The sequence below is a fragment of the Neoarius graeffei genome, chromosome 5 (genome assembly GCF_027579695.1).
Source record: "Neoarius graeffei isolate fNeoGra1 chromosome 5, fNeoGra1.pri, whole genome shotgun sequence".
In the NCBI taxonomy this organism is placed as follows: Eukaryota; Metazoa; Chordata; class Actinopteri; order Siluriformes; family Ariidae; genus Neoarius; species Neoarius graeffei.
In genome coordinates, this window is record NC_083573.1 from 14,442,847 (window position 1) to 14,505,078 (window position 62,232).

Genomic DNA, 62,232 nt, shown 5'->3' on the forward strand with positions numbered 1-62,232 from the left:
ATATTAATTAAGATTCCTATGACAAAAACATCTCCCTGCTTGTGTGTTATATTGGATGAGTACATGTTATCCATAGCCACTTATCTTGTACAGGGTCGCAGGCAAGCTGGAGCCTATCCCAGCTGATTATGGGTGAGAGACGGGGTACACCCTGGACAAGTTGCCAAATCATCGCAGGGCTAACACACAGAGACAAACAACCATTCACACTCACATTCACACCTACGATCAATTTAGAGCCACCAATTAGCCTAACCTGCATGTCTTTGGACTGTGGGGGAAACCGGCGCACCCGGAGGAAACCCACGCAGACACAAGGAGAACATGCAAACTCCACACAGAAAGGCCCTCGTCAGCCACTGGGCTCAAACCCAGAACCTTCTTGCTGTGAGGCGACAGTGCTAACCACTACACCATTGTGCTGCCCTGCAACATAATATACCATACAGCTTAAATTAACTCTGGAATTTTGACAAATACAGATGTGTGAGGATGGCACGGTGGTGTACTGGTTAGCACTGTCACTTCACAGAAAGAAGATTCTGGGTTTGAGCCCAGTGGCCGACGGGGACCTTTCTGCGTGGAGTTTGCATGTTCTCCCTGTGTCTGCGTGGTTTCTTCCGGGTGCTCCGGTTTCCCCTACAGTCCAAAGATATGCAGGTTAGGTTAATTGTTGGCTCTAAATTGACCGTAAGTGTGAACGTGAGTGTGAATTCTGTCAGCTCTGTGATGATCTGATGACTTGTCCAGGGTGTACCCCTCCTCTTGCATCTAGTCAGCTGGGATAGGCTCTAGCTTGCCCGTGACCCTGCACAGGATAAACGGTTATGGACAATGGATGGATGGATGGAAGGAACTGTCTTCATACGAGGTTTCCTTGCTGCCACCTCTCCTGGCAGGGATTTCCTCCAACACCACATTCAAGGCATCTGGCTTAAAATGCTCCCTCTGCTCACGCTTCTCTCCATGGAGCACAGCGCCTTGTGACTCAGAAGTTTAAGATCTCCCACACACACATCGATTGTTCCACGACACCTCAGAGGAGCTCAACAGCAGAACCAGCGTCCTGGAACCACCCCCTCTGACTCTCAGGCCTACTCATCACTCAGCTCTGTCCTCCCTCTCTTCTGCCATCCTGGTTGTGCCTTTGCTCATTCCTCTTCAGCTTGTAACAAATGCCAACCTCCAGCCGCTGCCAGCCAGGAGTAAAACTCATTTTTCTGGAAATAAAAAAGTATATAAATATATCATATAGAAGTACTGTCTGGGTTTGTTAAGGTTAAGGTTTTGTCAGAGGTTTACTCCAATCACTATCACCTGTAAAACTGGTCATACTGATTTGCCTCACTAAGTTTGTTAGACAGATAATAAGCTTATCATATTACAGAGAAACCTCAAAGCCAAAACTTCCAGTGCTGACAATGGAGACTCCTTCAGGCATGGCAACAGGAAAATTTTATTTCAGCTGAAACTCCGAACGGGGGGCTCAGGGGGGCGGAGCCCCCCTGAAGCTTTAGCCTTTTTAGCCTCTTCTACCTATTTTCTAGCCATTTTACATGTATATTGTGTGAAAAATACATTATAAAAATAAGTAAGTATCTAAAGTTTAATAGAAAAAAGACAACTTACTCTGACTGAAATATCTTACAGTGAATCACCAAGTTCATTAACACTTCAAATCTATTATAAATCTGAAGCTAAATTCAAAGTAAAAAGGGCCTAGAAATTAAACAAAGTTAAATTGACTGCCTTTCAGTACACATGGGGATAGTATCATCAATTTTTAAAATTTTTTTATTTATTTATTTTATATTTAAAATTTTGTTATAAAATTAAAAATAAATGCAAGGCCAATAAATAGCAATGCATATAGTTTATTGTCAATCTAAGTTAAATTCAATGCATTATTGACAAAAATTATATTTTAAAAATATTTTAAAATTATGTACCTCTGAATGGGCTTGTCTGTCTGCCAAAGGTGTGATAGGCTGCGACTGTATCCTCGATCCGTCTGACTGTGTCGAACTGACAGCTGGTCCAGCCAGAGTTCCCCAATGTGTTGCATCGCTAGTGACAGCAGACGACGATTTTGCAAACGCCGATCCCAAAGAATAATTACTTCGACGAAGTGCAATAACATCCGAGTGTTTCTTGACCTTAGAAGCATGGTCAATTAATGCCACACAGCCACGGGATCCGTAGTTGATCACATCGTTACAATAAATGCAAAATGCTTTGCCAGGCAAATCGCACTTCTTGATAAACTGTTCAAGCGTCTCGCTGATCTCCTCGATCTTTTTTCCAAGTTTCACTTTCGTAGTAACTGTCCGCTGTAGCCAATCCCAACGAAATTTGTTCTTGACATTTTTGTCAATTTCAGCCACCGATGCTTCTTGATCTCATGATAAAAACTTCATATTTCCATGGAAAACAATGATCTCAAAACCTCGTGCAAGACATTTAGCTAAAGGCAAAATGGCGGCCAGTGAAATGAAACATGCTTTCGCATTGGTTGAATCCTTCACTTCGCAACCAATCACAGACTCATTTGCTTATTTTCATTGTTACACTCGATATAGAAGCTTCCGTTGTTCGCGAGACATGTGGTTTTGATACAATTTGACACTAATCTCGGTAGCGGCAATAAACGTTAGGTACCTAACCCCCCCTAAAACTTTTCTCTACGGATTTAGACATTCCACAAAAATGATAAAATTGAAATTCAAAACGGCGGATTTCCGCCGTTCGGCCGAAAAATTGCCATCCCTGCTCCTTATGAAGTTCTGAAAAACATCTCCTAACAGAAACCATCACCATGCCAATTTTTTTTTCTTTTTTTTGTGGAGCAAGTCACAAGGGACGATGCTAATATAAAAATGATAATGTGGACATTAGAGCAAGCACATCAAAACATCCAAAATCTGAAGGCCATCCTATAACTCTGTCAGTATGGCAGAGCATAACTTCTGAAGTGATGTGTCAACTGATCTGGCCTGAGTTTCTCAAAAGCATTGCAGCACAAACACCATTGTTAAATGGTAGAGAGAGCAGCACAATGAACACTCTCTCTCCTGGTTGAGCTGCCCTTAGCGTTAAGAGCCTTTTGGGAAACCCATCCCTGATTTGTACTTTGTTTTTTCGGCCTAGCCAAAAAAATTTGCCATTTGGATTTAAATAAGCAAATACTTCAGGGCTTTTGGTTGGATAACTACTGCAGTGATTGATATGTTGCAGCTGTCAACAATTCTTTTAACCCTCACTGATGCAGTGAGTAGCTTCTTCTTTCTTCAGCAAACATGCCAGAAGACGTATCCCGTGTTCATGGGAAAAAAATGTTATTGTGTTTCAGAAGGTCAAATTCTTGGCCTGCATCCAGCAAAGAAAACAACTAAGGAGGTTGCTGAAATGACTGGAATTGGGTTAAGAACTGACTGATGCATTATTAAACCTGGAAGGATCATGGTGAACCATCAACTTCATAGAAGAAATGTGGTCGGAAAAAAATCCTGACTGACCATGATCAGAGATCACTTAAATGCTTGGTGACAGTAGAACTCATGGCTATGCTTAATTGTGAAATTAAGAGCCTTTCCACGCTCACAGTATGATGAGAACTCACAGGATTGGGACTAAACAGCTGTGTGTCCATAAGAAAACCATTTGTTAGTGAGACTAATCAGGAGAAAAGGCTTTAGTTTGCTTGGGAGCATAAAGATTGGACTCTGGAACAATGGAAAAAGGTCATGTGGTTTGACAAGTCCAGATTGATCCTATTCCTGAGTGATGGGTGTGTCAGAGTAAGAAGGGAAGCTCATGAAGCGATGCACCCATCATGCATAGTGTCCACTGTACAAGCCTCTGGAGGCAGTGTTATGATCTGGGGTTGCTTCAGTTGGTCAAGTCAAGGCTCAGCAACATTATGGGGCAATAAAATCAAGTCAGCTGATGACCTGAATGTACTGAATGACCAGGTTATCAGATCAATGGATTTTTTTCTTCCCTGATGGCACAGGTATAAAATTAGGGCTGAGATTGTGAAAGACTGGTTCAGGAAGCATGAGGAATCATCTTCACACATGAATTGGCCACCACAGAGTCCCGACCTTAACCACATTGAGAATCTTTGGGATGTGCTGGAGAAGACACACTGGTTCAATTCTCCCATCCTCAACACGAGATAAGTTTATCAAAATAATGCCATGGTGAATGTATGCCGTAATCAAAGCTAAAGGCGGCCCAATCAAATATTACAGTCCGCAACTTTTCTTTTTTGGCAGGGCAGTGTATAAATTCATCATGACATTTAAAATACATAAAATGCTTTCTCTGATATGAGCAAAACTTTTTTGCTAACAGAATTGTAATCACCGAAGTATACTTGTCAATACTAGAGTAACTTATTTTTTAAAGGTCATCAGGGTGACTAGCTGTAGCACTGCTGAAATTTGATATTTACTTGAATGCTGGACAAAAAATGCACTCACTACCCATTATAATAGGAATGCCTATAGACTTGCTCGTTATTGCTGATATCGTCATATGGCTGAAGCACAAGGTATAAATAAAAGTATACAGACACAGGTCAAGACCAAGGAGCTGGTCATTGACTTTGGGAGGTCCAGACCAAGGTCACGACCAGTTCTGATCGACGGAGTCGAGGTGGAGGCTGTGGATTCCTACAAGTACCTCAGGCTGTGGCTGGACTTGCAACACCAACCACTTGTACAGGAAGGGACAGAGCAGGCTGTACTTCCTGAGGAAGCTGCGGTCCTTTAACATCTGCAGGAAACTCCTGTGGATGTTCTATCAGTCTGTGATCACCAGTGTCCTGTTTTACACCGTGGTGTGCTGGGGGGGGCAGCACATCCATGAAGGACACATCCAGGCTGGACAAACTGATCAGGCGGGCCGGCTCTGTGGTCGGCATGAAGCTGGACTCTCTGGTGACGGTGGCAGAGAAGAGGACTATGGACAAACTACTGAACATCATGGACGATGCCAGTCATTCTCTGCACACCGTCATCAGCAACCAGAGGAGCCTGTTCAGTGACAGAATGCTCCTTCCCAAGTGCAGGACGAACAGACTCAAAAACTCCTTTGTCCCTCACGCCATCAGACTGTACAACTCCTCTCTGGGGGGGAGGAGGGGTAACAGGAGTACAGAGGACGGGAAGGAGCAGTAGCCTAGCCTAACAATAAGCAATACTGGACAATGTGCAATATAATGTGCAATACCTCTTCTGTTGGACTTTTTTCCCTTCCTCTTCCCCATATCTTATTCTTTTTTATATTTGTATATGTAAATACCTAATTTAATTTAATTTATCTCTAAGTTTTTCTCTATTTCTATTCTCTTTTTATCCTGTAATGATGATGCTGCTGGAATTTTAATTTCCCTGAGGGAACCCGCCCAAAGGGATCAATAAAGTTCTAATCTAATCTAATCTAATCTAATCTAATCTAATCTAATCTAATCTAATCTAATCTAATCTAATCTAATCTAATCTAAGAGCTTCAGTTACTGTTCACGTCAAACATCAGAATGGGAAAAATGTATTCTGATCTCAGTCATATTGAACACACCAGTGCTAGCCAGATTGGTTTGAGCATTCAGGAAGGTTATAGCAATGCAAATAATCACTCTTTACAACCGTGGTGAAGGGAAAAGCATCTCAAAAAGCATACCATTCTGAACCTTGGGATGGTGGATGGGCAAAAACAGGAGAAGACCATGTCAAGCAGTGTTGTAGTCGAGTCACTAAACCTCGAGTCTGAGTCTCGCATCCCCAGTGTTCAAGTCTGAGTCAAGTACAAGTCATTAAAAAAAAATCGAGTCGAGTCCAAGAACAAGACTCCAACTGCACCATTTGACAGTGGCTGTTTCAGCACCATTACCATTCATTTGTTCCTGAACATGACGTATATGAACAGGTGAATGTGCACTCTCTTTGTCAGGGAGTGTGAAGTATTCTGTCAGAGATGGTTGGGAGACGGATGTAAGCTCAGAAGGTGCAAGTGAAGACAGGTAAACAATACAGAACAGCAGGCAAAATCGTAAAACAGTGAAACAGGCAATACGTCGAGCGAGGCACAAACAGGCTATCGTAGACTCGGCAGAATCAAAGACGAGAAACAGGAAATCAGGAAACCAAACAAGGAAATAAGGGTCGGTAATGTATCAGCAACGCAACACAATACTTCGCAAAGAAAGTGTGTTTTCACAGTTTTTATATCAGCACGCTGATTGCGCTTTAATCCTGTGCAGCTGCGAGTTGTTTACGGCACGCGTGAGAGAGAGTCCGCTTGGCGCACACGCTGTCCGGAGCGCGCCCGAGAGTCTATCTGATGCACGCGCCAAGACACGCAGGTGTGACACACTTGCACGAAATTAGTATAAAAATTAAGTAGCTATAAATATCTTATGCCAAATTATTATGGCATGTTACAAAAAAAATCAAGAAAAAATCTGAGTCCTCATCTCCAATTTACGAGTCCGAATGCAGTTAATGCATGAGTCTGAGTCCAATTCTGAGTCATCAGTGCTCAAGTCCAAGTCAAGTCACAAGTCCTTAAAATTAGGGCACGAGTCGGACTCGAGTCCGAGTCCTGGACTCGTGTACTACAACCCCGATTCCAAAAAAGTTGGGACAAAGTACAAATTGTAAATAAAAACGGAATGCAATGATGTGGAAGTTTCAAAATTCCATATTTTATTCAGAATAGAACATAGATGACATATCAAATGTTTAAACTGAGAAAATGTATCATTTAAAGAGAAAAATTAGGTGATTTTAAATTTCATGACAACAACACATCTCAAAAAAGTTGGGACAAGGCCATGTTTACCACTGTGAGACATCCCCTTTTCTCTTTACAACAGTCTGTAAATGTCTGGGGACTGAGGAGACAAGTTGCTCAAGTTTAGGGATAGGAATGTTAACCCATTCTTGTCTAATGTAGGATTCTAGTTGTTCAACTGTCTTAGGTCTTTTTTGTCGTATCTTCCGTTTTATGATGCGCCAAATGTTTTCTATGGGTGAAAGATCTGGACTGCAGGCTGGCCAGTTCAGTACCCGGACCCTTCTTCTACACAGCCATGATGCTGTAATTGATGCAGTATGTGGTTTGGCATTGTCATGTTGGAAAATGCAAAGTCTTCCCTGAAAGAGACGTCGTCTGGATGGGAGCATATGTTGCTCTAGACCCTGGATATACCTTTCAGCATTGATGGTGTCTTTCCAGATGTGTAAGCTGCCCATGCTACATGCACTAATGCAACCCCATACCATCAGAGATGCAGGCTTCTGAACTGAGCACTGATAACAGCTTGGGTCGTCCTTCTCCTCTTTAGTCCGAATGACACGGCTGATTTCCATAAAGAACTTCAAATTTTGATTCGTCTGACCACAGAACAGTTTTCCACTTTGCCACAGTCCATTTTAAATGAGCCTTGGCCCAGAGAAGACGTCTGCGCTTCTGGATCACGTTTAGATACGGCTTCTCCTTTGAACTATAGAGTTTTAGCTGGCAACGGCGGATGGCACGGTGAATTGTGTTCACAGATAATGTTTTCTGGAAATATTCCTGAGCTCATTTTGTGATTTCCAATACAGAAGCATGCCTGTATGTGATGCAGTGCCGTCTAAGAGCCCAAAGATCACGGGCACCCAGTATGGTTTTCCGGCCTTGACCCTTACGCACAGAGATTCTTCCAGATTCTCTGAATCTTTTGATGATATTATGCACTGTAGATGATGATAAGTTCAAACTCTTTGCAATTTTACACTGTCGAACTCCTTTCTGATATTGCTCCACTATTTGTTGGCGCAGAATTAGGGGGATTGGTGATCCTCTTCCCATCTTTACTTCTGAGAGCTGCTGCCACTCCAAGATGCTCTTTTTATACCCAGTCATGTTAATGACCTATTGCCAATTGACCTAATGAGTTGCAGTTTGGTCCTCCAGCTGTTCCTTTTTTGTACCTTTAACTTTTCCAGCCTCTTATTGCCCCGTCCCAACTTTTTTGAGATGTGTTGCTGTCATGAAATTTCAAATGAGCCAATATTTGGCACGAAATTTCAAAATGTCTCACTTTCGACATTTGATATGTTGTCTATGTTCTATTGTGAACACAATATCAGTTTTTGAGATTTGTAAATTATTGCATTCCGTTTTTATTTACAATTTGTACTTTGTCCCAACTTTTTTGGAATCGGGGTTGTACAAGCCTGGTGTCAAGATCCACTGCTGTCTGCCAACAAGAAAAATCTGAGGCTACAACAGGCACAAGGTCACTGAAAATGGACCTTGCGGACTTTTTTTTTCTACATTGCTTTCCGCATTGTGCTGCTGCCACATGATTTGCAGATTGGACAATTGCATGAATGAGCAGGTGTACAGATGTTCCTAATAAAGTAGTTGGTAAGTGTAGTTTGTTTCTGCGTTCTGAATAAGTGTATAGTATATACAGTGGTAGTAGTAGTAGTTGTGATTTTGGACACGGCCACGACTTTGGACAACACCTCACTACCATTCCATTTAGAACCGAACACAAGAGCAAGGTAGGATATAGAGGATGTAAATGAAAAATGAACTCGATAACATTTTCCCAGTTGTGCTCGGTGGCTCATGTCTCTATAATGGAGAGTCTTTGTTAAAAAGAAAGGAGAAAAAAAAAGCAGTTGCTTCGGCATTATTAACGACAGTCTCCGGTCAGCCATGCAGTGATAAAATCGAACATAAAATGATGCTGAGAGTAGTAATCAAATTAGTAGTTATGATAGCATGGACATTAATGAAGTGTTGCGCCTCACTACAGTTAACATCGTATAGGAGGTAATATAAGAATTGAAGTTGTCAAAGATGGATGGATGCCATATAGACATTGCAGACGAGGCAGAAGAGCTGTAGAATACTAAGTAGGATTCATTCACCATTCATGCAGTACACTCGGGTAATGGAATTTTATATCATTTTTAATGCGATTTTTTTTTAAAAGTTAAACCTGGCATGAGACCCTTTTTGCTAGTACAGCTCACCTGTCAAGATGTTTTTCCGAGTACAGCCTTTTTTCCAGCTGAAACTTCAACCCAAATCATTTTTTTTACTCGCACACCCTGTTTGAAGAGCTTTTTTGACAACCACAGCCTGCCTTAGGATATTTCCAGCCTCAAGATCTTTTTTTTATTGTTGTTATGTTTTGGTTTATAACATCAAACTCCATAAGTGTGCTCTGACCAAGATCAGAGCACAAGATGTAATTTGATTGAAAGCCCAAAATGTGCCCTGCATTGACAAAGACTGTAATTTGGCAGCCTTACACTAATCATTTGCTAAACGCATACACATAGAGCTTATATCTTTGGTGATTTTAAATCTTTAGAGGTCTCAGGAGGGTACAATATGCCAGATAATGTTGTACTCCTAATGGGGTACAATATGTTTTTATAGGTATGGTGATTCTTCACGATGATGGGAAACCTGCTCTGTCTGAAATTATTATTTTATTACTTTACAAGGTTCTCCTGGGACTTGGTGAAAAGTCATTATGTTCTTATTAATAGACAAGACTAAGGACGGTATAGCAATGTCACCTCACACCAAGAAGGTTCTGGGTTTGAGCCTGGTGGCCGACTGGGGCCTTTCTGGGTGGAGTTTGCATGTTCTCCCTGTGCCTGTGCGTGTTTCCTCTCACAGTGTGATAGATTGGCGGCTTGCCCAGGGTGTTCCCTGCCTCTAGCCTGAAGTCAACTGGGATTGGCTCCAGCTTCCCCTGTGATCCTGACAGATCAGCGGTAAAGATAATGGATGGACTTAAAACTAGAGCTGCAGCAGTGCCTAGGTGAGTTCTAGAGGATGAAACAATGTCTAGGAAATATAGGAATTATGCATGTCAAGGAATTTCTGTTAATCATAAACAGACCTTAACATTACTATACAGTGGACCTCATTTATCAGGCTGGGTATATAAATGAAAGAATTTACTCATAAATCATTTTAGAAGAGTGTTTGCGCAACAAAATATGGTTTGCATGAAAATCCTGTTCATTCAGAAAAACATTCTTATCCAACAAGATCAGCTGTGAGCTACTGCTCACTTACGGTATGTATACCCCCGCTCTCGCTTATCAGAATGCAAGCAATCGAAGGAATAGGACACTTATTATGAATGCTGACTTCAACAAATAGTTACCCCTGAAACAAGTAAGTAAAGAGCAGTGTTCTCCCCAGACATTTCAATTAGCATCCTGGTAAACTATCATTTTGAAATAGCATTTTGCTTCTTGAAATAGCGTCAAAATCCACCCTATATGCTTCATAAATGCATTCAGTCAGTAAACAGGAAGTCGATGTGCAACAAACCTGAAAACTGTATACAGGGTATAGAACCCCAAACTGAAGCTCAATACCAAATATCAAGTAGTTGTGATTTGTAGTTGCTGAGAAAAGTGTTACGAAAATGTTGTAAATCCATGCTATATGTTTCATCTGTGATTCAGTCGGTAAACAGGAAGTCGATGTGCGGCAGACCTGAAAACGGTAAACATGGTATAGAACCCCAGGCTGAAGTTTGGTACCAAATATTAAGCAGTTGTGATTTGTAGTTGCTGAGAAAAGTGTGACGAAAATTTTGTAAATACACACTATATGTTTCATAAATATATTCAGTTGGTAAACAGGAAGTTGAGGTGTGACAGACCCGAAAATGGTGCACACGGTATAGAATCCTAAGCTGAAGCTCTGTACTAAATATTAAACAGTTGTGATTTGTAGTTGCTGAGAAAAATGTTACGAAAATTCTGTAAATCCACGCTATATGTTTCATAAATGCATTGTCAGTAAACAGGAAGTTGATGTGTGACGGACCTGTAAACGGTATACACAGTATAGAACCCCAAGCTGAAGTTTGGTACCAAGTGGTTATTCAGGGCTGCCAACTTTTCAAAATTCCTTGGAGTGAGATTTTTTTTGGGGGGGTCGACGGCAAAATTTTTCCGCACACCACGCAGTAAGTGGGAATTTTGTATTCAGCTTGATATTCACTTATCCCCCTGCATTCTGGTGTTTTGTTTGTGGGTCATCCAGCTGGAGATGGACAATGAAGGGGGGGGGGTTGAGATTTTGGATTTAGTAGATGTTCCTGCATTCTGGTGGATTTTTGGAGTGGCCTGCTGTGCCATACCTACATTCTTACACACCCTGACTTGCCAGGCCTTCAGCTTGTGGCCAACAAAAGCCCCCACACTAGAAAACTACAGATGACTGCCAGTGTTCCTGTAGCCCTATAGACCTGTGTTTCAGATTTAAAGGCAAGTTCATGTTTGAAAATATTTCATCAGCTAAGCCTAAACACCTTCTGAATTGAAACTAAATGTTAAGTTTTTAATAACTGTTGCAAAAATAAGATTGTCCCTCACTGACTATTCATTATGCATTTAAGGGCTTTCCCCACCACTGAGTTCAGCAGAAGATTGGCATGGGGAAAAATATCAACAGCAAAAGAACAAATAAAATGCTTAAACAGTAAGCAAAATGTGCATGTGCTACAAGAAACATTAAAATGATTAAGTTTGAACAGTATTGAAACACAAAAAGCTGAACCTTGGCCATAGGTGGTGTAGGTGGAATTGGGATTAATTAAATTATAAATTATGTAATAATTGATAATTGAATTAATCAATTTATAATTAAAGATCAGTCTCATAAAATCTTAAATTATTGATCTTAATATTCACCGTGAATGGTTACATTCAAGATTAATGGTAGCTCTGCATTAATGGGAAACCCAGTTGTATACAAAAGCTAAATTTGAAGGAAAAAGGAGTTCTAAATAGTTGACCTTGTGAATAAACAACAGGAACAAGTAAAATGTAATTCAATTTGATTAGCTTTTATTTGTCTACTACTCACTAATAAGAATCTCACAAAATACATTCAATGTCGGGCAAAGGTAATAACAAGGCACAACAATGGAACAATTACACCTGGGCCATAGGTTTGGGGCAGGAGAGAGGGGGAGAGAGAGAGAAAGAGAGAGATAGGAAAAGAGAATCCCTTGTGTGTGCGTGTGTGACTAGGGAAAGCCGATGCGTGTGTGTAGGTGTGTGTGTGTGTATCTGTGGGCAGATGCTAACGACTAGCCACTCTAGCAATGCTTAAGCAAAATGGCGGTCAATGCCTAGATGTCGTAAACTAGGTGACGTATCACAGGTAGCTCAATGAGGGAGGTACCAAAATGGCGTCGGGGAATATGGCGCCTGCAGGCCTAGTCGAGAACACAAGCCTACCAGCTAGCGTATCACCCTGAGGTAGCTAGCAATGAGTTGCTAATGAGAATCTGGCCACGTTACAGCTGGATCCAAACACTGTGATTAACAACAATTTCCAACAGACTATCTAGACAAAGAACTCAACGCGAGGGAGAGAGAGAGAGAGAGAGAGAGGGAAGAGTAATAGGTGTTGGATGGAGAGGACTAGGCCTTGTAGCGGTCCAGCCTCGGGGCTTAAAATAACAAACTTGTCGCTGCGCTGCTTATCAGATAGGGAAGCTAGCAATGGAGTTAAGGAAAGACATAAACATGCAAGATACCCTGTTTAACAAGTTCAAAGAAAAACAGAACCAAAACAAACAATAAAAGACACCTTCCGTGTCTGAGCGGGTATGCTAAACAGCTCAAAGCTTAAACATGACCCTAACAACCATCTGAATAAGCTACAAATTACTAAAATTTGCCCAAGTGCCTACTCAATGCAATGGAAGTTCGTTCTCCGATGTCCGCGCTGAGGGTCGTGGTCCGAGGAGAGGAGGTTAGCGGCGAGTTGCCTCCAACCGCGGCTAAACGAAGCAGGGAGATGGAGGCCTAGCTGGTCCACGGTGCTTCGGGAGAAACCTCCGGTGATGCGTCGATGAGAAAAAGGCTGAGAGGAGCGAAGCTGTCCGCAAATGCCTCTTAGTGTGGAAAACTACTTAACTGTAGTTAAACTTTGCAAAGGTTTAGAATCAAAACCACTATATCACTGAAACCTAGCGGGTTGTTCAAAAGTTCGGCCGAAACTAATTTGAACAGGCTGTTCTCAGACAATAGCGGTTAGTCTCAACACTGTAGCGAGCGTGCCTACAGTCCGTCCGACCACTCCAGTAGTCAGAACATGAGAGAGTGAATCGAGGCGCTCTCGATACAGTTAAAGCAGTTCCACTTTACGTCACATCCGGGTGGAGCGCGCAAGGAATTGTGGGATCGTTATGGGGCGCTGGCAAGTTACTAACAGTGGGAATGTGCACACAAAGTTGGGCTTAAAAATTTTGGTCATACTTAAATAAGCGGGCGGCACGGTGGTGTAGTGGTTAGCGCTGTCGCCTCACAGCAAGAAGGTCCGGGTTCGGGCCCCGTGGCCGGCGAGGGCCTTTCTGTGCAGAGTTTGCATGTTCTCCCCGTGTCCATGTGGGTTTCCTCCGGGTGCTCCGGTTTCCCCCACAGTCCAAAGACATGCAGGTTAGGTTAACTGGTGACTCTAAATTGACCGTAGGTGTGAATGTGAGTGTGAATGGTTGTCTGTGTCTAAGTGTCAGCCCTGTGATGACCTGGCGACTTGTCCAGGGTGTACCCCGCCTTTCGCCCGTAGTCAGCTGGGATAGGCTCCAGCTTGCCTGCGACCCTGTAGAACAGGATAAAGCGGCTAGAGATAATGAGATGAGACTTAAATAAGCTATATTAATATATTTCTTATTAATTTATTTCTTATCTATGTTTCTTATTAATAATAGAGCATTCGTCAGGGCCTGTTATCTGACAAATATTCTCTACCTGTCTTGCCCTCTTTGAAACCCTGTCTCCTCAGTATATTGTTCTCTGTCTTTTTTTTTAATTATTCACAAGTTCAAGTTCTTTGATATTGCAGGTGACCATGCTTTATTTACTTTAACTGAGCAATTACATACATCATAAATAATTAAAAATAAATACCCTGTAAATAAACAATAGGTATGGTGGCTAATGACTCTTCTTGCATTTGTAATATTATCTCTTACTTGCTTTATTTTACAACATTTCCAGTATGGCTTCAAATAAAGTCATAAAGTATGATAACATACAGTAAACAAACTAAAAATGCGCTTAATAAATGTGTGCTAAGGAGGTGCTCTCCCGTGCTGCTTGTTGGGGAAGATAGAGGCTGTGGCACGGCAGTTGGCCTATAATGATTTAGCATGCCTAGTACACAGCTCTCGATATGGCATTAAATATTCTCACAACACTTATAGGCTAAAACAATTCAGAAACTTTATACAAGTTCATAATTACGCCAGTAACACCACACATTGGTGTGCATATGTACAAACCTGTCTGAGACACCCGTCTTCAACTCGGATACCTTCTTCTCCCTCCTCTTCCTCTAAATTGATGGTAGGCAATTATCCAACTTCCGGCGAGTGCAGCATCATTAGATGCGCCGCCTACCATAGGGGAGTGTGTACAGAAGGGAACACCTCTCTGCCTGTTTAGCTGTGCGTAAGGCGTAATTGATCGATCGCAAGTGGTTGGCGCAACACAATGGGTAGCCTAGATCAGATAGATAAACTAGATTTTTTTTCTAGCGTGAGAAATCGGAGGTATGGCATGTGAGGACAGTCAAATGCATGTGTCTCATGCTCATTGCATGTGAGTTGGCAGCCCAGGGTTATGATTTGTGGTTGCTAAGCTTTTTTTGATTGAAAAAGGGTGTTTTGGATGGACGGAGATATGGACGGACAGAGGTAAAAAACCAATATCTCTCCCCCCTCCTTCGGAGTGGGGGTATAACAAGAATTTCTGAGTTTGGGAAAATGAATATGCAAGGAAACTCAGTAATGATTGATCAGCTTAAAATCATGGACACACTGTAATTTTATGATTTATGGCGGTGTTATTTAATTACACACAAAAATTTAATGAAAGTTCGCAGAAAAATGTTTCATATTAATGGCATTTATTAAAGAAACATAAAATGTGGAAAATATGGTGTTCAGCAGGCCATATTTGCCTTTTTCCTGAACACGTATGCCTTCCTGCTTTTTGCAATATGGCATCGGAGAGACGCACTGATTGTGTGAAAGGCCGGAAAGACTTGTGGTCGACAATCGCTGGGACACTGATGATAATTAAACATAGCAGTTTCCATGTGTGAGGTGTATATGATCATGTGAGTACAGTGTAGATCACGGGCAATTGCTCTAAGACAACGAGGGAGGCTCAGCCTCCTCTAAAAATGACGAACATCATGTAGGATGAATTGCGCTAGGCTTATGTTATAGCCGACCTTATAACATTGCTATTTCAGATCCAGAATCATAGAAATATATGTGCTCAACCCAACTACAGTGCGAAATCATTCCGTTATAACTTTCCCCAGTTCGCCTAATGTGTGCGTGAGTTTTTCCCCCTTGTGACAGCGCGATGCAGCCCAGCCTCGGTGGACTGGGAGCTATGTGCTTGTCAATCTCAAAATGCAAGACAATTATTGGACAAATACTGCAAAAGTGCCCGCCCACGGAGTCTCACGGACTCCCAGCCTCAGTGGACTTCAATGGCATTTGGGAGCTATGCGCTTTTCAATCTCAAAATGCAAGACGGTTATTGGACAAATACTGTGAAAACGCCCGCCCACGGACTCCGAGCCTCACATGGGAGGGACATGGCAGTTTCTGCGAGGAGACTGGTGATTGGTGAAAGCAGCCGGATATTTTCTTTGATTGACAGCTCGTTTCAAATATAGACAGGCAGCGGTACAGTGTTACCAGATTGGGCGGTTTCCCGCCCAATTGGGCGGTTTTAAGTGCATTTTGGCGGGTTTTGAACATATTTTGGGCTGGATAACGTCAGCAGTATCTGGCAACATCAGTTCAGTCCCATGCGGATTCGCAAGTGCTGTGGTGTATTGTAAGAGATCAGCTTACATTTCGATTTCATTCATTACATACGGTTTCTACCAGCTTTTTTAGTTTGTATATATTTTCATTGTAAATAAAGTGTAAATATAGCGTTGTCAAGTTTGCTATCTTAGTTCCAGAAATGTTGTTTATTTGAGTGACTGAACTTGAACTTGAGGGGGCTAGTCAGCTAGCAAGAAAGCTGTGCACGGATGCCAAGCATTGCTGATTTAATTTTGGCGAAGCCATTTGCCAGTCTTCCCTTCAAGTAAAAAATTAAAATTAAAGAGCAGGGTAGACCAATGCCTCAAATTGACTTGGTGAAAAAGGTCGGGAATAATACTCGTTCCTTTCAGCTCTCCTGGTACGAGAAAGTGAATTGGCTAACAGCAAGTGACCCACATCAACAACAGTAAATAGGCTACTTTAGTAATATGTCATGGATGGACCAAAAATATAGAATCTATTTAAAATGTTTATGCTGAGTATATTATATTGGAATATATATTTCTCTGGATATGAATTAAACACAGCTACAATTTGGAAAACATTTTTAAACAAAAACACAGCCGAGGTCAATTTTTAAACAACATGCCACAATTTTAAAATATAAAATGTTAAAATATCCCCCCCCCCCCAACACCATCATCATGTATATTGGACAGTAGGCTAATGGGCCAAAAGAACCTGTTATTTCATAGTTTGTGACCCTGCCAACAATCAGCCAGATCAGAGGCAAGAGTATGGGCAAAATTGATGTTTTTTCTTTTAAAATCTGGAAATATCGTAACCGACCAGCCTCCCGTTTGAAAGACTACCAGCCGCCACTGGTGTAGATACATTTTCACTCCATTTACATGTCCAGCCATTTTCTTTTCACCTCAATTTGCACCCAAGTCACTTTTTCTATAATTTCAGCTACTTTTATGCTGATACATCATAGATTTTTATTGGTCTAGACATGAGTCAATGTAACTTCCACTTCTGCCTTTTCTTTCGCTGTTTTGTCTGCATTTCTTACTTTCAGCAAGGTTTTTTTTTTAACCACACAGGAACCCATATTACCAAAATAAGCCATTACAAAAACACTGGCCACATTATAAGGAACACCCATCCATACACCTCAAAGTGTGTCTTTGACTGTGGCATGGGTTTGAGCCAGATGGGCTGGTTTGAGTATTTCAGAAACTGCTGATCTCCTGGGGTTTTCACACACAACAATCTCTACACAGAATGTTGCGACAAACAAAAAACATTGACTGAATGACAGTTCTGTGGGTGGAAACAAACGCCTTGTTGATAAGAGTGGTCTGAGGAAAATGGCCAGATTGATTTGAGCTTTTTTGCCAGGAGGGATATAGTAACTCAGAGCAACTCTTTACAACCGTACTGAGCAGAAAAGCATCTCCGCATGCAACAGCAGAAGACCACATTGGGTTCCACTCCTGCAGCCAAGAACAGGAATCTTAGAATCAAGGGTGAGTGAGTGTACACAGCTTTACTAAAAACTGACAAATGAGGGCCATTGTTCATAGCCTGCAATGATATTTTAGCAGTCTTTGTCCAAATTAAATCAGTGAAAATTGACAAGGGGGCGGCGTGGTGGTGTAGTGGTTAGCACTGTCGCCTCACAGCAAGAAGGTTCTGGGTTTGAGCCCAGGGGCCTTTCTGTGTGGAGTTTGCATGTTCTCCACATGTCTGCGTGGGTTTCCTCCGGGTGCTCCGGTTTCCCCCACAGTCCAAAGACATGCAGGTTAGGCTAACTGGTGGATCTAAATTGACTGTCAGTGTGAATGTGAGTGGTTGTTTGTCTCTACACTACCGTTCAAAAGTTTGGGGTCACTTTGAAATTTCCTTATTTTTGAAAGAAAAGCACTGTTCTTTTCAATGAAGATCACGGTAAACTAATCAGAAATACACTATACATTGCTAATGTGGTAAATGACTATTCTCGCTGCAAATGTCTGGTTTTTGGTGCAATATCTACATAGGTGTATAGAGGCCCATTTCCAGCAACCATCACTCCAGTGTTCTAATAGTACAATGTGTTTGCTCATTGCCTCAGAAGGCTAATGGATGATTAGAAAACCCTTGTACAATCATGTTAGCACAGCTGAAAACAGTTTAGCTCTTTAGAGAAGCTATAAAACTGACCTTCCTTTGAGCAGATTGAGTTTCTGGAGCATCACATTTGTGGGGTCGATTAAATGCTCAAAATGGCCATAAAACTGTCTTGACTATATTTTCTATTCATTTTACAACTTATGGTGGCAAATAAAAAGTGTGACTTTTCATGGAAAACACAAAATTGTCTGAGTGACCCCAAACTTTTGAACGGTAGTGTATGTGTCAGCCCTGCGATGATCTGGCGACTTGTCCAGGGTGTACCCGCCTCTCGCCCAGTCAGTTGGGATAGGCTCCAGCTTGCCTGCAACCCTGCACAGGATAAGCGGTTCCGGATAATGGATGGATGGAAAATTGACAAGTTTGATATGCATTTTAAAAGATGTTTAATGTAATTAACTTGCAAAAGTACAAAGGAATGATCAAACATAGTGCAAAAGATTTAAAGTGCTACCATATTTTTATATCGTCTTACAGTTTCATATAGTAAAAGTACTCAAGTCGAAAAACAAGAATAAACACTTCACCTAAAATTTCTGTATTATATTGTTTACACCACAGAATGATTTTCTAATAAAAAGATGCTGACAGTGAAAGAGAATTGTTTACAACCCAAGGCTAGAAGAATGACTAGCAGGAAAGTGTTCGCACACGGTTATGTCTCAAAAAGTTCAGAGATTTAAAGCTCACACCAGTATACTCAGTTTCTGTCTTTGACAACAAGCATGAATCTCAATTTTGGTGGGTTGTGAAATCGATACAGAGAAAACTGCACACCTTTTGTTGAAGAGTACTACTCCCAGACCTGCTGAATTGGAACCATTGCCATGAAACAATAATGTCTCGCTATCTTTTCCTACTGTCTTCAATTCAATTCACGGTCTGTGTTTCGCTAGCAAACCATTTCTTATCCAATCCGTCAGGTTCTTTCTCTCCTAAACCTCAAACCTCTCTGTCCTCATCCACCTCTCTCCCCTCTCCATCTCACGCATTACACCAGCGGTTGTTTGTCTCCGGCAGTGGAAGCCAGAGACTCCACGCTGTTCTTGTAGATAGGCTTCTTCTGGGAGTGGTCATCACTGGAAAAGAGAAAAGGTAAGAATAAGGAATAGAGACGGAGAGAGCAGGGATCAGTTTATTTAAAAAAAAAAACAGCACTGAAAGAGAATGCAAAGTAAAATGGTACAAAAGTTACAAAAGAACATAATGGAATAGAAACAGCATGAAGCAGACTAGTGAGTGAGGCGCAGACGGGTCTGGTCTTTCTGGATAGTGCCGTGAGGATGAAATGCAAGAGGAACAGACATTGCACCCCACTGGCCCTCAGAAGAACTGCACAGTAAGAACGTCCTGGATCACTAATGGAGCCAGACCATCAGTCTTCAAATCGAGTACGACTCCATCATTACTCAGTGGCTTTGCAACCTGCTCTATTCCTAATCATCTGATACGTGTAACAAGAACATGTATCAGTAATTTCTGAGTTCCCTGTGAAATATGTTTATTTCTGTAATATCTCACAAAATATCAGGCCATCCTGTGGGTGAGAAGTTATTTAATTTGAGGGGATTCCTGAGCATGAAATCGCTCACTTTGCACAGACAAAGGAAGTCCATGTGTGTGTGTGCGTGCATGCGCAGGTTTACCTTTGACCATGCACTTGGTTACATCAATCTGTCGCTAAACAAACACTTGATCACACCGAGGGGCTTGCTGACATTTATTAGTTTGGTCCTGTTTTTCCTTTCCTTCACCTATAACATAACGTCTTTTCTTCTCGCTTTCCGTTACTGTAGTCGGTCTTTCACGTTTCATTCGCACACTCACGTCCTCCATTTTCCTCTCCTGTTTCAATTTTGCATCCCACAATGCCTTGCACGAACGGGGAAAGCCCACCACATGATACATGACGTAGTATCTTGTATTGGGTCATGGTGAAGCAGGAAAAAAAATAAAAAATAGTGAAGAATTTAGGGTCACGTGGCTCTAAATTCATTAATTGTTCTATTTAAAAAAAAAATTGGAAGTCTGTGATTCGAATTTAGTAGCTTTCGGTCCACTAAACAAAAAATTGGGTGTCGGGGAAAATTCTTTTTATGACCTACACTTGAAAAATCTGAAAGGCAGTCTACCTTTAAGCATGAGGATAAAAAAAATTAAATAGTAACATACAATATTAAATGCAGAGAATGGAGATACAGTATATAGCCTCCGACTATGTATATAGGGGATTTGACAACTGAGGTGCCGTTTGTGTTCAATGGATATTACGTTCACAAATATTTATTTTACTGTACATACATAAGTCAATAAATAAACTGATAAAATTAAAACACTAAGTCACAATTCACACTAAAAACAAAATCACTGTCCTGTTCCACTGTACGGTAAGTATATTTTTCCTTGAAATATAATCATTAAAATCTTTTATTACATCAATGTGTGAATCCATTTAACATCTCCTGCTGGATATATCCAGGATATGTATATTTTAGTGTTCCACAACATTCCCTCGACCCTGTTTCGCGAACGCAGTCACCTCTACGACGACAACATATTTGCAGTATTCCACGCATTCGCACGTTCTACGGGATATTACATCATCCAAACCTTAAGAGATGGGAAGAACTCATCTCATCTCATTATCTCTAGCCGCTTTATCCTGTTCTACAGGGTCGCAGGCAAGCTGGAGCCTATCCCAGCTGACTACGGGCGAAAGGCGGGGTACACCCTGGACAAGTTGCCAGGTCATCACAGGGCTGGCACATAGACACAGACAACCATTCACACTCACATTCACACCTACGGTCAATTTAGAGTCACCAGTTAACCTAACCTGCATGTCTTTGGACTGTGGGGGAAACCGGAGCACCCGGAGGAAACCCACGCGGACACGGGGAGAACATGCAAACTCCGCACAGAAAGGCCCTCGCTGGCCACGGGGCTCGAACCCGGACCTTCTTGCTGTGAGGCGACAGTGCTAACCACTACACCACCGTGCCGCCGATGGGAAGAACTTTTTTTTTTTTGTTCCTCTCTCTCGGGTGTCTATTGTGATTTTGACTGATAAGATCACTTTGAAAAACAAGCATGTTACCCAAAATATAGTTTATTCTTAATCTTAAAAATACATTTGAAGCAAATCTTAATGTCTTCATACCATTTATCATGGATGCTAATTCACCACATGTTTATTTACTCATTTCCTGTCAAAATGCAGACACTGCCAGCAAAGATAGCTTTAAAAAAATAATAAAGACCCTGTTTTTTGAATGGTTAAATGCATATTTTCTTTTTCTCAATGTTGAAAATGATAATTAATTTTAAAAAAGTGTTAGAAGAGCTGTTTAACTAACTTGTATGCCTCATATTGGACGTGCACATGTCCTCAAACCAGTGTGTTCTACTTACATCGGTCCCTTGCTCTTGTTCTGACTGGCCCGGCGGCACAAGAAGATCGCCATGGAGAGGATGATCACCAAAAGAACCACCACTATTGCGGACACGCCGAGATAAATCTGGGCATTTGTCGATTCGTACCAGGCAGCGTCCTCTGTGATGAACAAAGCAATTCGAATCATTTTCAGTCTTCTTAAGCACATCTCTACTCACACAGAGCTCTACCAAACCATTTAGCTTTACTGTAGGCGTAACCCAGTAGCTAACACGCCTTTAGATTCAGTGACTCATCACAGCCGCACACTCAAATATACACATGTAACCATTAACATGAGCCTCAGCCCAGCTCATAGAGCAATTAGTTTATTTGCTGCTTGGCCTTTTCACCAGGCCTGTGGTATCTCATTCAGGTATGACCGACCTGGCAGGACAGTGAGGCTGATGGTCCGTTTCTTGGTGAGGGAGCTGACAGATGGGTGCTGAGCCCTGCAGGTGTATTCCCCACTGTCCTGCAACCTCACTTGCTTCAGCTTTAGCTTACTGGATGGAACCACCCAGTCCTCTCCCTGCAGAGTGACACAGATACAGAATTATCCTGTAGCGTACAGTTAAAAGTACCGCGAGTTGGCCTAGTGGTTAGCATGTCTGCCTCTCGACCAGGAGATCGTGAGTGCTACTTGCGGTTGGGTCATACAAAAGACCGTCATAAAAATGGTACCTACTACCATCTAGCAAGGCACGCTGCAATACAGATGCGAGTAGGGAAGTCAAACTCTCGCAGTTACCAGAGGACCCCCACTGTAACCCTAGCTGTATAGGTGAGAGGCCGAGGGCTATGGAAACGGATAGTACTGGGACAGGAGACTCAGGCTACATCCACACAACGAGATTTTTTTTTTTTTTAGCGGGTAAAAAAAAAAAAAAAAACCACAACATCATGTCCACATGGGCAACGGATCAGTAAAATATCAGGTACATATGGCAACACAACGCTTGCTGAAAACGATGCAATTGAGGTTTTTCACCCACGTGACCAAGTCATGTGATGCATCGTTAGGCTGCCATTTTGGACGTCACGGCTCGAATCAGTTTGAATGCGAGGAAGGCGACAAACGAAAAACATAAAAGAAAAAGGAGCGAGATGCAGAAAACACCTTCACTATCCAGCGACGTAGGGCATTTACAGGGCGAGCAGAGGGAGAGGTATTTGCAAAAATTGAGGTTAGCAGGCTTAGAGAACGACGTTTACCTGCTTCCACCAGGATTGTTCACTGACGTACGGAAGTACACGAAGCCCTCGTCTTTACCTGACTTCGGCCCACATGATCTGTATACCTATGTCGTTAAAAACCCATCGCCATACACAGGTATTGATCTGAAAGCGTATAAGAGTTTGGATGCCTACAAATATTTTGCGTCAGGCTGGGTAACATGCCTACATCAGTGGGTCGTCCCTGGAGCCGGTGGTCGCCATCTGATTACAGCTAAGGTTTGTTCACATTTTCATTTACTTTCGGTCCGCAGGATAAACAAAATGTTATTAAATGTCATTGAAATAACTTCTTAGTCTGTTGAGACATGGCCCGTTATAAATTTGCTGTTACCAGGCAATGACCAAGAACTGTATTATTAGGATCGGTGTCTGTGTTGTAGCAGTGTACTAGCAGCTAGCTGTTAGCACTAGCTAATGTCAACAACATAGTAGCTAGTATTTACGTTCAGTCATTTGGATGACTGTTAAAACCTTTCAGTCTCAAGTTTTTCCTTTACTGTATTTACTAGTTTACTGTAATTATGATCCGGCAGCTATTTACACTGGATCCAGTGTAAATAGCTGCCGGAGCGCGCTCCGGCTTGCTCCCCCTCAAATTAAGCAGCGCGCTCCGGCTTGCTCCCGGGAGCAAGCCGGACCGTGCTGCTTAATTTGAGGGGGAGCAAGCCGGAGCGCGCTCCAGAACCTTGGCCAGAGCACTCCGGGAGCAAGCCGGAGCGTGCTGCTTAATTTGAGGGGGAGCAAGCCGGAGTGCGCTCCGGAACCTCAGCCGGAGCACTCCGGGAGCAAGCCGGAGCGTGCTGCTTAATTTGAGGAGGAGCAAGCCGGAGCGCGCTCCGGCAGCTATTTACACTGGATCCAGTGTCTAACACATTTTTTTTTCAAGCTGGTTCTCCCTCTCTGTCTGCAGCGTTAGTATGTAGCTTGACCTTCAAAATGGCGGACACCGGCGCGTCACGTGACCCTGTGACGTCAGGTGAAAAACCTCAATACACATGCCACACCTTTACGTGCGCTGTAAGAAGGTCCCATCGGAGACACCAGAACAATAGAAGAAGTAGGACGCATGCGCATAAACCCCTTCTTCTACCCGGCGTGCTGCTTGTTCTAGTCATGTGGTTGTGACGTCATCGTAAACAAATCCGTTCTACTCATCCAGACGACTTCACAACGGCGCCGTTGCCAGATTTTTCCACTCTGGAAACCGTTCTCAAAAAAAATATCGTTTTGGGGCACCCAAAACGCCGGTGCCGTGGGGACGCCAGGCCGAAACAATAAAAACTTATCGGATTCACCTGAATCCGTTGCCGTGTGGACAGGGCCTCAGATTCTGGTGTGAGAGGGACTTTGACGTTTTGTACGGTTTAAAAATAATGAGTGAGGAAAAAGAACCAATGAATAGAAACTGAACGTTGAAAAGAAATTGAAAACAATTAACATTACCATACAAATTACAGTACTTTCGGCATGGCTTGTCAAAGAAAGTGTAATGAAGCTAAAGAAAGAGCTGAGCTAATTTTTCACCGAGTCCTGATAATCCTGCTGCTAAACCATTGTTCCACCAAAACACTCTTGGTTGCTCTTCCTACGTAAAACTAAGGAGATCTGAATGGAGCGGAGTTTACTGACATTTAAGAATTACACTGTAACTGGGTAAGGGATCGAGTATTTCTCCCAAAATTCTCCTCGAGCTGGTCAATAAGTATTAGACCTTGTCACACTCTACAATCATTGACGAAGTTAGTCAGTGATTAGTCATGAAATGTCCTCTTCACCCTTTTCCCTAATGCACTTTGAATCACGATCAGATGACACTAAGCGAGAGAATTCAGTGATGCTCACTGATGATGTTCAGCAGAGTTCTTGCATCTTAATAAAGGAGCACCACAGGCTTCCATTTAAGTATATTTACTCTGTAGATGACAAGGCCATTAAAAAAAAAAAAAAAAAAAAAAAGCAGGGTGCACAGTTTTATGCTGGTGACCACAATATTCCATTAGAGCAGTGTACGTACGTTCTCATTGCTTTTGGGTGTATGTCTTTACATTCCCCTTGATGTGCTTTTTCAGCATCTTGTGCTTCAAATGACAAACCTCATTTATAACCAGGAGGCAAAACCACTGCCTTTCACAATCAACTCGCTCATTGCTGCAGTACACACAGCAAGTGCATTCCTTATTGTTACAAGAGTAAGATCTAATGCACTGAATTTCGTTTCCGAAAATGTCCATTACCTCTTTGAACCAGGAGTACTGAGGAGTCTCAGAGGCAGAGGTAGAGCAGTCCAGCTCCACGTCGTCCCCTAGTGGTATACGCAGGTGGTCCTGTGTGGTGAGGTAGCGAGAGAACATGTTGGTGCCGGTTCTGCTCACCGACACTTCTCGCAAATCTGAGGAAGTTAGTGGAGGAAACGATAATGGGTTAAAAGATAGTCAACAAGAAGACATGGTCATCACTATCCCCCTGCCACGAGCATTTTATGAAGACCTTAACACTTATGACCTTATAAGCCCATTGCTTTAATATTGACTTATGATGTCGTAAGTGCTACGACGCCTTCATAAAACGCTACCCGGCTTTTTTCAGTAGCATGAGCAGGCAAAGTTTCATTGATGGAGCTTGTGTAGTTTCTGAGAAAGCCTGTCCAGATTGAGTCCACTTGTACAAAGTCCAGTAACGAAACTCAAGGGCCATAACTCTGAAAATTATTTCTCTTAAATAATTTCCGAACTCAATTTAAATCATGACCAGTAGTATGAGCACGCAAAATATCATTCCTGTAGCTTATGTAGTTTCTGAGAAAACTTGTCCAGATTGAAATGGACGGACTCCATTCCTATATTCCCCTGTGCACTTTGTGGTGGGGGATAAATATGAGGAGACATGATGCATATGACGGAGCTAGTTAAACAGCATCACCTAGCATGCAATTTAAAAAGAAAAAAAAAAATTATGTCACGTTACATACAAAGTGTACCGGCGAGTGGCCTAGTGGTTAGCGTGTCTGTCTCTTGATCGGTTGGGTCGTACCAAAGACCATCATAAAAATGGTGCCTTCTGGCAAGGCACGCTGCAATATGGATGCGAGTGGGGAGTCAAACTCTCGCGGTTACCAGAGGACTAGCCCCCCCACTGTAACCCTAGCTAGCTATGTAATATAGGCAAGAGGCCAAGGGCTACGAAACAAACGCACCATGAATGGTGCGGGAAGGACTTTGTCATACAAAGCACCTTTAAACAAGTTCCTCTCAAGCCTATTTTTACACTAATTTCAGCCGTCGTCGGATTGATGGATAACATGTTCTCCGTGCCGGATTATATGATAAAGATCTTCTTAATGATATTAAATGTGATTAAAGAAAATAACTATATTCTGCTTACATCATCAATCAGGGTGATCTGGGTTTGTTCAGAGAAAAGGGGTGCGCAAATAGAAGCATTCTTCACTCCGCTTGAGGTAATAAGGGTATTAATACTGTATTTCTTTCTGCTAGCAGGTTTTGTTTCAACTTTGCCATTACAGTACTTTTAGTTTGCTGTGTGAGTTTTGCGTATTGGTGGATTTTAAACGAGCATCATGGCAGCGCTTGAAATTTTCAAAATGACACTAATCAGTTGCCAGTGAGCAGAGGTGGACGAAGTACCCAACTTCATTACTTAAGTCAAAGTACAGATCCTGTTGGTCAAATGTTAGTCCGATACAAGTGAAAGTTGTCCAGTCAAATTTTTACTTAAGTACTGAAGGATTTGCTTTTAAAAATACTTAAGTATTAAAAGTACATTTTCTGTCAACACATCGTTGTATTATTGCCACGACGCCGTTACCAAAGACAGAAATGTGAATTCACAAAATGAAAGCATGCTGTGCCATCATGGTGGTTTAATGTAAAGCTAGCTGGTCACTGAAACTCCACCTGACATGCTAGCAAACTCTTTTCAAACTCAAAATCATATTGGGTAGCTAATGCTGATAGAAAAGAAAGATTTCTACATTGTTTATTTGGCAAGATTATGCTGAAACGTTTCTGAAAGGACTTCAGATAAGTTGACGTTAATCATGTTAGCGTAACTCCATTTTTACATGCTAACTAACAGTGTCCAAGTTAACTAGCTATGTGTTAACGTTAGCCGCGGACAAGGCTACAGCAGCTTGGTGGGCAAATCCATAGAAAGTGATTTGACTAACCAGACTGCATAGCTATGATTGCAATGTTATCGCTAGCTCTAAAAGCACAGACAACTTCATTGCAAGCTTTCTCTTGGAATAAAACGTTTATATACCTCAATATGCTTCCGCAGGTTGGATGGCGAGTTTTTATAGGCCGTGATGTGGTTCATTTTCAGCAAACATTTAAAATGAAATGAATCTTTATTCCTTTCAGGAGACTGAAACATGTGACCAAAATATACCACATCACACCATACTTCTCCACTACTATTAGCATCAGCCAACTCCGTGGCTTGCTAGCTAAGTGCCAAACCAGCCCACACCAGTATGGGCCATGAGTGCGTGTATTCTCCAGAAGAACCGCCTCCTTCCATTCTGCCATCAACTGATCGTGTTAAATAACGCTGCTGTGAAATCACTGAGCTTGATTTTATACAATCTATGGACGTGGCGTAACCCTAGTGATTACTGATAGGCTGTCTCAGTGTAGCCTGGGCCCGCCCATCCTAAGTGTGACGCAACACGAGGGCCTGTTGCGAGCTTAGTCTGGCAAGGCAAGCTATCTACAGCTCTTCCAAGCTCCCGAAAAATCGGGAGCCAATCAACTTTGAGCATCTCCAACGGCCCTGGGTAGAGGCGTGTTCAAGGCACTGACGTAGTAGAACTGCGACCGGAAGCCATAGATTGTTTACAGAATCTATGCCGGAAGCGCTTCATTCACTAGAAACATTACAAACATGGAGCAAGTTCTCATTGAAAACGGAGCAAAGAGCAGCCCTGGAGGTATTTATTGAAAGGAAGGACGTTTTCGCCTTGCTCCCGACCGGCTTCTGTAAGAGTTTAATCTACCAGTTAGCCCCGTCGCGTCACATACGTCAGAGGAAAGAGTGATGTGATTGGTTTAAGCTTCGTCACAGCCTTTTCTGGCTTCGACCAGTAGCAAACTGAGGCATTTCAGGGAGGCGGGTCAACCACGCACTTTGGGAAACGGTTGGGCTTAATATCTTTGCCAGACCAAATGCTCGCAGAGCTTTGAAGTCGCGTTAGCCAGACTAGTCTCAGTGTCACCTGTGAAAAAACCAATCATGTTTTAGAAAAACAAACAAACAAAAAAAAACATCCACTTTCAAAGCTGCTTCATAGTAATGAGTAACGAGGACCTTGACAGAAATGTAGTGGAGTGAGAAGTACAATATTTGCCTTTCAAATGTAGTGAAGTTAAAGTCATAAGTTTCCAAAAAAAAATAAAGTACAGCTACTCAAAAAGTGTACTTAAGTACAGTACTCAAGTAAATGCACTTTGTTACTGTCCACCTCTGCCAGTGAGAACGTCACATTATGCGCTCTAAAACTCTTAAACCAAAAGAATTCGATCTGAGAAAATCGTACGTTGTAAAGCCGGCTTACGGCCATTCAACAATTCTCCAATGCTGCATGAGTGGTCAGTTAAAAATGTCCCTGCGTCCTGAAGGAACAACATACATGTTATTTACTAGCTGGGAGGTCTGTATCGTGAAATACCGTGACCGAGGTCTTGAAAGTACTGAGCGAGGCCCTCTGGGCCGAGGTTAGTATTCAAGGCCGAGGTCATGGTATTTCACCATACGGGCCAACATTAAGCTGGTAAATAATATTTATTTTTCCTTTACCAAATTCTAACAAAGAACGAGAGCACCCGAAAGGGAAAACCGAGGCGAGACGCCATTTTGAATCCTCATTCACGGCTGTAATGCAAATTGCTTTCTCCTCGGTATACAAGTGCACTTCCATGGCAGGAAAAAAAACTATATAGGTCTATGCCGCCTATGTACCGTAGTCCCCTATTTATACAAATAGGAGTCACTCACCCATGTTTTTGCTCGGCGTTAGCAAGTTACAGGTTTTTAGCTTTCTCCTGAAATGTTTTCTTTTGTTTCTTCTTCCTCAGGGTAGTAAAACTCGCTTTCGCTGTGAACACTGTCGTTATCGCTATCCATGCTGTAAAATTAATGCTATTCTCCTGAGAAATACTGGAAAAAATTTAAGATTTTTGATAATCTTATAAATAAATCTTATATAAAAAAAAATGTTGACAAAAAAATGCTATTATGTTTGTTGTTGTTGTGAACGAGCGAGTCACCAGAGGTCCGTAACCGGGGTCTGTAACTGAAGTCCGTACCGTAGGATACGAACCCGCTCGCCAGCCAATCAGAACGCAGGATTTGGACCATGAAAAAAATAATAGCCTTTATTCTCAAAATCTGCTAAGCGTCATGTATCGTGTACCAAAAACTGAAAGGAAAAAAGTAAGAACACGAGTAACATTAGCGGTCATAACTTCTATATATGAAATGGATAATTACACGAGAGCTATAGTATATGGGATGCTTTTTCAACACTAACGTGTAACATGATCATGCTCCTTTCTGGGTTTCTTCCCAGACATAGAGAAATCCTGGCCTTACAGCAAAGAACTTACAGCTCTGAGACTGATCAATAGAAATAATAATTATGGTCGATGAAGTCTCGGTTCACCATAATAATACGTGTAATGGGTCTTTTCTTCATATATGTGTGCATTGACTTGTTCCATTAATCCTTCTATCTACCCCGCTACGCTTTTCTGATAAGCTGCCATTATCGACTCGTTCAGAGACAGAGTGTAACCTACCGCTCAATATTAAGCCCAGCTGTGTCATGTTGAAAGAATAATAATTTTCCCTCTGCCTCAGCTCTTGTATGTAGTATAGTTTCAGAATACCGTTTTCAACTTGAGTCACGTGAGCTAGACTTGCCACACAAGATATCTTACATCAGCAGCTCTCACGCTTTATAATTACATGGTAAACACCAGACACTTGAAAAACCTGATTTGGGTTGCGAGTTTAACGCGGTGACTGTTTTCTTGAAGGATGTGGAAGAATACCGATAATGACTTTGCATGCTTTACGTCGAACTTAAGTGTGAAAATCATGTCTATATTACAGAGTATACTGTATCTTTAAGTCATTTTGATCCATGTGTTTGATCGGGTGTGAAAATTTAACACATGATGAACTAAACCGGGGGGTTAGTCACAGTCATGTGACTTCCACCTTTTATTTGTGTTCACATCTGATCTGTGTGCACACACCTGCCATTTTCATGGGTGCAAGTATAAATTTTTCAAAAACCTGAAAAGTCTGACAAAGTCAGATGTGCATGCAGGGGGTACATGCAAACATTTATAATAAAAATAGTTATATGATTTGCATATCCACATCAAATGTTTAATACATTTCATCAATTCATCTGAAATAATATTTCAAGTACAAGGCTTGATATTTCAAAACATCTAGCAACTACTAATTTAAATGTTGAAATAACCAATTTTTAATATGCTTTTGCTATGATAGCTTTTTTACAATATATACACAGCTTGAGTTAAAATAAGGGGCCACATGTCTTGATGTCCTCAGAAACTCCTGGATTTTAGCAAATAACAAGATTCAGCTTTTTCCATATACAAAAATATCTATATTTTATAATCCATTACTGACGACAAATGAGTTTTCAACCTAACAACCACGTTAGAAAAGATGATAAAAAAGCTAACAAACTTATTTCAAGACCTACCTTGACTGTCTTTGAACAGCAGTCACGATACGCAACTCCCGGGACGTCCGGTTTTCTCAGCCATATTCCCCATTTGTCACCGTTTTTGTCACACTCGCTTAACCATACCCATCTCCATTTATTTCTAGACGTCTTTTCTAATTCTTTTGTATTGGAGCCTTCCGATAAAAACTTCATTTTGACATATTTTGATCAGCAACCAGAAGCAAAGCACGTGGATCTGTCGCAAGGGAGGGAAGCGAAATAAGGCTTATTATAAAAGCTGAAGTTTCATTGGACGGCAGTTAACAGTGAGCCAATCAAAAGCACCGTTCTAACTTGCACCAAAAGAAACGGAGACTCATGGGAATAGCTGTGTTGGTTTGGTCGAACGTGCTACATGTGTGAAACATGATATCACACATGTATAACACCGTGAAACAACGGGCTAGTCAGGACCGCTCGTCGGTGAGCGGCGTATAAATTGAATGAGGTTTGTGGCGAAGACGAGATGAAAAGATTTGTCTCGTGCAGAGACTGTACTGCGGTAACCCGGTAATACACTGAGAGTGAGACAGTGAGAGGGCCACCCCCCCAAAAAAAAAATCTCAACGGGAGCTTCCGGCACATGCCAGAAAACTTGCACCCATGCATTGAGTTTTTAACGTCCATTTATATTGATAATAATTAAGCTGAGGATATACTGGATATTCAAAAAAAAAAAATCAATCCTACAGTTGTATTATTATTATTATTATTATACAATCAAAAGACATATCAGTGTCAGTGTGACATCCAGTGCTAACAAAGATAAAGGACTCACAGTGGACTGTTAGCGTATAAAGCAGTGATGAATTGTCCGCATCGGTGGTGTTGTCGGACACACAGCGGTACACTCCGGCAGACCAGGTCTGGGCTCTTCCCAAGCTAAGAAGCAGACGGCCATCTTCTCTCGTCACGTCCGCCTCGTACCCGAAACAGCGGCGGTAGTAATAGCCGTACCCGTATACATCCAGCCGATGCCACATGTGCATGTGCTGTGGGGGGGGGGGGAAGCAAAACATTTATATGAGGCCTCCTTAATATGAGTCACAACAAAAATTCTTGACTTTTCAAATGCGCCCCTCACTACATGATTCCTTACGACAGATTTCGTCCCGAAGATGCTTTTCAAGGTTTGACAGCTTTACGAGCAAAGATCTATAGAATTAATCTGCCGAATTTCAGTGCCACTGAACACTGCTTCAGTGGCAGATGCCATGAATCCTCCCAAGACCAATTGCTGTGATGTGTTAATTAAACAAAGTGAAAATGTTCTCTGTGGTCCCCTGAAATGCACACACTGCTCCGTGGAATTTGTTCTTTTGAATATCTTTCTTCACTAACAAAATCCCAATCTGCTGGTTTTTGTCCTTTTTTCCTCCGCTTAGGATTACACCGCAGAGACCTGATCATTATGATAATGAGTCACTTAAGTGAACCGGCTCATGCCGTGACGAAGAAGCCATCCAACCAGATCAGCCATTCGGACTCGTAAAGGAAACCAGCTTACAATTCTTTTAGTCTGCTTCATGCCTTAGAGCTGCATGCATTATAAAACATACTGTGCTGGAGATATTGCATCGCGGATGCATAATTGACCTCACCCTTGACATCTTTTCAAAGTGCACTGAGCTCATGTTGTGCTCAGATTCCGAGTCAAGACATTCCAGAGTCACGCGCTCTCCCTCCAGGACTGATTCAGTAGGACCTTTCACGAACAGAGTAGCTGCAAAACACACACACACACACATATATATATATACACACTTCAAGGAAGCACATCGTACACTGTAAAAATTAAACATTAAAAATCTTCTCCTTTCAATAGGTAACAGAGTTAAGTTGTGCTGCTCCACAAGGAAAGTCACAGAGCATAAATAGTTTCAACAGAGACGATTTCATAGCAACTGCAATTTGATTAGTTACCTGACCTAACTATAAAATTTCAAGTCTGAAACACACACAAACACACACTTAGTTTTCATGCTTTTGACCTGTAAAGAACCAAATACACGGTTTATTACTAGAATATAAATAAGACACTACAGTGGATATAAAAAAAGTGTACACACCCCATTAAAATGATCGGTTTTTATGATGTAAAAAAAATTAAACCACAATAAATCATTTCAAAAAACTTTTCCTACCTTTAATGTGACCTATAACCTGTACAATTCAATTGAAAAACAAGCAAATCTGTTGGGCGGGGGGGGGGGGGGGGGGGGGGGGGGGGACGACAATAAAAAATTTAAAACCTACAATAAGCGGGTTGCATAAGTGTGCACACGCTTAAACTAATACTTTGTTGAAGCCCCTTTTGATTTAATTACAGCATTCAGTCTTTTTGGGGTTGGAGTCTATCAGCCTGCCACATCTAGATTTGGCAATATTTGCCCACTCTTCCTTGCAAAAGCGCTCCAAATCTGTTAGATTGTGTGGGCATCTCTTGTGCACAGCCCTCTTCAGGTCACCGCACAGATTTTTAATTGGCTTTAGGTCTGGGCCGTTCCAAAACTTTTTTTGTGGTCATTGTCATTCTGAAAGATGAAATTCCTCTACATCTTCAGCTTTCTAACAGACACCTGAAGGTTTTGGGCCAAAATTGACTGGTATTTAGAACTGTTTGTAATTCCCTCCACCTTGACTAAAGCCCCTGTTCCAGCTGAAGAAAAAACAACCCCAAAACATGATACTGCCACCACCATGCTTCACCGTGGGGATGGTGTTCTTTTGGTGATGCGCAGTGTTGTTTTTACACCAAACATACCTTTTGGAATTGTGGCCAAAAAGTTCAGCCTTGGTTTCATCAGACCATAACACATTTTCCCACATGCTTTTGGGAGAGTTGATGGATTTCTTTTTTTTGCTAAATTTAGCTGGGCCTGGATGTTTTTCTTTGTAAGAAAAGGCTTCCGTCTTGCGACCTTACCCCATAGTCCAGATATATGGAGAATACGGGAGATTGTTGTTACATGTAGTACACAACCAGTACTTGCCAGAAATTCCTGCAGCTCCTTCAGTGTTGCTGTAGGCCTCTTGGCAGCCTCCCTGACCAATTTTCATCTTGTATTTTGATCAATTTTGGAGGGACGCCCAGTTCTCGGTCATGTCACTGTTGTCCCATATTTTCTCCACTTCTTGATGACTGTCTTCACTGTGCTCCATGGTATATCTACTGCCATGGAAATGTTTTTGTCCCCTTCTCCTGACTGATACCTTTCAACAATGAGATCCCTTTGATGCTTTGTAAGCTCTCTGTGAACCCTGGCTTTTGCTGGAGGATGCAACTGAGTAAATGTCTGAACTTTATTTGGGGTTAATCATGTAATGTTTCCCTGTTTGCACACTGACTAAACTAACTTATATAAGAATACTGGGACGCACACTGGACATAACTGACTGGTCGTTTATTCCACCATTTAGAAGATAACATACAAATCTCACGGGAGCACTGGGATAATGCCTGGGGACTACAGTGTCCCTTTCAGGAAATACAGTCAGGATGTTACATCTCCCTTCTTAAAAGAAAAATGGCATCACAAACACAAAATATTAATTTCATGAACAGAACACTTGTGTTTAAAACACTTAGGATATATGACATTCAATTGGTTAACACAACAGTTGTGCTTGGGGCACTAAAGAGAAAATTACATTCCATTCATTAACTTCATGAACGTGTGATTAAGGCACTTGTAAGGAATCTGAAAAGTACATTCTTTGGTCATTAGTGTCATTGCTAAATGTAAACAAGTACAGGCAGCAGAGATAAGATAAGTGCACTGAATTCAGTAGCATTCTAGGTAGGAAGAAAAGTGTAGATTTCTTGTAAGATTCAGGTCACATGTAAGTGGACTCAGGTAGTGAACTCTTTTTTTTTTTTTAGGTAACAGGTAAGTCAACAACAACAAACAACAGGCAAGTTAACGCATTTTCAAGTAACAGGTGAATCAAGTGACAGGTAAGTAGATTTTTTTTTTTTTGGACAGCGATCCGCCTACACCCTTAACATTACAGGTCGAGAACTTGCCTTGGCCTGGAAATGCAGCCAGACCTTGTTGTGTAACCAGGGTGATGTTGGTCTGCGGGTCTCGGGTGGTTGGTAAGTGCAGGGTGTGGGGGCTGTGTGTTGTTGGTGTGCATGTCTGCGTGTTGCATGTCTGCGTGTTGCGTGTCCCTGGTGTCTCTGCTTTCACGAAGGTACCAGCGGTTGCACCGCAGAGTCTGTCCATCTCCTGTCTGCACATGGTAGCTCCTATGTGTGTGCGCGCACGTGTTACCGTCGCAGGTCTCCATGAGCCGTCATCCTGATGGAAGCGGACAGGTGCGCCAACAGGTAAGTGAGGCAGTGCCTTGGTACCCCTGTTGAAGTACACTTGTTGACGGTGTTGGCATGCCTTTCGCCAATCTTGTACGGCTTTCCGGGGTACAACCTGTGGCTGCAGCTGCCTGCTGGTCACTGGGAGTACGGAGCATAGTTGTCGGCTCATCAGAAGCTGGGCAGGTGATTGGAGGTTGTCCACTGGAGTGTTCCTGTACTCCAGCAGAGCGAGGTAGGGGTCTCTGTTTCCAGCTTTTGCTTTGTCCAGCATGCGCTTTGCCGTCTGGACAGTCTTTTCGGCGAGGCCATTGCTCTGGGGGTAACGTGGACTGGTGGTGGTGTGGGTGAAACCCCATGCGTTGGCGAAACCCCATGCGTTGGCGAAGCGGCGGAACTCCTCAGAGCTGTAGCACGGTCCGTTGTCGCTGATGACTGTCTCTGCAATGCCGTGATGAGCAAATGCGGATTTGAGTTTGGAGATTACCGCAGATGAGGTGTAGCTGGTAAGCCTCTCCATTTTGAAGAATCTACTGTAGTAATCTACAATGATGATGAACGCTTGAGTGTTCCATGTAAAGACGTCTGTACCTACTGCTTTCCATGGTCTCTCGGGTACGTCGTGTGACAGCAGGGGTTCTCTAGGGTTGGCACCACGTCTTTCTTGGCATATGCTGCACTGTCCCACTGTTGTGTCAATCTGTTTGCCCATCCCAGGCCAGAACAGGAGGTCTCTCGCTCTGTGTTTGCTTTTTTCCACGCCCATGTGTCCTGTGAGTATGCATTGGATCACGTTTCCTCTGAGGCTCAGAGGGACTATTATCTTCTCACCTTTGAAAAGTATGCCTTCCATCTCAGAAATCTCATATCGGTGATTCCAATATTCCTGGATGCTGGGTGGGCATTTCTTCCTGTTGTCAGGCCATCCATTCTGTGTGGCTCTTTTGAGCGCAGTGAGCTGTGGATCCTGTGCTGTCACGTCCTTGATCTCCAGTAGCTTGCTGTCACTCACTGGAACAGTACTCATGAGTGTGTGTACCTGTACTTTCATGCTCTCCATGAGGCTGTGGTCGTGGTGCTCAATGGACTTCTGGGACAACGTGTCAGTGACTGGAATGTCCTTACCGGGGAGGTGGGTGATGTGGATGTCGTATTTCTGGAGCTGTAGTATCATCCTCTGTAACCACAGTGGTGCTGCAGCCAGTGGTTTTCGGAGGATTGCTTCTAGCGGTTTGTGGTCGGACTCTACAATCACCCGCTGTCCATACATATACTCATGAAAGCGCTTGCAGCCGAATAACACTGCATACAGTTCCTTTTCTATCTGAGCATAGTTCACTTCGGTACTGTTGAGTGACTTGGAAGCATAGGCTATGGGCTTTTCCTCTTGGAGCATGACCGCACTGACACCACATTTTGAAGCATCTACCTGGAGTCTCAGTTCTTTATGAGGATCAAAGTACGCTAGCACGGGGTGATGTGTTATTAGTTCCTTCATCTGCATGAATGTTTTGTCGTGGTTTTTGTCCCATAGGAACTCGCTGTCCTGCTTTAACAGTTGACGCAATGGTGCATTTACCTCAGAGAGGCGTGGTGTGAACCTGGCCAAGTAGTTGGCCATTCCAAGGATGGTTTCCAACTCCCCTCTGTTTGTGGGTGGCTGCATTTCTCTTATCGCCTTCACCTTCACTGGGTCCAGCTTGACTCCTTCACACGATAGCATATGGCCGAAGTAGCTGACCTCTGGCACGCAGATTTGGCACTTGTCAGGGTTCAGCCTTACCCCTCTTTCTCTCGTGCGTCTCAGCATGGCCCTGAGGTTGTAGTCATGTTCAAGCTTTGTTTTACCAAAAACCAGTACATCATCGACAATGGCGGCTACGCCTGGAAGGCCTTCGTACGTTTCGTCAACACGTCTCTGGAATTCATCTTGAGCGGAATTGATTCCAAATGGCAACCTTAGGAACCTGTATCTGCCGAAGGGGGTGTTGAATGTTGTTAGCAGGGAAGAAGGTTTACTCAACTTTATGGCCCAGTTGCCTGATCTGGCGTCGAGGATGCTGAAATACTTCGCTCCAGTGAGCTTCGTGGTGACATCCTCCAACGTTGGTAATAAGTAGTGGGGCCTTTGGATCACTTTGTTGAGGGCTCTGGGGTCCAGGCAGACCCTCAGCTTACCAGTCTGGGGCTTTTCTATGACTACGAGGGCGTTAACCCACTCCGTGGGCTATGTCACTTTGCAGATCACATTGCTCTCTTCCATCTTATCAAGCTCCTGTTTCAGTCTCTCTCGCAGAGCGATTGGTACTCTCCGTGGGGGGTATACTACTGGTGTGGCATGTGGGTTGACATGGAGGTTGCACTCCCCTGGAAATTCACCTATGCCCTGGAAGACGTCGGCATATTCCTTGAGAAGGCTGTCTCTGTCTGTGCACGGCTTCACCTCTTCTTCACCCACGGCCAGTATCAACTTGATTAGTTTTAAGTCCAAGCTAGCTCTCATCCCTAGGATGGGTGGTGCTTTGGTGTCAACTATGTAGAAGTCAGGTGTGATGGAGGTGTTCTTGTACTTGCATTTTAAACGACAGGTGCCCTTCACTTGGAGGAACTCTCCCCCATAGCTGGTGAGTCTTTGGGTAGCTGGTGTTATAGCAGTATCACTGAACAGTCTTTCAAACATGTGTAGGGATATTGCATTAGTCTGTGCGCCAGTGTCAATTTTAAATTTAACTTTGAGTTCCAACTTCAATTTCAGCATAAGCCTGTTCGTTATGTTTTCCTGTGTTTTCAGTTGTAAGTTCATCAATAAATAATTCTACTTGTTCGTTGTCAGTGTCTTCTTCTACTGTATGTATGGCTTTCCTTGCATACGCGTTTGTGTGTATATTGTTTTGACTTGCAGCCTTTTGCAAAGTGATTTAATTTCTTACATTTCATACACTGCTTGCCTTTGGCTGGGCAGGTGCCATCTTTGGTGGTGTGCAGGTCTCCACACCGGTCACATTCACTGCCTCTGTGCGCTGTGGCTAACTCTCCTGGCTGAGCTTTGAAACTCGTGTTTGTTCGTTTGTGTTCGTTAGTCATGTGTTCGTTTGTGTTCAGATCTTCGGCCTATGGCGTGTACAGTGTCGATGTTAAGGTCCTTGCCTCCCACCATCTCCTTGAGCTGGGTTTGCGCTAGCTCGTGAGAGCGCGCGATGCCTATGGCCTTGTCTAGCGTTAGCTCTGCGCCATGGCTAAGCAGCTTTTTCCGCACTCGCAGTGAATTCATTGCAAAGACAATGCAGTCTCGCACCATCTCGTCACTGTTTGGATACCCACAGTCTTTAACGAACAGCTTTAGTTCAGTGACAAAGTGTTCAAAAGTTTCCCCATTCCCTTGCATTTTCTCATGGAAGCGATATCTTGCATATATTAGGTTAGACTTTGGTGTGAGATATTCAGTGTACTTATCGTAGTATGTTTGTAGTTTCTTTGCATCATCATCTGTTAATGTCCATGTGTTAAAAACGCCCCGCCCTTTCTCCCCGATCCATAAGAGAAGGTAACTGCACTTGTCCTGTTCCGGTTTCTCCCTCAGAGGTCCGGAGAACATCAGCTCTGCGTACTGTTTGAAACATCACCACGCTTCAGGAAAGTTCGATGAATCCCAATCCATCTTGGGTGCTGGAACGCCGAAACTGTCCATTTTCGATGAGAACGTAAGTAGTCGAGCCTCTACTCTGACACCATGTAATGTTTCCCTGTTTGCACACTGGCTAAACTAACTTGTATAAGAATACTGGGACGCACACTGGACATAACTGACTGGTCGTTTATTCCACCATTTAGAAGATAACATACAAATCTCACGGGAGCACTGGGATAATGCCCGGGGGCTACGGTGTCCCTTTCAGGACATACAGTCAGGATGTTACAAATCAGAGTCATTTTAATTGATGGCAGGTGTGAACCCAAAAAGACTGAATACTGTGATTAAATCAAAAGGTGCTTCAACAAAGTAGTGTAAGGGTGTGCACACTTATGCAACCAGCTTATTGTACGTTTATATTTTTACAGTTTTCCCCCTAACAGATCTGTTTGTTTTTCAACTGAATTGTACAGATTACAGGTCACATTAAAGGTGGGAAAGTTTTGGAATTATTTCTCGTGGTCTCATTTTTTTTTTTACATCAGAAAAACCTATCATTTTAACGGGGTGTGTACACTTTTTATATCCACCGTAGATTAAAAGGAGCCAAGTCAGTTCCAGAAAAACTGTTAAGGGGAACAATCAAAGGAACTTCCTGAACGCTGTGCCAGTCATGCTCTCCAGATGCCAGCGGTATTCGTGTTATGAAAACAGTCATGTGTGTAACTGGCTATACTTGCAATATTGCAGATGGTGAACTTGGTACAGTGCGAGTATATATATATATATATATATATATATATATATATATATATATATATATATATATATATATATACACACACACACACATACACAATACCATGGAAAAACACCCTATTATTTTAGTTTTAGTTTAGATTTCCAAACATTCATTTTTCCAGGACAAAATGTTACAGAAAAAAAACCAAAAACATTTGCACGTCAGTAAATAAAGCAGCATATTACATAACCGACCACTTTTCAAACAAAAAAAAAAAAAGGCGGCTGCTGGGTTTTGCTGCAGAAATAAGAAGGAAGTGTGACAGTCAAAGTCTCCAGAAGAACTGGTTCTGCATGATACTCAGTAAAACCTGACAGCTTATTTCCTTATAAAACTGCACACATTGTACCTGAGGCTACAATTATTTTTTTTTTAAGCAAAGGGCTGTCACACCCAATACTGACTTTGTTTCATTTATTACTGTTTACTGCTCTTTGCAGCATTTTTTAAATTGAGAAACATTTACGCTCATTTCAAAGTAGTAGTCTCAGGTACAATTTGTGCAGTTTTACGAGGAAATTTGCTGGTAGGTTTTACTGAGCATCTTGCAGATCCAGCAACAATTCTTACAATGGCGTTAAAAAAAAAAAAAAAAGAGCTGAGTTGTGGGATAATACTCCATCCATTATCTGTAGCCGCTTATTCTGTTCTACAGGGTCGCAGCCAAGCTGGAGCCTATCCCAGCTGACTATGGGCGAGAGGCAGGGTACACCCCTGGACAAGTCGCCAGGATATCACAGGGCTGACACAGACACAGACTCACACAGATTCACACTCACATTCACACCTACGGTCAATTTAGAGCCACCAATTAGCCTAACCTGCATGTCTTTGGACTGTGGGGGAAACCGGAGCACCCGGAAGAAACCCACGCGGACACGGGGAGAACATGCAAACTCCGCACAGAAAGGCCCCTGTCAGCCACTGTACTCAAACCCAGAACCTTCTTGCTGTGAGGCGACAGCGCTAACCACTACACCACTGTGCCGCCACGGGTAATGCTCTGAAGTTAAAATTTTACATTTATGAGAAAAAAAAACTGGATATTCTCCATGATTTTCAAGTCAAATATTTGGGGAGAAAAAAAAAAAAAAAACCTTCATACTTTCCAGCTACCTGGCTGCAGTGCATCCTGAGAAATGCAGTGGAAAATTTCTTTGCACTTTATTCTTTTAGATTTCACGATTGAGAAGGAAAGACTTTCATAACTCCCCTATAACTCTACTGTAACTCTCAGGTCAGTTGTGACATCGGTTTTGTGATGACATTGATCCAACCTTGCAAAGTGAAAATCTGATTCCTTGACCCTCCCCCCCCAAAAAAAACCCAAACATTTTACCAAGCTTTTTTTCTCATAAATGTTTTACTTTCTAAGCTCAGAATTTCTGAGGTTTTTTTTCCCCCTCTTCCTCCTCGGTATACAAATGCACTTCCATGGCAGGAAAAAAAAAACAAACAAAAAACTACATTTTGCCGCCTATATAGTCCCTTATTTATACAAATAGGAGTCATTCAGGATTCAGCCATGTTTTTGCTCGGCGTTAGCAACAGTTAAAGGTTTTTAGCTTTCTCCTGAAATGTTTTCTTTTATTTCTTCTTCCTCAGGGTAGTAAAACTCACTTTCGCTGTGAACACTCATTATCGCTATCCATGCTGTAAAATTAATGCTATTCTCTTGAGAAATGCTGGCAAAAAATAAGATTTTTGATTATATTATAAAAAAATCTTATTAAAAAAAAAAAAAAAAAGATAAATGTTGACAAAAAATGCTACCATGTTTGTTGTTGTTGTGAACGAGCGAGTCGCTAGAGGTCCATAACCGGGGTCCGTACCGTAGGATATGGACCCGCTTGCCAGCCAATCAGAGCGTGGGATTTGGACCACAAAAAATAAAAATAAAAATAACTATCATCTCTTAAAACACCAGAGTTGTTCGTTTTCTCATAAATCTAGGAAATTCTGCTTTGGTTTATCTCAGAATATTACTTCAGTGGCCCTAATATGCTGTTGTACATGCTTGCTTCTTATTTTTACAGCAAAAACCAGCATTATGTTTTTGTTGTTTTTCTGTCTGAAAAGTCGTCTCTTACTCCCTTACTGACACATGATCATTTTGCTGTCACATTTAGCTGTGCTGGAAAACTAATCTTTGGCAATCTAAAATGTTTTTGTACTGAATCGATAATGTAGTCATCATAAGATAAAAAATCTATAACAAAAAGTCTGTACTAAAAAAGAAGTAGGGTAGAGAAGACGTTTGTACCGACAGTACTGTATACTACACTGTATTGTATTATAATAAATGCAATGAAAATCCCAATTGTAATAATTTATTGTCATGTTGCCGTTACGGTGAATGAGAGCCCATCCTCAGTGTTTCTGCTGTAGAATTAGAGAAAGTGTACAATCCTGTTGAGCTGCTTGATCAAAAAGAGGAAGAAGGTTCTTTGTGATGGCGCAGTTTGAGAAGGAAGGTGTAGGGGAAGTCCAGGTGCTTTCTGGTTCTTCTTGTTATGAAGAGAAAGTATACAGGACCGTAAACATGAAGTTGCTCTCATCTGACTCAGTGACATTTTCGTTTTCTCTTCTCATTTTTAATTCTACTTTAACTTGGAGGTTCTTCCCCAGAAAGACAAACAGAGAAACAACCACAGTGACAGGTCTAACCCTAACTCTTCATGAGTTCTGACTACTTCTTGCCTCATTTTACAACACACTTAAATAAGCATTTAAATTAGTACACCTTTGTTTATTTTTCTGTGTCATATTTATTCATTACCATTCCCCAGAAACCTTGTAAAACTCGAAACAGAAAAGTTTATTATTATCAGTACAAGCTCAGTTATCCAGCTCTATAATACATACCTGGTCTTATTTCACCTCATTTGCATAAAAGAACATTCTAGAAAATGGAAATACAGTATGTAGAAAATAAACTTCCGGGATAGGATATTATTATACTGGAGATATTTACCTGTGGTATTCTGCGAGAATGCGAAAATAACCGCTGTGAGCAGGACGAACAGCCTCATGCTGTTGTTTTTTGTTTTTGTTGTTTTTAATCAGATATTTTCTACCTCTTCAGTGTTTGAAAATAAACTTCTCTAAAGCGAAAGGTTATTTATCAGGGTTGGGGGCGTGGCCTCAATTGTTTTGCGTGCCATTCACACTGGGTGACTGGGTCACATTGCACAATGTGTTTTTATCTCTTGCTTTTATTTGTATTATTATTAAAAGAGTACACCTTTGTTTATTTTTCTGTGTCATATTTATTCATTACCATTCCCCAGAAACCTTGTAAAACTCGAAACAGAAAAGTTTATTATTATCAGTACAAGCTCAGTTATCCAGCTCTATAATACATACCTGGTCTTATTTCACCTCATTTGCATAAAAGAACATTCTAGAAAATGGAAATACAGTATGTAGAAAATAAACTTCCGGGATAGGATATTATTATACTGGAGATATTTACCTGTGGTATTCTGCGAGAATGCGAAAATAACCGCTGTGAGCAGGACGAACAGCCTCATGCTGTTGTTTTTTGTTTTTGTTGTTTTTAATCAGATATTTTCTACCTCTTCAGTGTTTGAAAATAAACTTCTCTAAAGCGAAAGGTTATTTATCAGGGTTGGGGGCGTGGCCTCAATTGTTTTGCGTGCCATTCACACTGGGTGACTGGGTCACATTGCACAATGTGTTTTTATCTCTTGCTTTTATTTGTATTATTATTAAAAGAGTACACCTTTGTTTATTTTTCTGTGTCATATTTTTTTATTCATTACCATTCCCCAGAAACCTCGTAAATAAATATATAATTTTTATATAAATATACAATTTTTGTAATTATCTATTTATATAGATATTCATGAAGTGTGTATATATGGTATATATTTTTATAGGTGTATTAATGTAGTTTGGATTGTTAAAAGGGGTGGGAAATTTAAAAAGTATTGTACTTCTTCCCACTCCTTTTTCGAACAATGTGCGGTGTTTTGTAACGTCTTAGCGCTTTGTTATTTTATTTATTTTTTAATTTCTCGTTTTCTTTCTTTTGTATGTACAAATAGTCACATACATTTTTATACATGTTCGAAATAATAATAATTAAAAAAAAAACTCGAAAGAGAAGTCCACTCGTTTATTATGATCAGTATAATAATAGCTCAATTACCCAGCTCTATAATACATACCTGGTCTTATTTCACCTCATTTGCATAAAAGAACATTCTAGAAAATGGAAATACAGTATGTAGAAAATAAACTTCCGGGATAGGATATTATTATACTGGAGGTATTTACCTGTGGTATTCCGCGAGAATGCGAAAATAACCGCTGTGAGCAGGACGAACAGCCTCATGTTGTTGTTGTTGGTGGGTTTTTTTCTTGTATTTTAATCGGTATTTTCTTCTTCCTCAGCGTTTGAAAATAAACTTCTCTAAAGCGAAAGTTTGCTCTGGTTATTTATTAGGGCTGGGGGGCGGAGCTAACGAGCATGGCTGGGGGCGTGGCCTCAATTGTTTTGCTTGTTATTCAATCTGGGTGACTGGGTCACATTACACGCTGTGTTTTTATCTCTTGCTTTTATTATTATTTATTATTTTAAATTTTAACTCGAATCAAATCAAATTAAACCAAAAACTGTTTGCTTATAGAAATCTCCTTAAACGGTGTAGCTCGGCGCTTATTTAGTCTAGTCCAGGTGCACGCGCGTCAGTCTCCGTTGCGTCACCTGTCTCCATGGAGACAAGACCTGGATCAGGTTAGAGCCTAGTTTAATGACAGAGCCTAGTTTAATAACAAACAAACTTATTTTTGGCTGAAAAATAAACTTCCTAGCTTATTCGGACACGCAGTTGGGAAAAAAAAACCCTCTTAATTATTAAAAAGTTGGATTCTGCTTTGACAAAGTCTCTGTATTAATATTTATAGGTCATACATTTTTATTTCGCTGTGGTTTAATGTTTTATAGCAGAAGGGGGGAAAGGTTTGCATGGGAAACGGTGCTTTTCTTTTCTGCTCAGGTATCTGAGGAACAAAAGAGAGAAGTGGGGCAGCTGAAGTAATCTCTGCATGGGGCTTTTTTTGAAAACAGCAAGTCTAAACGAGCCAGTCTGGCAAAGTGAAAATGCACAAAAAGGCAGAAAGGAAATTTGTTAATGTGCACGCGTCATTGTGTCATGACTTGCTGGTGTAAGAACCTTTCAATACTGTAGAAGTTCATTCGAGGCTGATGTTGGGGGGGGTTCTTCTTCTTCTTTTCTTTTTCCATGCTGTGCTTGTGCTCGGTTAAGCGTTTAAGGACACGCTGAAGTTGTATAGCATTCCAAGCGTGGAAGGTGTCTTATATAACAGTGTTGACACACATCCATCCATCCATTATCTGCAGGCACTTATCCTGTTCTACAGGGTTGCAGGAAAGCTGGAGCCTATCCCAGCTGACTATGGGCGAGAGGCGGGGTACACCCTGGACAAGTCGCCAGGTTATCGCAGGGCTGATACACATAGAGACAAACAACCATTCACACTCACACCTACGGTCAGTTTAGAGCCACAAATTAGCCTAACCTGCATGTCTTTGGACTGTGGGGGAAACCGGAGCAAACCCACAAAAACCTGGGGAGAACATGCAAACTCCACACAGAAAGGCCCTCGCCAGCCGCTGGTCTCAAACCCAGGACCTTCTTGCTGTGAGGTGAGAGTGCTAACCACTACGCCACTGTACCACCCCGCTCATCATCATCTCTAGCCGCTTTATCCTTCTACAGGGTCGCAGGCAAGCTGGAGCCTATCCCAGCTGACTACGGGCGAAAGGCGGGGTACACCCTGGACAAGTCGCCAGGTCATCACAGGGCTGACACATAGACACAGACAACCATTCACACTCACATTCACACCTACGGTCAATTTAGAGCCACCAGTTAACCTAACCTGCATGTCTTTGGACTGTGGGGGAAACCGGAGCACCCGGAGGAAACCCACGCGGACACGGGGAGAACATGCAAACTCCACACAGAAAGGACACACATACACACATATTATTTCTAATATTAATAAACACCTGTGTGTGTGTGTGTGTGTGTGTGTGTGTGTGTGTGTGTGTGTGTGTGAGAGAGAGAGAGACCCAGTTTATAGGCTATCCAATATACAGTGGTGCTTGAAAGTTTGTGTACCCTTTAGAATTTTCTATATTTCTGCATAAATATGACCTAAAACATCATCAGATTTTCACACAAGTCCTAAAAGTAGATAAAGAGAGCCCAGTTAAACAAATGAGACAAAAATATTATAGTTGGTCATTTATTTATTGAGGAAAATGATCCAATATTACATATCTGTCAGTGGAAAAAGTATGTGAACCTCTGAGCAGTTAATTTGAGGGTGAAATTAGAGTCAGGTGTTTTCAATCAATGGGATGACAATCAGGTGTGAGTGGGCACCCTGTTTTATTTAAACAACAGAGATCTATCAAAGTCCGATCTTCACAACACATGTTTGTGGAAGTGTATCATGGCACAAACAAAGGAAATTTTTGAGGACCTCAGAAAAAGCGTTGTTGATGCTCATCAGGCTGGAAAAGGTTACAAAACCATCTCTAAAGAGTTTGGACTCCACCAATCCACAGTCAGACAGATTGTGTACAAATGGAGGAAAGTCAAGACCATTGTTACCCTCCCCAGGAGTGGTCGACCAACAAAGATCACTCCAAGAGCAAGGCGTGTAATAGTTGGCGAGGTCACAAAGGACCCCAGGGTAACTTCTAAGGAACTGAAAGCCTCTCTCACATTGGCTAATGTTAATGTTCATGAGTCCACCATCAGGAGAACACTGAACAACAATGGTGTGCATGGCAGGGTTGCAAGGAGAAAGCCACTGCTCTCCAAAAAGAACATTGCTGCTCAACTGCAGTTTGCTAAAGATCACGTGGACAAGCCAGAAGGCTGTTGAAAAACGTTTTGTGAATGGATGAGACCAAAATAGAACTTTTTGGTTTAAATGAGAACCGTTATGTTTGGAGAAAGGAAAACACTGCACTCCAGCATAAGAACCTTATCCCATCTGTGAAACATGGTGGTGGTAGTATCATGGTGTGGGCCTGTTTTGCTGCATCTGGGCCAGGACGGCTTGCCATCATTGATGGAACAATGAATTCTGAATTATACCAGTGAATTCTAAAGGAAAATCAGGACATCTGTCCATGAACTGAATCTCAAGAGAAGGTGGGTCATGCAGCAAGACAACGACCCTAAGCACACAAGTCGTTCTACCAAAGAATGGTTAAAGAAGAATAAAGTTAATGTTTTGGAATGGCCAAGTCAAAGTCCTGACCTTTAACCAATCGAAATGTTGTGGAAGGACCTGAAGCGAGCAGTTCATGTGAGGAAACCCAACATCCCAGAGTTGAAGCCATTCCATATGGAGGAATGAGCTAAAATTCCTCCAAGCTGGTGTGCAGGACTGATCAACACCCAGATAGCAGAGGGACGTTGAAACGGCGCCGATTCTTGGTCAGAATGGTCGGTTTCCATCGTAAGTCAGAAAATCAACGCTGAAACGGCGCCGTGAAACATCGATTTCTCCGCCGTCGGAGAAGGTCGATTTATCACTGTTGAATCACCGTGGGTAAAGGTTGATCTGTCGACCGTCAGAGAAGGTCGAATATACGATGTTGAACCATCGTCACTTTTGCCGGCCAGTTTTCAACATTGGTAGGATGAGCAACTAATTGTTCAGAATAAATTCTGGCCCGTAGCCAGGGGGGATCGGAGGGTTCGTTCAATACCCCCCGGACACACACGCCCCTCAAGATTACTCAAGATTTATTCATTTGTTCATGTCCGATGAATATACATTGATTCACATTTAAATTTACAATATCAAATCCAGACTAATCAAAAAAGAAAAGTAGACTAAGTGAGGACGAGTTAGAAAAACGGGTTCATTTCTCCTATGTTTGTTTACACATTTTGTTCAGACTGCTTTACACCCCAATCCAGTGGGTGGCGGTAATGCCCCCATTAGACCCCTTTCACTGACGTCACCCGAAACCGGAAGTAAACAAACCCTGCGCCATATTGGAAGACCAACAAACTCGTGATTAGGGGGAAATAACGGCAGCGTGCGGTATGTGAACCCACGAGGCACTTGGTTCATCAAAAACCTACAATGGTAAACTTTTGTGCTGTGTTAGGGTGTTCCAACAAAGCTGATGGGAAAGGTGAAAAGAAGTCTTTCTACAGAATACCAGCTGTGATTGAGACACAAGGGGAGCAAAATAAGGAGCTTTCTGCCGGGAGACAGAGAGAGGATTTAGCTGCTTTATGCAGAGCGGATCTGAATACTTCAAGTCTATTTTGTTACTGGTAAGTCACTAGGCTAGAGTGTTGTAGAACATTTTTTAAATGTTTACTGAATAAAAACATCCTTAATTTTATCAAATATACTCTACTCTGTATTTCATTTCTTTCTTTTGTTTTAATTTTCCTCCCTCCATCCCTCTTTGGATTTTAAATATAGTTTTTCCCCATGTCCAAATAATTCAAATATATATAAATAAAAACAGATAAGTAGTAAATTAAAAATAAATTATGAAATAAAAAAATCCATTCTCCCTTGCCCCGAGCCTCATCATATGGGTAACCCATCAACCCATAGCCTACTGCTGACTTTCTTTATCAATGCTGCATCAAATTAATTAGGATGCAGTGCTGCAGCACAGCAACCTATGGGCTCCCCTAGGGGAGCCCATAGGTTGCAGTGCAAAGCACTGCAACTATTGTTCTTCTACGTATTTTCTTCCTCTTCTTCTTCTTATTCCTACGCAATTTTCGATTTCGATCAACTCAATAACCGTACATCGCACACAGACAAACAATATATCAAAACGTGCGGCTCGATCGGACTCGCTATGCTATTACTTTTCTCTACAGAATACGATTTTTTCGCGACATAGTCGCGAAAAAATCGTCCAAAAAAACCCTATTCATTTCTATGGAATTAATTGAAAAAAAGCACTTTTTCAAACATCCACTGCTCTGGCATGCTTTCACCTAGAGACGTGATTCAAACTCTAAAACGTAGGAAAACTTCTCCTCTGTGGATCTGGCATTCAACTTTTCTGCTAGGTTCTACACTTTCGGATCAGTCCCGGCTCAAACGCCATGTGGGTTCTGGGAGAAAATCCGGCTTTTGAATGGGTGTCTATTGCGTTACACACCAGTGAAGCTCGTTAACTTAGAGTGGAGAGAGGTTGAAAATAAAGCTCAAACTTTCTCGCTTAAACTGTGTTTTCAGCCACAAATTTCACTCTACAGACATGATTTTCTCAAAAGTAGTAGTAAAACTTGTCCTGATTCACACAATGTGTCTACCTAAACGATAGGATTTACAGTTTTTGAATGACAAGCGTCAAACTGAGGACAGGGCAGCTGACAGGCCTCATTGACACCCATTATATACGTGAGAGAAAAGTCATTCATTTTTAAATCGCTCTAGTGTCATTATTTTTAACACTACAGACAAAAAAAATACATCATTTTATTCAGGAGACCTTTCTAGCGCTCACTGTGAAAGAATTTTGTGAATAGCTGCTTCCGTTGTTGAGTTATTTGTCATTGTTCGAGGCCTGTTCCGTAGTAAAACACAGCACAAAATTCAAGACCTTGTGTGTCTTAGCTCATTGACACCCATTATAAAAGTGACAGAAAAGTCTCTAATTTTTAACACTACAGACAAAAAATTACATCAGTCTATTCAGGAGACCCTTCTAGTGCTCACTGTGAAAGAATTTTGTGAATTTCTTTTTTTTGTGAAAAAAAAAACAGCCTCGGTCGGCATGACACTTCACCTTAGCCGCCCACCTTATTAGGAACACTTCTGTTCGTACATACAAACTACAAACACTCTTCTTAGAGTTTAGAGTTTATTTTATTTTTAAAAGGGACAGTGCACAAATTAAACATTATCCTTGTGGTAAGGACAGATGTGTGTCCCAGGTTATAGCAGTACATGCTAATTTCCGCCTGTAGTCACTTTGTTTATACTCTTGAATAGCTCTTCTTCATGACGGCTGCTGTCTCAAGCACACACATAATCATTGCATTGAAACATCATTGCAGGTCACACATTCACGGCCAGCAAACATGCGTGACCGAATTGCTTCGCGCACTGCATCCTCTCACAATTTCCCCCGGGGAATTGTCCGGTCTAGTTTTGGTTATGTTTTTCTGTTTCCATGTACAGGTGTCTGCGCCGCAGGAGGAATAGGCCACAATTATAAATTATAAATAAATCATAAAATGTTTCTAAAAACTTGTTCAAGTGTGTTCTGTTCCTTATAAATGTTAAAAGTTATGCCTCATTAGATAGCTTGACAAACATTAGGAGAGGTGCATTGTTGCATGCATTTTTATATCCTGTTGTACATAAAACAGGACGTAGCCTACGCACATTGATATAAATTAAGTTTCACTTTCATGGTTGAAGTATGCATGTGTGTGTTCATCCTAGGCAAGAGCCCTGATGCTTTATTGTTAGCTAGTTTAATTTAGCCTGTTTTGCTTAATTTGTAGCCTTCCTGTTGTACATAAAACAGGAAGTAAAGTTGGATGAATCATCGCCGAAAATTAAACTATAAATCGACCGAAATCCGTAGTTGAATAAAGGGTGAAAGGGGGTCTATTCTCTGTCGGCCACCATCCACTTTTCAACGTCGTTTCAACGCAAACTCGTATGAGCAAAGCGGTGTTGAATCAACGCCGGTGATCCACGATGATTCGACGGCGTATGGTCGAAGAACATGCCGATGATTCCCCGTCGAATCAACGCCCTTTTGCTATCTGGGCAGTTACAGGAGACGTTTAATTGCAATTATTGCTGGGTCACACCAGATACTGAAAGCAAAGGTTCACATACTTTTGCCACTCACAGATATGTATTAGATCATTTTCCTCAATAAATAAATGACCAAGTAGAATATTTTTGTCTCATTTGTTTGGCTGGGTTCTCTTTATCTACTTTTAGGACTTATGTGAAAATCTGATGATGTTTTAGGTCATATTTATGCAGAAATATAGAAAATTCTAAAGGGTTCACAAACTTTCAAGCACCACTGTATGGTTAGTTATACTGCCTACAGTTTATGGTGTAAACAGGAACAAAGCAAACTAGAGCACCTGGTAGAGTGCATACCTCTGCCAAGCTACATATTATCAACATCAAACTCAAATCACTTGAACCTAGGCTAATACTGAAGCTGTACACCAAATTTCATCCAAATCTGTTTGCTACTTTTTGGGAACAGGCAAAAAAAATCCTGTATCCGCATACATATCCAGATCCTGGATCCACATACATACACTATATTGCCAAAAGTTTTTGCTCACCTGCCTTGACTCACATATGAGTTTAAGTGACATCCCATTCCTAATCCATAGGGTTCAATATGACGTCGGTCCACCCTTTGCAGCTAGAACAGCTTCAACTCTTCTGGGAAGGCTGTCCACAAGGTTTAGGAGTGTGTTTATGGGAATTTTTGACCATTCTTCCAGAAGCGCATTTGTGAGGTCACACACTGATGTTGGATGAGAAGGCCTAGCTCTCAGTCTCCGTTCTAATTCATCCCAAAGGTGTTCTATCGGGTTGAGGTCAGGACTCTGTGCAGGCCAATCAAGTTCATCCACACCAGACTCTGTCATCCATGTCTTTATGGACCTTGCTTTGTACACTGGTGCACAGTCATGTTGGAAGAGGAAGGGGCCAGCTCCAAACTGTAAAAACAGTCTGCATGCCTAGGTGCTTGATCTTATACACCTGTGGCCATGGAAGTGATTGGAACACCTGATTCCGATAATTTGGATAGGTGAGCAAATACTTTTGGCAATATAGTGTATCTGGATTTGGATCAAAATCTAAATCAATTGTTCCACCACCTTTTCTCCAAAGTTCATCAAAATCCGTTCACAACTTTTTGAGTTACATTGGGAACATGCAAAAAAAAATCCTGCATCCACATACATATCCTGATCCTGGATCCACATACATATCTGGATTTGCATCAAAATCTAATCAATTGTTCCTTGGCCCATGGCCCACCTTTCCTCTAAAGTTCATCAAAATCTGTTCACTACTTTTTGAGTTACATTGGGAACAGGCAAAAAAAAAAAATCCTGCATCCACATACATATCCTGATCCTGGATCCACATACACATCTGGATTTGGATCAAAATCTAATTAATTGTTCCTTGGCCTATGGCCCAGCTTTTCTCCAAAGTTCGTCAAAATCTGTTCACTACTTTTTGAGTTACATTGGGAAAAGTAAAAAAATCCTACATTCGCATACATATCCGGATCCTGGATCCACACATATCCGGATTTGGATCAAAATCTAAATAATTGTTCCTTCACCCATGGCTCACCTTTCCTCCAAATTTCATGAACATCCATTCACTACTTTTTGAATTATGTTGCAAATAAACAAACAGGCGGCACGGTGGTGTAGTGGTGTCGCCTCACAGCAAGAAGGTCCAGGTTCGAGCCCCATGGCCGGTGAGGGCCTTTCTGTGTGGAGTTTGCATGTTCTCCCCATGTCCACATGGGTTTCCTCCGGGTGCTCCGGTTTTCCCAACAGTCCAGAGACATGCAGGTTAGGTTAACTGGTGACTCTAAATTGACCGTAGGTCTGAATGTGAGTGTGAATGGTTGTCTGTGTCTATGTGTCAGCCCTGTGATGACCTGGCGACTTGTCCAGGGTGTACCCCGCCTTTCGCCCATAGTCAGCTGGGATAGGCTCCGGCTTGCCTGCAACCCTGTAGAACAGGATAAAGCGGATAGAGAAGAGATGAGATAAGCAAACAAACAGAGGTGAAAATATAACCTCCTCCAACAAAGTTGGCAGAGGTAACAATGGAAATTTCCATTTCAGAAACCATACACAGAGACACAGATACCCTCTCACATCTAAAGAATGTATATTTAGTCACAGACTATGATTTTGCAAAGACTGTGGATCTTGTACGTAGAGTTACTATTTTCAAGACTGCAACTACATCCCTTTTGAGAGATGCTCCTGTAAATGATTTGCTGCTTCCTGTCTGGTACTGGAGAGAGAGAGAGAGAGAGAGAGAGAGAGAGAGCGCTCACCACTTGGTTGTTGACAGTGTTCCCATCACTATTTGCATGAGCCAAGATGAAAAAGATCATATTAAACACAGTTGATTTTTTTTGGAACTTCAAAAAAAGAAAAAAACTGACTTAAGACAGCTATCCTGACCACCTTAAACCAAATGATCGAGATGACAGGAGTGTGCCACAACTCTAGCGAAAATCTCATGATTTTATTCCAACATTGGGAATTTGGTTGTGGCAGTGAAAGGTTGGAATAAATCTAAACATAACCTTAAAAGAAAGTTGGCTTGGAATTGAAAAGCTGCAGTTTCTGTGAAGAAGCATTACTTGTGTGGAGATTTGGTCCCCACCAAGATATAAAAACATGTCTCTCAAACACACCCATTTTAATACTTTTATTTGGATCTTAACACAGAGAAAGAGTTACAGATCCAGTCATTAATGGAAGCATGCTGCAAGTTTGTACAGACATGGATCAAACACAGAATGCTTGCACCACGCCTCCATTATCAATCTGATGCTTGTGATTATGGGTATTATGGTGTTATGGGTAGACATGACATCATCGACTCCAGATGGACACGCTGCCTATTATGGCAGAAATTGAGCAGTACTTCGCTAGCCTTTTTGGATTTGGCTTGCTTAACCCAACCAGCTGCAACCCATTTTAAACTCGTTTATATACATACCCAAGACTCCCAAACACAAGAACAATTAGTTGGCAGTGAAAACCCAACCCAGGCTTTTGATAATGCCAACCAGTGGCCTCTATTTCAACAACTTGGAGGTGAAACAAGTTGAAACATATACAATTTGAAAGAGCATCCTGTTTCAATAATAGTCACTGCTTTTACTATTTTCAATTATAAGAGTGATGTCTGGGGTGTATGGCGTATTGCACAGAGTTATTGCTGATGTTTTTGTTAGTGAACCAGTCCATTTGTACAGCACAGTGTTTATACATGTTTGTTGTTACTTCTTGCTTGTCTTTAATGCTTTGTAATATCTGATCCACCAGCAGATTACGCCTACTTATGAAAAGGCCTTTATAAAAGCTGCAACTATTGAGAACATGTACGGTAGTCTCACTGTCATGGGTGGTGGACACAACTTGTAATTGCTTCATATCTACGAGTTTCTCTGTAGTTTTCATCTCCAGAGATGTCCTCAAGGTCAAAGGTCAGGGCTGAGTATTAGCTTTGCAACTGGGTTTAAAAAGTAAAGGTGATGAGACACAGGGCAACTTTTTGGGCAATGTTGCAGGGCAATTAATTCCGCTTTGACGCATTGAGATTGGGCAACATAATTTCTATCTGAACGAATTTTGGGCAACATTTTAAGATCATCCAATCAGAGTGCTAGCAGCTTCTGAAATTTTCAACAAAGATGGCTGCGTCTCAACAGCAGTGGAGCGAAGAAAAAGAGAGACAACGTACCGTATATCTTTTTATGCTGGTAAGTTGTTACGCGTAAACTCAAAATGGTGAATTTACCTCATCAAATACATTATCAAGGGATATTGTTAGCTCTCTTGCATCAAGTAAAAAGTGATGGGCAGCTCATGCTTTTTTTTTGTGAGTTGTAATAGAGATTGTCTAACTAATGGTCTGATCTAATTCACATACAGAGCACGACTACTTGTGGAACCCAAGGGCGAAATAGTACAAACTTCGGGATCTAAAAAAGAAACCCTTTCAGGAGATGAGATGAGAATTAAACAATTATGTTTTTGCCATTATGTGATGTATATATCAGTTATTAGTTGGTAGCATATGTGATTGAGTCTAGTAGCATTTTTACAGAGATATAAAAAGTCAAGTCAAGTCAACTTTATTGTTAAATATGCTATACATGCTCGACATACAGCACAGATGAAATTTCAGTCCTCTCTGACTCATGGTGCAAACAGGCAATGCAATAAATAAAAATAGAATAATTGAAAAAACAAACAATATAAACAGTATAAACACTCTAGATAAGAACTAGACTGACTGGAGCATGTTCAGACAGGCAGCCACCTACAACAACATCACAGATCTACAGGAGTACACGGAGACCGTCACTGCCTACATGAGGAAGTGCATGGACGACGTTACGGTCACCAGAACCATCTGCATTCGGCCCAATCAGAAGCCATGGCTGACAGGGGAAGTCCACAGGCTCCTGTGGGCTCGGAACGCCGCCTTCAGAGCTGGGGACAAGGTGGGCCTGAGGACAGCTAGGGCCAACCTGTCACGAGGCATTAGGGTGGCCAAAAGTGTTTATTATTAACAGAATAACGTGGTTATTTTGACTTATAAATGTTAAAATTATGTCAAATCATCTTTTGAACAGAGTATCTACTTAGTTTTGTTCTAGAAGTGAGACTTACTTGAGCGAAATGAAGGCTGAAGCCAAGACAAAAGTGACAGCTGTGAATGTTTCAGTGTCCATCTTTGTGGTGTGTCTCCTTGGCAATAGATTTGTTCTTATCTGATTGATTGTTGCCAATGGTCACCCTAATTAGTTGCTCTGTGTCTCACCTGGTTGCCCATTGCTGGCAACACTGCCCAAAAAGTTGCCCCGTGTATCATCACCTTAAGAGTTCTTTGAAGCTTTTTTACCATCAGCTTTTGTGCTGTGTTTGATCAATGAATTCCTTTCTTTCAACAGTACAACAAGAAGATCAACTGTGAGCTCCTGCTCACTTGCATATACCCCCACTCTCGCTTATATCAGAACGCAAGCAATCGAAGGAAGAGGACACTTATTATGAATGTTGACTTCAACAAATAATTAACCCTGAAAAAGTAAAGAGCAGTGTTCTCCCCAGGTATTTCAAATAGCATCCTGGGAAACTTTCATTTTGAAATAGCATTTTGCTTCTTAAAATAGCGTCAAAATCCACCCTGTATGTTTCGTAAATACATTCTGTCAGTAAACAGGAAGCCAATGTGCGACAGATCTGAAAACAGTATACACAGTATAGAATTCCAAGCTGAAGCTCAGTACCAAATATCAAGTAGTTGTGATTTGTAGTTGCTGAGAAAAGTGTTATGAAAAGTTTGTAAATCCACGCTATATGTTTCATCAATACATTCAGCTGGTAAACAGTTAGTCGACGTGGGACAGACCTGAAAATGGTATAAATGGTATAGAACCTCAAGCTGAAGTTTGGTACCAAGTACCAAGTGGCTATGATTTGTGGTTGCTAAGAAAAAGGGTGTTTCGGACGGACAGATGGAGATATGGACGGACGGACAGAGGTAAGAAAAAACAGTATACCCTCCCTCCTTTGGAGTGGCGGTATAATAAAAAACAGCAATAACACTAAAGGCCAATTTATGCTGACAACCCAGTCCTCGCAGACGGTGTCGCAGATAGCGTCTGCGTAGCCCCCCCACCTTCGCAGACACTCTGCGCGCACCTCCCAAAAATTGTGACCACCGCAGAAGCCTCGCAGACAGCGTCGCAGACAATAGGGCTCTGATTGGTCCACTCTACATCTGCTGTACACGCACTTCCGCTTCCCTACTTTCCCGGTTTGTTTTGTTTTCACGACTGGCATTTTTAAAAACACGAGCGAAGATGGAGCAGCACGAAGAGCAGTTGATTGAGGAAGTACGTACATCTATACGACTCCAGTTCTAGTCATTATAAAAAAAAAAGTTCTAGTCATTATAAGTAACCGGAGGATAAACACTCCATTAACCACACCCACCAACTACTCCTAGCGACTTCGCGCCCCCTTGCGTTGTGCCGGTGAATAACATCGCGCACGCCTATTACTCCCCGCTCAACAATAAATTACAACTGTCTGCGAAAAGCTATCTGCGAAAGCCTTGTCGCAAGAGCATGCAGAGGCCTTGACACTCACACCTAATTTAACCCATGTACAGCACAGTGGTGCATGACTTCGCATTGCCACTTCATAGATCCAGGATGCCTGATCCTCGATCCTGAGTTTGAGTTACTGTTTTGAATTACATGAATTTTCTCCCACCTCTCTAAAACATAACAGTAGTTGAAATTGTCGATCTAAACTGCCCCTAAGTGTGTATGAGTGTGTGAATGGGTGTATGTATTGTGACCTGTGATGGACCAGTGTCTTTCTACTTTGTGTCCAATGTTCCCAGAATTCCAACATGACCCTGATCTGGACATTAAAAAATGCACTGTTACTAAAGATAATGATTAATGAATGAATTAATTTTACATGTAAAATATCTGACATCTTATATAGTGATTAAGAAAGAACAGAAACACAACCTGAGCGCAAGTTAACCAAATCAAGGTCTATCAACCTATTTCCTGCAGTTAATCTGCGTAGTTTATCTGACTCTGGTTCAAGATTTCTCCCTTGGAACTCTACTCCACTTTCACTTCCTTTGTCTAGGCTTTCAACAGAAATTCCAATAACCATGACACCTGCTGTTTGTGGATTTACAAGGTTACTTATTTCGTTGATTTAGGTGATAATATCGAGATGTTAACATGTCACATTCTTGCATGTGCTATATATTTGTCTACTGGATCTTCAATATGGCTTGATATATGGAATAATACAACCCCGATTCCAAAAAAGTTGGGACAAAGTACAAATTGTAAATAAAAATGGAATGCAATAATTTACAAATCTCAAAACCTGATATTGTATTCACAATAGAACATAGACAACATATCAAATGTCGAAAGTAAGACATTTTGAAATTTCATGCCAAATATTGGCTCATTTGAAATTTCATGACAGCAACACATCTCAAAAAAGTTGGGACAGGGGCAATAAGAGGCTGGAAAAGTTAAAGGTATAAAAAAGGAACAGCTGGACAACCAAATTGCAACTCATTAGGTCAATTGGCAATAGGTCATTAACATGACTGGGTATAAAAAGAGCATCTTGGAGTGGCAGCGGCTCTCAGAAGTAAAGATGGGAAGAGGATCACCAATCCCCCTAATTCTGCGCCGACAAATAGTGGAGCAATATCAGAAAGGAGTTCGACAGTGTAAAATTGCAAAGAGTTTGAACATATCATCATCTACAGTGCATAATATCATCAAAAGATTCAGAGAATCTGGAAGAATCTCTGTGCGTAAGGGTCAAGGCCGGAAAACCATACTGGGTGCCCGTGATCTTCGGGCCCTTAGACGGCACTGCATCACATACAGGCATGCTTCTGTATTGGAAATCACAAAATGGGCTCAGGAATATTTCCAGAGAACATTATCTGTGAACACAATTCACCGTGCCATTCGCCGTTGCCAGCTAAAACCCTGTAGTTCAAAGAAGAAGCCGTATCTAAACATGATCCAGAAGCGCAGACGTCTTCTCTGGGCCAAGGCTCATTTAAAATGGACTGTGGCAAAGTGGAAAACTGTTCTGTGGTCAGACGAATCAATATTTGAAGTTCTTTATGGAAATCAGGGACGCCGTGTCATTCGGACTAAAGAGGAGAAGGACGACCCAAGTTGTTATCGGCACTCAGTTCAGAAGCCTGCATCTCTGATGGTATGAGGTTGCATTAGTGCGTGTGGCATGGGCAGCTTACACATCTGGAAAGACACCATCAATGCTGAAAGGTATATCCAGGTTCTAGAGCAACATATGCTCCCATCCAGACGACGTCTCTTTCAGGGAAGACCTTGCATTTTCCAACATGACAATGCCAAACCACATACTGCATCAATTACAGCATCATGGCTGCGTAGAAGAAGGGTCCGGGTACTGAACTGGCCAGCCTGCAGTCCAGATCTTTCACCCATAGAAAACATTTGGCGCATCATAAAACAGAAGATACGACAAAAAAGACCTAAGACAGTTGAGCAACTAGAATCCTACATTAGACAAGAATGGGTTAACATTCCTATCCCTAAACTTGAGCAACTTGTCTCCTCAGTCCCCAGATGTTTACAGACTGTTGTAAAGAGAAAAGGGGATGTCTCACAGTGGTAAACATGGCCTTGTCCCAACTTTTTTGAGATGTGTTGTTGTCATGAAATTTAAAATCACCTAATTTTTCTCTTTAAATGATACATTTTCTCAGTTTAAACATTTGATATGTCATCTATGTTCTATTCTGAATAAAATATGGAATTTTGAAACTTCCACATCATTGCATTCCATTTTTATTTACAATTTGTACTTTGTCCCAACTTTTTTGGAATCGGGGCTGTAGCAAGATTAGTCATTTTAGCCAACAAAGTTGTCTAGATTGACATGTTTAGATCCAAATGGGACCAGGAAATAAAAATTCACATCACTGTAAACCATTTTCAGAGACTGTATACCATCATAAATAAAAGTTTAATATATTATATAGTGTAAAAATGTGAAAAATAGCCTAATAGTCTATCAAATAATGAGCGTAAAGTGTGAGAGTTAAAGCTCACACTAAGTATTTGTTTCCTAAAGTGCACAACCTTTCAGAGTGTTGAGCATTGGTGGATGTGGCTGCCACAGGATACCATCCATCCATCATCTGTAACCACTTATTCTGTGCAGGGTCGCAGGCAAGCTGGAGCCTATCCCAGCTGACTATGGGCTAGAGGTGGGGTACACCCTGGACAAGTAACCAAATTATCGCAGGCCTGGCACATAGAGACAAACAACCATTCACACTCACATTCACACCTACAGTCAGTTTAGAGCCACCAATTAGCCTAACCTGCATGTCTTTGGACTGTGGGGAAAACCAGAGCACCCAGAGGAAACCCACACAGACCCAGAGGGAACATGCAAACTCAACACAGAAAGGCCCCCATCAGCCACTGGGCTCAAACCCAGAACCTTCTTGCTGTGAGGCGACAGTGCTAACCACTACACCACCTTGCCCTCCAGCCACAGGACACCAGTTGCTTGTAATCATAGGTTGATGTCAACTGCCATGAGGTCATCCACAAACTTCAGAATCTTCATGGAGTGTTCCTTGGAAAATTAGTCTTTGGTATTATGAAGATTTTGCTTGTATAGTATTACTGGGGGCTTCTGTCGGCGGGACCTATAGTATAGAAGGGGGCTTGTGGTGCTCCCAAACATACTCCTTTTTGACCACAGGGAATGGGTTCTTGAATCAGTTCCCTTCAGGATTCTTTGAACCTTGGTACCAGCTACCAAACCAGCCTACTTTTTCATCAATTTTGAGTGGAGCCATTGTAATCAAGGATTCATCATGAACAGAGTGCATTGCACAATTCACAATGGAAGAAAACAGTAGCAGCAAAATGGTGGAGTACACTGATTACCTGCCAGCATTTGTTCTGTTATTGTAGATTGTTGATTGTTTTCATTCTATTTTTTTCTGAAGATGTATCCTTTTCCATTGTATTCTCCATTGCTGCGCTCTGCATCCTCTCCAAACTAATGACACACCCACTGATGTCATTATGGATTACACTAAACACCAGCTATCTTTTGGTTCCAACTGGGAACCAACTTTTCAGTCTCCGAACCAATTCATTTTTGGTCAAAATGCTCTGAATGGTTCAAAATTTGGTGCGTGAATCAGAACGAAATCTATTCCCTGTTACTCGAAAAGGGGTAACAGATAGTCAGAGTTTCTGACCTTTTATTTTATTTTAGCTGCAACTGCTATCTTTTGGCAATCTGTGATCCAAAGACAGATTAAATCAGGTGCAGTTGGCTGAACGACCTTGACTCGCAGCAACTACCCAGACTCTTATTTAAAGGTTCCTCCAATTTAACATAAGGAAAACTTTGAGAAGTTAATCAAAATGCAAATGCAAAAGTTCAAAATCTCAAAATGTCCTGAACCAACAAGCAGCAAATATATTAAACTTGGTGTATTTTATATTGCATTATACTGAATATGATTATATCGAATGTGATTGCACTGATTAAAAACAGTATTATAACGGTAAAGTGTTCATTAAACTCAATGAAGTCTCAAGGTTTTCAGGATTGAAGGAGATACAATTAATAAGAGTAATACTGCCACGATGTTGTACCTCTTCTCAGTGTACAATACCACCTTAATACTAGAATCAGCGAAGTAAGTAATGTATTATGTAACACACTTGGGAGAAGTTTGAGGCTCCATGTACCGGAGGTTTATTTAAAAACAAACAGACTCAATAAACCAGGTAAAATGTCAGAAACACAATCAAGATGAGATACAGTTACAACCCCGATTCCAAAAAAGTTGGGACAAAGTACAAATTGTAAATAAAAATGGAATGTAACGATGTGGAAGTTTCAAAATTCCATATTTTATTCAGAATAGAACATAGATGACATACCAAATGTTTCAACTGAGAAAATGTATCATTTAAAGAGAAAAATTAGGTGATTTTAAATTTCATGACAACAACACATCTCAAAAAAGTTGGGACAAGGCCATGTTTACCACTGTGAGACATCCCCTTTTCTCTTTACAACAGTCTGTAAACGTCTGGGGACTGAGGAGACAAGTTGCTCGAGTTTAGGGATAGGAATGTTAACCCATTCTTGTCTAATGTAGGATTTTAGTTGCTCAGCTGTCTTAGGTCTTTTTTGTCATATCTTCAATTTTATGACACACCAAATGTTTTCTATGGGTGAAAGATCTGGACTGCAGGCTGGCCAGTTCAGTACCCGGACCCTTCTTCTACGCAGCCATGATGCTGTAATTGATGATAAAAGAAATGTGGTTTGGCATTGTCATGTTGGAAAATGCAAGGTCTTCCCTGAAAGAGACGTCATCTGGATGGGAGCATATGTTGCTCTAGAACCTGGATATACCTTTCAGCATTGATGGTGTCTTTCCAGATGTGTAAGCTGCCCATGCCACATGCACTAATGCAACCCCATACCATCAGAAATGCAGGCTTCTGAACTGAGCGCTGATAACAACTTGGGTCATCCTTCTTCTCTTTAGTCCGAATGACACTGCATCCCTGATTTCCATAAAGAACTTCAAATTTTGATTCGTCTGACCACAGAACAGTTTTCCACTTTGCCACAGTCCATTTTAAATGAGCCTTGGCCCAGAGAAGACGTCTGCACTTCTGGATCACGTTTAGATACGGCTTCTTCTTTGAATTATAGAGTTTTAGCTGGTAACGGCGGATGGCACGGTGAACTGTGTTCACAGATAATGTTCTCTGGAAATATTCCTGAGCCCATTTTGTGATTTCCAATCCAGAAGCATGCCTGTATGTGACGCAGTGCCGTCTAAGGGCCTGAAAATCACAGGCACCCACTATGGTTTTCCGGCCTTGACCATTATGCACAGAGATTCTTCCAGATTCTCTGAATCTTTTGATGATATTATGCACTGTAGATGATGATATGTTCAAACTCTTTGCAATTTTACACTGTCGAACTCCTTTCTGATATTGCTCCACTATTTGTCGGTGCAAAATTAGGGGGATTGGTGATCCTCTTCCTATCTTTACTTCTGAGAGCCACTGCCACTCCAAGATGCTCTTTTTATACCCAGTCATGTTAATGACCTATTGCCAATTGACCTAATGAGTTGCAATTTAGTCCTCCAGCTGTTCCTTTTTTTGTACCTTTAACTTTTCCAGCCTCTTATTTTCCCGTCCCAACTTTTTTGAGATGTGTTGCTGTCATGAAATTTCAAATGAGCCAATATTTGGCATGAAATTTCAAAATGTCTCACTTTTGACATTTGATATGTTGTCTATGTTCTACTGTGAATACAATATCAGTTTTTGAGATTTGTAAATTATTGCATTCTGTTTTTATTTACAATTTGTACTTTGTCCCAACTTTTTTGGAATCGGGGTTGTACAAGGACAAATGTAAGAGAGTAGCTAAAAAAACCTAGGCAATGGTACACGATAAACAGTGATCAGGAACAAGGCTTAGAACTTACATACAAATTAATGAAGCAAGACTTTGCAGTTTGAGTCAGTGTGTGAGTGTCCTTATACAG

General features: G+C 41.6%; 1 protein-coding gene and 1 long non-coding RNA gene across 3 annotated transcripts; one reads left to right on the forward strand and one right to left on the reverse strand.

Annotated features, from left to right (window-relative positions):
- Positions 1-18,390: 18,390 nt before the first annotated feature.
- On the reverse strand, positions 18,391-43,707 carry si:ch211-79k12.1 (uncharacterized protein LOC568891 homolog). 2 transcript variants are annotated; one of them, XM_060921241.1, is made up of 7 exons: positions 43,537-43,707; positions 32,088-32,209; positions 31,265-31,478; positions 24,935-25,089; positions 21,849-21,993; positions 21,440-21,581; positions 18,391-19,107 (listed from the first exon to the last, which is right to left on the reverse strand). In XM_060921241.1, exons 1-7 carry the CDS (start codon positions 43,592-43,594, stop codon positions 19,020-19,022), a joined length of 924 nt encoding a protein of 307 aa, XP_060777224.1. In that variant the 5' UTR covers positions 43,595-43,707; the 3' UTR covers positions 18,391-19,019. The 2 variants fall into 2 exon arrangements, with proteins under 2 accessions (XP_060777224.1, XP_060777226.1); XM_060921243.1 differs by lacking the exon at positions 43,537-43,707 and adding an exon at positions 42,209-42,318.
- A 3,802-nt stretch (positions 43,708-47,509) lies between these two features.
- LOC132885897 (uncharacterized) lies at positions 47,510-49,545 on the forward strand. The gene is made up of 2 exons (XR_009654638.1): positions 47,510-47,597; positions 49,477-49,545. It is a non-coding gene; the product is annotated as an uncharacterized LOC132885897 (long non-coding RNA).
- Positions 49,546-62,232: the final 12,687 nt, after the last annotated feature.

Bases quoted from the DNA above. Each gene is read 5' to 3' on its own strand.
- si:ch211-79k12.1 (XM_060921241.1), bottom strand. From the start codon at position 43,594: ATGAGGCTGTTCGTCCTGCTCACAGCGGTTATTTTCGCATTCTCGCGG. The intron at 31,479-32,087 runs GTGAGGTCAATT...CCCCCCCCACAG, and splicing joins ACTTTGAAAAGATGTCAAGG to CACATGCACATGTGGCATCG. The intron at 19,108-21,439 runs GTAAGTAGAACA...TCTCTTTTCCAG, and splicing joins AACAAGAGCAAGGGACCGAT to TGATGACCACTCCCAGAAGA.